Here is a 72089-nt window from a genome sequence, read left to right as displayed (position 1 = left end):
AGAATCGTCCTGTATTGGCGTGATGCCTCAGCTCCCTCAGAACTTCCCCGGTCTTGTTTCTGGGTACAATTATAAAAGGGATTGGGTACTTTTGTCTCAGATTCGAAACAAAATCCTGGATTTAGCTCATGCTTCAATCATAATGATACAGAATTTATGTTGGCTGCAAATAGTCCCTTTAAATGGGCATTCTAATTTGTCTACATACAATCCAAAGAAAACTATCAGCCAATTCATCCTCTAGTCAATCACATGCTTTGACTAAACAGTCCCTCCCCCTCAAAAAACAAAAAGAAACTAACAAATTTAACATTAAAGATAAAGACCAGTTATGGTCATGCGATTGCATTGTGAAAGAAACGTTGTGAAATCGATCAGAAAAGGTTGATCATCTAGCATAGATGTACTGCAAGGTTCTGGAATCATCAAAATTATAAGAAATTTGGCTCAGTGTTCATAAAGTTACAAGCACTGTACACAGAAAGATGTATATGGGACTACGCACACGTGCGCGACACGTGCCTTTTTTTTTTCTTTTTTTTTTATCTCTCACACTGTGAGAGATAAACTAATTTACCAAATATATCAATTAGTAGGCGGTTTCCCGGTAATTTTTTTTTATCATCATGTATTATTCAAAACATATTCTTTCACATGCTTGGTAAAAAGAGCTTCCATTTCATTTTTTTGAAATTGGGGCGTTTCCAATACTGGTCTTTACCTTTAAGAATACATGAATTGGAAAATAAGTAATTCAAGCAATGAATCAATTATTCAATTAATCCATAAATGAACCAATAAATTGATTAATCACTCAATAAATAATATTTGTTTTAAATCCTCAAAAAATGTCAACTCTCAAATAATACTCTCATAGTACTTCTCCTCCCAAATAGTACCCCAAATAGTACTTTTTCAAAGTAACCTTAAAATAGTACAAATTGTTCTTGGCACGTGACGAGCTCTCAACCAATCAAAAACCAAATTTTTTTAATGCAGGATATAAAAAAAAATATTGGTGTTGCCAATTTACAAATAGAAAACTGAACGATCAAAAAGATTACCTTGGAATAGCCCAATCTGTCACGTGTGACTTGAAGAGACATTCAAAGTTGAACACCTTGTGACTGATGTCAACTCTTTCTTTCGGTAGTGATGCAAAGATTAAGAAAAATAATCTGTTGATCAATGGAACAAGAGAAGGTACAAACAAACTGAAATGAAGAAGAAAAGAAATGAATGAAAAAGAAAGAAAGAAATCATCTTTATTGGCATGATCAAGATAAGATCAATATAGCCCAGTATGGACACGATGCGGTGAAAACCATCGAAAACAAAAACAAACAATGTAGAATATGAGTCAATTAATAACATGAGGCACTTTTGTGAAGGTGTACACAAAATAAATAACTGTGTGTACCCATGAGTCTTTGAAGGGACTAGTTAACATTGTTCAGATGAGAGAAAATGGTGCTAAGGTAGTGACTTCAATGCTAGATGTACAATTAAAGATAATCTGAAATTACGAGTGAATCAGACCATTATTAATGATAATGATAACAATTGGGAAAAAATGATCTGATCGATTCCTAAATTCTCCCAGCTATGTTTTTATAATTTTAGGCGAATGTAAATCGTCACAAAGCAATAGATTGGCTCTATCTACCATTCAAAACATTTAAGTGTTGAAGATTTTAAAGGCCTGTTTTATGTCTTAATTTTCATGGAAAAACGGTTGGGATAATTCGGAATAAATTGGTTAGGCAAATTTTCTGTCAGAGGGAGTTACACATTGACGCCTTCAAAGAAAACCATAAATATCTTTGTGGTTTGAGGATTTTTCAGGATTTTTTGCATGTTAGAGATTCAGTAGAGTGGAAAAAATATAATAATGCTAGGAGTCCACTGGGCCGGCGCCAGTTGGCGCCAGTTTGCGCCAATGCAATTTACTGTGGCGCCTAGTGTCGCCAATAAGGTGCCTAGTGGCGTGTAGTAGCTCAAACTGCCTCCCAACTGGCTCGTGGTGGCCCGTAACGGCACCAAATTTGAATGTGGCGGCAAGAAAATTTCAAAATGTTTGAAATTTTCGTCGCGCCACTTGCATCGAGCAATCAGCGCCAAGTGTCCGCCAAGTGGCACCAAATGGCGCGAACATATCGCCCTTTGGCGCAAACAATCCGCCTATTGGAATCCACTGGAATGTAATGGCGCGCGCCAAGTTGCGCCAATGAGATTTCGCGCCACATGGCGCCACTTGGCGCCAAGGGGCACCTTGTTTGCGCCACTACGCGAGCCAAACGGCACCCGATTGGTGACTACTTCGCGCCAAATGCCACCTGATTGCCCGCCATTCGGCGCCACTTGCCGCCTATAAAAGCAGGGCGGCATCGCAGGACTTTCTCACAGTGATGGCGGCAGTTCTCCAAGCTCTAGGACGTCCCATGCCTGATAGTGCTTCCTGATGAGGACTCCTAGCATCAGATTGACCTTCAAGTGTCGGGTTTCATGTGGGAATAAGGCCTAAGAGTTGCAGGACAACAAAGAATACCGCAATCTATTAGGAACTAGAAAGGGAATCGTAACTTTTAGTAAATTACCTGAGCCAAAACGAGAACTCAAGAGCGTAGTAACCCACGAGCTTGTCCCAAAACCATGACGATCTTGTTTCTGTGATTCTGTTCTTGGTTCGGTTCACCTTTGACAGCGATACCATATCGGTATGGGGATACCACTGAAAACGGAAATGCTCACAGCCATCCACATTGGAATCCAAATTATCTAGGACCTATTTAAAGGAATTATCAGAAAAAATGTCACCAATCATCAATACTACGTGCATCTTATCATCACCACCAGGTGGTCCAACACTGCCACTATCCACATCATTAAATCACCATCATAGCCATCGTGATCATCATTATCATCAGCATCATCAGCACCTTCATCACAATCATCAACATCATTACCATTATCATCTACATCATAATAAGGCATTAACAAAAAGAAGATGTTGTATTGCCTTTTGCGACTGACCCCAAAATCTTGAAATCTTGGTCTGGTTTTTGATTTTTTTTCAATATTTTTTTTTACCGTTTTTTAGAAAAAATTGTTTAATAAATACAAAATATGTACCGGGATTTTGTTTGTTTACATAGGATATAAAAGCATAAAATCATCTAATTATTCCCAAATTCTCACTCGTCTTCTGTTTTAGTTTAAAAAATCCTGCTAGCATAAACATGCAAGTAGACTTCGGCCTTGTGTATGTGTATAGTATACATTGCACCAGCTAAAAACCAGCGACGTTAGGCGACGTTCCCGGTTTTGAGTTTTTTTGGCGACGGTCGCTGTATACAGTTTTCGACGGAAAGGCTCACATCACTTTATTCATGACATATTTTGAAGGCCTAAAGAAAGTTAAAACTTTACGTAAAAACAAGAAGAAAGGGACATATACATCGAGACATAGTGTTAAAATTTCATCAATCTGCAATCCGTTGATATATTTACAAGTTTTACAGGTAGTTGAAAACCAACTTCGTCAGCTGGGAAGCACAGAGTCTAAACACAACATTGTTAACCATGGATTATTATGAGGTGAAAAGATATGAATGGAATGACGTCGCTAAAACACATGTATTAAAGCATTCAAAACTGAGAAATGTCAGCCCAAAGAGGGTGAAGAAAAAAAATAATGCATTAAAAACTAAGAAATATCAGCCCAAAGAAGGAGAACAAAAAGAAAAAGATTCCGACCGACCGACCCATGTTTTGGAACCTACACGGCAGAACAACATCCTTTTTGTTTAGACCAAGCCGTCATCGTCACCATCATCATCATAAGTACCTACAACACCATCATCATCATCATAACTACCTACATCACCATCAGAGATGCCAACCTCTTGACACAAAAGAAAAGAAAAAGGTTTGCTCTTTCATTAAAATTTAATGAGACAATTTTAAAGCTAAGATTTTGTTGGGGTTGCAGGGGTTTAATTGTATATGTTTCTATGCGATTCCGCTGTTTTTATGGGGTTTAATAATCATTTTTTATTTTTTTTTTTTTTATTTTTTATTATTATTATTATTATTATTTTTTTTTATTATTATTATTATTATTATTATTATTTATTTATTTATTTATTTATTTATTTTTTTTTTTTGGGGGGGGGGGGGGGTGGTTAAATCGTATGTTAAGAGGTGATATCGTATTGTCGTATTTCACTCTTATTATCGTACCGGTTGGCATCTCTGGATTAATCAACTACATGAAGAAATGACATACAAAGAGTTATTTAATTTCTACAACAATCTACTTTACCAATTTGGATTTCGACGTAATCATTCCACAACCATGCTTTGATTGATTTGCAGGATATTAAAAGTGACATTATCAATGGAAAACAATGACTTTTGTATTAGAATATTTATGGATTTATCAAAAGCATTTGATGTAGTAATTCTCTTATCCAAATTGAACTTTTATGGTGTACATGGAAACCTTCTTCATTTAAAAAAAAAGGTTATTTATGCATCGACGTCAATTTACTATGTATAATAATCATGTTGTTAATTTTTGCAGACATAACACACAGAGTTCCCCAGGGATCTATACTTGGCCCAGTACGTTTTTGTTTATATATATTAATTACGTAACTCAACTGTCTCATATCATTCAGTATATTATGTATGCAGATGACACAACTCTTATTTTCACAACCTGATTTAAATAATGTTGAGCATGAGGTCAACAAAGAATAATACAAGGTATCAACTTGGTTCAAAGCTAATAAATTGATAGTAAATCTTTCTAAAACAAACTTTTGTATATTTCACAATAAAAGTACAAACGTGTCCCATGTACAAGATAAGGTAACCCTAAGTATTGACACCTTTATCAAAATTAAATGTTTTAATAATTTTCTTGGAGTATTCGTAGATAACAACCTTCGATAATGTTATAAAAAAGGTATCAAAATGTATTGGTGTTTTATATAAATTGAAATTTCTGGTACCATTTCCTATTTCGTTTACTTTGTACAACTCACTTTACCTTATCTGACATATTGTATTACTATTTGGGGAAATTCGTGTCATGGGTATATTAACACCCTCTTCAAATTACAAAAGAAGGCTCTATATATTTGTACAGGTAGTGATTATTATGCCCATTCTGCTCCTTTATTTCTTAGTATAAAAACTTTAGGTTTTTGATTTATTCAAATACCATAATGCACTAATTGGTTTTCAATTTTTTTGTAAATATACTTCCAAAAAGAATATCCTCCACATTCTTGGTCAATAACCAAATTCATTATCATAATACTTGGCTTCGCAACATGTTCCATAATATGGAAAGTGAAAAGTTCATTCTCTAAAAACATCTGTAAGAAACACTTTGCAAAACATATGGAACACTTAACCACAAGTCATACGCTTGCATAAAAACAGTTCAACGTTTAAAAAACAAATGATAGTGACCTTGTATTCTGAGTACAATTGAAATTACCTTCCAAACCTTTTTATCCCCTCCACTTTTACATTATTTCACACATGTTTTTGTTATTGTTTTTCTTTATATTGTGTTTATCGCTGTATTTTGTGTTATCTTTAACTTATAATTATATACTCAGTAATATAAATTATAATATTCAGGGGAACTCTTTTGAACAAGGCCACCATGGGCTTTTCCTTTGTTCTCCTATTTCATTGAATTTATTTGGTATAAAGTGAACACTTTGTGCTTTAGTATGTATATATCTACTTGTTCGTTTATTTGCTTTTTCTGCGTTTTTTATGAAAATGAAATGAATAAATGAACTGAACTGAACTGAACTGAAACATTGCTTCAATAATTCTTGTAAAGATACAATGTTACTTGATAAAGGAAATTAAGGAATTATGCCTCATTTTCATATTTGTTTCCATCTCTAACATTCTAATCAAATGGTGAGCATATATATGGTACTCCTTTCATCACACAAGCTTTAGTCAAAGGATAACCATTAACATACAGTGCAGCTCCAATTTTCTTCCGTTGTCATCAAAAGCAAAATTACAATTTCACAATATGATAAAGTCTATAACATTTTTCCTATCCTCCCTAAAAAAAAGAACACACACCCTTTTCCTTATAATAATAATCTTACAATGAATGACATTATCACCACACCATTCAATACAAATATGAACATGCCTAAGAACAATTCAATAAACATAACCATAATTTAATAATTCAGGGGACATATATGATTCTGGAAATATATTGTGCCTGGAAACATATAAGTGGTTTTCTCATTGTTTACCTTTGTTGCTATGATACCGTGATTGTATCCCGTCCCGTGGGTACCGGTTAAAATAGCGCCAGCTATTGTTTGCTCAGAGATAGCTGCAAGTCTGTGGAATGCAGGAAAGAAAAAAGTAAGAACTCTTAGAGCAATACTACGAAATGGAAAAGGTAATTTTGGGGTTTTTGTCCACATTTCCGTCGATTCTTGGTAGAACGTTCGGTATCTTGGCAAGCATTCTGAACGTCACATCTCGTGTAAGACAAACATTTCATTATCAATGTTTTTTTTTTATCTTCATTACTTTGAACTTTAAAACAACGACTTGGAAACAAAAAGAAAAGAGATAACATGCCCAGGAACAAAAACGAGCTCAAAACAGATAAGAAAGGAGAAAACCAAAACGATTTGTTCCATACTTGGATAGTCCTTGGGTAAAAACTGTATTTGTAAGTGTTTATTCTTATAGTAATCAAGTTGTATTGAATCTTCATGCTGGTCATGTACAATGCAAAGTAAAAACAGACTTACATGTAAAATAAATGTATTGTTAAAATCTAACCCTGTATGTATATCTTTGCGACAAATGATTGTATTTCAAAACTAATTGTATCTTTCTTGAAAATAAAACCAATTGCCAGTTATGACTGATTGAAAATATTGATTGAAGGAAGTAAATTTGGGTTGAAACTATTGATTGTTAAACTGTATATGCATCTTTGTTTGTTTTTTAGAATGTTAATTTTGGCCCTTTTGGTCGCCCATAATATGCTACAGGGCAAGGGATCTGACGATGATGCGCAATTAAACACCCCTAAAATGAAGTGCAATATGCTGGGCATTGTTTCATGACACCGTCATAAATTTAAGTTTACCATCATCCTATTGAAGCGTGTTTGAGTTTTATCACACATGTACTACTGGGATGTATAAAGCGAACTTGTTTTCGTCAGAATGCGAATTGCATACATTAGATGTTGCTAGGTAGGACAAACATTATGGCTTGTCCTACCTAACAACACATATTGTACATACCATTCGCATTCTGACTATTGAAAAATTGAAATACAATTATTTGTAACAGGTGAATGAAATCATTTGTAAAGAGGCACTTAACAAAGATTTGTGCATTACATTTGATAACATTACAAAATGGCCTATTGCCAGTCTTACCACGTACAAAATTCACAAGCATTTCATATGTGTGAAAGTTGCTGATTGAATTTTGTGTACATGTACATTATATCACTTACAGACTAAGAGCAAGTCCATAGCTTGGAAGAATATCTGTATTCAGCTTCTCCAGTAGGACACCGGCTTCTACTCGAATCTGATGTTTATCAACATCAACCTGTGGGAGAAAAGTCATTCAATTCAATTTCTATTACACCCAAGCAATTACAAAAATAGCGTACATCTAAATACAGTATACACTGTACATTATACATAACAAGAATAGAACATACATGTACTGTAGGTATACCAATGTAAAAGTTGCTTGGTAGGGAGCAGCCATAAAGAAAGTGACCCGTATAAAAGTGGCCGAGCTAAGTATACTTAGGGGTTACAAAAATAAGTTGTATTGCCTTTTGCGACCGACCAATAAATCTTAAAATATACGGTCGGCTTTAAAAAAAAAACAAAAAAAAACTAACCGTTGTTCAAAGAAAAAATGTGTAATGAGTTCAAAAATAAGTCTTAAAGCATTGAATCCTACAAAACTTATACTGAATGTTCAATATAACAAATAAATGACATCCATGTGCCAAACGAATTCGGTGGAAAATGTATAATGGCTGAGTAATGAGCATAGAAAGATAAGGAAATCAAGCGAAGTAGGCCCGACACGTACCACAAGTCACTATGTGCAAATGGGAGTTGTGGTTTTTATTGAAGATGATGCCCAGGTTTGAATTAATCTACTGAAGGATAAACAATCAAGAATAAATCCTAGCCATTTTCTTCTCAAAATACGATTCCCACACCAGAGCTCAAGATTAGCTTTACAGATAAATGTAGGTTATTACATGTAAAAACACTATGTTGATTAGAGTATACAGTGTCGATATCCGTCAATAATTTGAGCTACCATGTACCATGTGGACATGAATATTGATTCCAGGATCAATGGTCGTCATCTTGTTACAGAGCGAAAAAGGAGGTGTTTACACACTCAAATAATTCATACTGAATTATCTGTTGAGTGAACATTGGCGAAGATATAATAGACCAACTTCTTCATGTACTAATTTAGATTTCTTTTTCTCAAATAACCTGATTCCTCCCAGACTGGAAAAAAAGGGACTCATTTTCCAATTTTCTTCTAGGCCAAATAAAATGTTTAGCGTCCTGCCTTTTTGAAAAAAAAAGGAAGGAGGAGGAGGCCCTTTTTTGTTTTCTTTCTCAAAATGGCTGCCCGGCACATTTTCCATGACCTCCGGCCGAGCCATTTTTCAAGATGGCCTCAAAATAGAAGCGGGCAGGGACGCTAATTATTTATTTTTTTCGCCTTAAATTTGAATTTATAGGAAAAAAAATGTTTCTTTGGAGAGAATAGAAGAGAATTGACAGGGACCTTCCTTTAGCTGCTTACCGATATCACTTTGTTAATGTGTTTCATGTTGATCATGTATCCGGTCGTACATGCAATGTCTGACAGGGAGTGCTTGCTACCACATACCTTCACCCGTTTACCTTCTGTACGTGCTCGCTCAACAATCTACACACAAATGAGAAAGAGCTATGTTTGATGTAAAATGGCACCTGACCAGATTACTCCCCGGGGGCGTTATTTTTTCTGCGGCACAGATTAGGATTAGGTGCGTGTTGAGCCTATGGGAAAGTTTAGGGTTAGGGTGAGGGTTAGGGTTAGGGTTAAATCAAGACCCCTCAAAAAAAAAGGCTCCAATCTGTGCCGCAGAAGAAAATAAAATTAGCCCCCGGGGAACGGAGCGTGTGCCCTATCATGTGCAGATTAACAACGAATCCAATGACCATGGTAATAATATTCATAATGTGAAGCGCTTAAAAACGTAGTAAAAATGAGAAAGAGCTATGTTTGATGTGATTTGATTGATTACATAGTTTGATTGATTTACTGATTCATTGTTAAATGGCACCTGGCCAGAATACTTCCCAGGGAGCGGAGCAAGTGCGCTATTATGTGCAGATTACCAATTGAAGCCAATGACGGAGGTAATCAAGATTATGATGGAAAAAGCGTCAAAACGTACTATTAAGCGCTATACAAATGTGACTATTATTATTATTATTATTGATTAATTGCTATATCATCTTCATGGATGTCGATCTGTAACTGATACCTATTCATCAGGGGGGATGATCTATTCATTCATCCCCCCCCCCCTGATGAATAGGTATTACGTAAGGATCGACACCCATGATCATCTTTCAAACATAATATTCAGTGATCTTCTTTTCACCATAATGATACAAGGATCATTACGTGACTCAGTACTTTGAATTTACATAGGCAGTTGAACAGGTGTGCCTTTGTACCAAATTAAAAATTTGCACGCTCAGTCATGCAGTGAGTCTAGACCAATATGCCATTTCCGTAATGTAAACAAATTTATTGCATGTGTCTTTGTGAACTGCCTTTGAAACGAAATATTTCATCCACCTGTTGCGAATAATTGTCAGAATGCGAATTGCATGCACATTATTTTTCAGTACGGGCATAGAACCGGTGAATGCATATTGTGAATAAGGCATTGTTTGATGTGAATTGATTTGATTGGTTGATTGATCTACTTTAACTGACTCATAATTTAATTGATTGGCTGCTAAATCATTTTCAAACATACACAATCATTGATCAATACAATCTATCCAAATACAGTTCGGCAATAGAAACAATGAATGCATTATTACAATTAGACATGATATAAGAGAGCTTCTTCTTCTTATCAAGTCACTACGCCACACCGTTCACTCTTGATTAGATTGTCCCAATCCAGTATTGGATGGTATTGGATGCATTGTATTGCGCAGGGAGGGGGGGGGGGTTCAATGCTTACATATCTTCTTTGGTGCAAGGGGCTGGTAGATGTGGGCAGGCCAGGGGGTGTTTGACAAAGACTAAGATCGACTTTAAGTTAGACTTAAATATGGCAGGCCAATTATGCCACTGCCCAATGGTTGCTCTCACCATTGGTCTCTCATTTATGGTCTTTAGATAATATTTTTTCCTTCAATAATGAACTATCAAAAAAGCTGAATTCTGTAGATGAGAGCAAACAGTGGCATGAATGGCCTGCCATAGTTAAGTCCAACTTACAGTCGATCTTAGTCTTTGTGGAACACTCCCTTGGAGATGTTGCATAGTCTGCTTCTTAGGAGGGTGACAGTAAAAGCATAAAGCTTGATATGCTTTATTACTTTTTATTTCCTTTGTTTTAGTAGATAAACTGACCTGGGTAAGTTCTGCTGTGTCCTGTGGTTCAAAGTAGAGCTCAGGCTTACAGGAGAATGTCTCGGCCCAGTTTGGAAAGATGTAGCCCTCCATGGTAGTTTCAATCTGAAGAAATGAAGAAAAAATGCCAGATCTTTTTTCATTCCATTTTTATATTGTACATATATATTTCATTAATATTGTCTGCCTTCAGGGCAATACGACATATATACCCAAAACCAAAGGTGATGGTGAAATATGTCAAGTCGTATTGCCCTGAATTAGGCAGTCAATATTACTATTATTTACCACATCAGACATCTAAACTTATGTAGAGGGCGCTTTCAGAGGAGATGGTAGGGGATTTAACCCTCTTGCAAAATTTGCGATTTTTGCCATCTTCTTGGTTTTCTTCTACCACTTTTGTCACTTTAAGTCATGTCAGTGTGCAATATTTGTCACTTCTATTCGTTTGTGATGAGATTTCCATCGTGAATAGGCAAGAACTCCGACATTTTCAACTTCATAAAATACAGAGTGAGTACGAAACATATACGTTATAAATAAGGCCTATAGGCTATAGACTTAACATTGTACGTTGCGCCGTAGACACATGCCAACTATACAATTCGTCGTTAAACTCCATTGTCACTTGCCGGATATATATTTTTTACAATCAGTGGAGCGATGACATTCAGTATGTTGTACTACATGACTTTACTAGGCATATATATGCTATGTAATGTCACCGGAACCAATGGCCGCCAATTTACAATCCCTACAATCCATGAAAACCAATGGCGTGAACTCAATCATGATTTATCGTCACTACTAGCACCGGCACACTTTGATCTTTGTAATGGACTCATAAACCCAAAACAGGCGGGAGATACTTTTTCGGAAGTGTTAACAAAATTTCTCAAATCAGTGCCAGAAATTTCAAATAAGCAATCTGATAAATATATATCTCACGAACCTAAGACACTAGCGGCAGCACGAAAAAAGAAGAATGCCCTCCGAAAGAAAGCATTCTCGAGAAATGCAACAGCAGGGGACAGAAAGGCGTTTAATGATGCAATTAAAGCAGTTAGCCATCTAAAGCGACTAGAAGAAAAGAAACGAGAAGGAAAATCGGCGAGTTTCCAAGAGAAGCAGATCAAAGACAACACTTGGTCTTTTGCAAAGAACGCCGCAGAGGGGAATTTATCAACAGATCCTGCACGTCCCTCTTTTTCGGCAGAGTATGCCAATCAGTATTATCCCCAGAAATATTCTAGCAGCACGCCACTGGATGTTACAAAGCTTAATTGGTTCCCATTCATTCCGACCGACAGACCTACCCCGTTTGACCTCAGCCCTGTATTGCCGAAACATTTGAGATCGCTATTAAAGAAGAAGAAACCACAGTCAGCCCCTGGTGATGACGGTATCCTGTATGGACTGCTTCGAAGGCTTCCATCAACCCACCACTTCTTGGCAACACTGTTCTCAAAGCAACTCCACTTCGGAGATCCACCAGAAACATGGTCTCATTGTAGAATATCATTGATTAATAAAGGTGGGGATACCACCGACCCCTCAAATTTTAGGATGATTAGCTTGACATCATGTGTATCAAAGCTATTTCATAAAATTTTGGCTGATAGAACTATTGAATATCTTATCGCAAATAAACTTATTGACAATGAAACACAAAAAGCATTCCTGCCTGGAATAAGCGGATGCGTAGATCATACTTTATGTCTTCGGGAGATTATTGCGCATGCTCGCCATGTCAAGCGGACTGCGCATATAACATAAAATTAGCAAAAGTAAATCGATGTCTATCTCGGGTGGAAAACCAAAGGATGTGAATTTTACAATCAATGGAAATGTTCTTGTCAATGTTAAAGACTCGCCAGAAAAATTTCTAGGTTCATACATTACCTTTAAAGGTACATCTCAGGGGGCGTATGACCTTATCCATGACAAGGTTCGAATAATGCTTGAAAATGTACAGTCAACTCTTGTGAGACCAGAACTTAAGCTCAAGATATATGATAAATACATTTTGTCATCTATTAAATTTCTCTTGACGGTACACGACCTCACCAAAACTCAATTGTTTAAACTAGATGCTCTCAGTAGCAGGTACGTGAAAAAGTGGTTAGAATTTCCCCCACGCGGAGCCACGCCTGCAATAATCCACAGTCCAAGTGGATTAGATATTCCCCAATTGTCACAGGTATATTTTGAATACCACTGCATGAGCATAGCTCATGGTCTTACAAGAGCTGACACAAGGGTCCAGGCTGCTGTTGAACAAAAACTTGATCGTGAGTTAAGTTATAGTAACAAATCCTATGGAAATGTAGAAGCGGCCGTCGTTGTAGAAAAGGTCGTTAGTTCAATGTCAGATAACAATTGGAAAATTTTGAGAAAGGCAGAGAAATCCGACGTCAGGGAAGAAAGGGATAAGAAGTGGGTCAGTAAAACCCAAACGCTGGTGGTTCAAGGGCAATACCTAAACCTGTTAAACGAACAAAATGCCGATATATCATGGAAAAGCATAATATATAATCTTCCCAGAAGAGTGTTAAATTTTGCCGTTAGGGCTTCCATCGATGCACTCCCTACATTCCGAAATCTACAAAGATGGGGAAAGCGCCTAACAGGCAAATGTGATCTTTTCAATAATACGCAAACCCTACATCATGTATTAAACCATTGTCAAACGATGTTAACTCAAGGCCGGTATACATGGCGGCATGATAGTATTTTGAGCTACATATGGCAAGTAGTGCAATCATCTGAACTGGTATCAAACGAGAGCATACGTGTAAACGTCGATTTACCAGGTAGCATGACAAGTAACAGAAGTACTATTCCCGTAAACATACTACCAACATCAGACCGCCTGACATGGTCCTTTTTCGCCCACATGAAAAAGAAATATTCATCTTTGAATTGACAGTTCCATTTGAGAATAACATGACGAATAGCCATAGGTAAAAGGTTACTAAGTACACACCCCTGGTTAATAACCTGAAACGTTGAGGTTATAATTGTACACTATGGTGCGTAGAAATTGGATCAAGGGGATACATTTCTGAAGAAAATAGAGCAGCATTAAAAGGAATGTTAAAACTGATAATGGTATCAAAACAAATTAAGCATGTCTGTCAGACGCTTAGCCGACTAGCCTTAGTTACATCTTACGGAATCTACAAGCTCAGAAATGAACCACAGTGGACTGACACGGGGTACATGTCCGTCCCTGACTCCCAGGTGCTTAAATAGTCACCCCCTCCCCTGAACATGTTGAAGAACCCGTCCTATTTAGAGGGTCATTGCATTTTGTATACAATTAATCTTACAAGGAGGAATAACAGTGCATGTACGAAGAAGATGTACTTTCATTTATTTACTTTTCTTCAAAATATGTATAACTATAATACGACAATGCTCGAATGATGTTTACAACGATGCAATACCTGTTATGAACTTATATATCATGCAATTCTACTATGAACAAATCTAAAAATGTTTATATTTAAGAAACCATTTAATATTTAAATACTCCATGTATATCACTCTTCGTTCAGTGTAAATAATATAATTCTCTGACTCCCAGGTGCTGAAATAGTCACCCCCTCCCCTGAATATGTTGAAGAACCCATCCTATTTAGAGGGTCATTGCATTTTGTATACAATTAATCATACAAGGAGGAATAATAGTGCATGTACGAAGAAGAGGTACTTTCATTTCATTATTTTTCTTCAAAATATGTATAACTATAATACGACAATGCTCGAATGATGTTTACAACGATGCAATACCTGTTATGAACTTATATATCATGCAATTCTACTATGAACAAATCTAAAAATGTTTATATTTAAGAAACCATTTAATATTTAAATACTCCATGTATATCACTCTTCGTTCAGTGTAAATAATATAAGTCTCTGACTCCCAGGTGCTTAAATAGTCACCCCCTCCCCTGAACATGTTGAAGAACCCATCCTATTTAGAGGGTCATTGTATTTTGTATACAATTAATCATACAATACGCGCGCTCTCTCTCTCCCTCTGTCTCTCTCTCTCTCTCTCTCTCTCTTGCGCGCGCTCTCTCTCTCCCTCTCTCTCTCTCTCTCTCTCTCTTTCTCTCTTTGTGTTAACGAATCCAGGGTCCATGAGTAAACCCAAATTGTTTTAATAATATAAACTAAAAAGAAGACACCCCAGAACAATCCACTACATAAACAGTCAGTTCCATAACACAACGTTTTTAATTTAGAGAAGAAAATTCGTTAGGTTGCGTTCAAGGTTTAATTTGTAGAATCGTGAAATTTAATGTCGGGGGGATGATTTTGTCTTCTACTTAACATAGAGAGCCTCCTTAGGACTCCTTTCTACATGATGTCATAATGACATAACTATATCATGGATTTTACAATTTCAAAGAATATTCAAATAATCCTTTTTACACGTCAACGTGGTCAATCAGACCACGTCGATCATAAAGTAAAGCCCTCTTAGATACAAGTATAGCATACCATATGGCTAAATGCGTAAATGTAGTTCGGTATTTACATTTTAGGCATTTCACTTATTTCCTGAATTACATTATGATAAAGATATATATATATATATATATATATATATATGAAATCAGGCTTGCAAAGGATGGAGGACCTGAAAATCAGGTAAAGTGTCATAGCCAGAAGCCAAAATATCGTTTTCCCTTTTTTTCACTGCAGTTACAATTATGTCTGTCTGAGTTTGCTTGTATATTATTTTGGCGAGGAATGTTTGTATCGAAGTGGAACAAAGTAATACCCAAATTTGTACATGCTAACACTAAAAAAAGTATTCCATTGTGATTTTACTCTAAAGAATGTATTCGACAAAAATGTTTTTGAGCTTCTAGTTAGGCTCCCACGCTCCTCAGGATACAATCAGTGATCACGAAATTAATTTGTTTTGATGTAAAACCTACTAACGTGAACATCATTTATACAAATGAGTTCAATCAAGGTACGTTTCCTTTCAGAACGTTTCTTTCAAATAGGTTTTTTCTTTCTTCTTTTACCGTAGATTTGTGTGGTATCTAGGGTTTTGCTCTAGAGTGCTCTCTTTCTCTCTCTCTCTTTGTGTTAACAAATCCATGGTCCATGAGTAAACCCAAAACGTTTTAATAATATAAACTAAAAAGAAGACACCCCCAAAACCCACTACAGAAATAATCAGTTCCATAACACAACGTTTTTAATTTAGAGAAGAAAATTCGTTAGGCTACGAGCAAGGTTCTTGTAGAATCGTCAAATTGAATGTCGGGTGATGATTTTGTCTTCAACTTAACAGAGAGAGCCTCCTTAGGACTCCTTTCTACATGATGTCATAATGACATAACTATTTCATGGCTTTTACAATTTCAAAGAATATTCAAATAATCCCTCTTACACGTGAACGATGATAAACAGATATATTTATATCTGAAATCTGGCTTGTAAAGGATGGTGGACCTGAATATCAGGTTAAGTGTCATAGCCAGAAGCCAAAATATCGTTTTTCCCTTTTTTTTTTCACTGCAGTTACAATTATATCTGTCTGAGTTTGCTCGTATATTATTTTGGCGAGGAATGTTATATCGAGGTGGAACAAAGTAATACCCAAATTTGTACATGTTTAAACTACAAATAGTATTCCATTGTGATTTTACTCTAAAGAATGTATTCGACAAACATGTTTTTGAGCTTCTAGTTAGGCTCCCACGCTCCTCAGGATACAATCAGTGATCACGAAATGATTAATTTGTTTTGATCTTAAACCTACTAGCATGAACATCATTTATACAAATGATTTCAATCAAGGTACGTTTCCTTTCGGAACGTTTCTTTCAAATAGGTTTTTCTTTCTTCTTTTACCGTAGATTTGTGTGGTATCTAGGGTTTCACTCTAGAGTGCTCTCTCTCTCTCTCTCTCTCTCTCTCTCTCTTGTGTTAACAAATCCATGGTCCATGAGTAAACCCAAAACGTTTTAATAATATAAACTAAAAAGAAGACACCCCCAAAACCCACTACAGAAATAATCAGTTCCATAACACAACGTTTTTAATTTAGAGAAGAAAATTCGTTAGGCTGCGAGCAAGGTTACTTGTAGAATCGTCAAATTTAATGTCGGGTGATGATTTTGTCTTCAACTTAACATAGAGAGCCTCCTTAGGACTCCTTTCTACATGATGTCATAATGACATAACTATATCATGGCTTTTACAATTCCAAAGTATATATATATATATATATATATATATATTTATGGATATTGGTACGGATGATTATTGATTATTATATATGCATATCAATATAATGATATGATGGCCATGCTGTTCCATGATGTATTATACATATTTAAAACTAAAAAGTAAGAAAAAAACAGTTTTTCCTGCTGCAGCAACCTGATGAAAACACCAAATGTCAGTCTTGAAGTAAGTTAAAGCCTTATCTATTCATTAATACCTGTTGCTTATGCTTCTGTTTCTAATATGGAACCTGAAAACGTCTCTCCACCCCTTGAAAAAAAAAAAAAAAATCCAAATGATCCTCAAATAGGGTCTTTTATATTTGCACGTCGACATAGTGGACTGCTACGTGTCACGTCCTTATAAGGCAAAGGACGTTACACGTAACAGTCTATTATGTCGACGTGCAAATAAAAAAGTCCCTGATATCCACAGAACATTTACACAATTGGGGACGTCCTGCTTTGTGCAATTTAGTATTAATCACTACAAAAGTGACGGAGTTGCTCACGAATAACTTTTGTAAGCCGTCTTGAAAAGAATGCTTCAACTTGTGTATCATAGCATGTAGGCCCACTGCGGGTACAAAATGAATCATGATAACATCGGCCATTGATCTACAACCAGTTATTCATTATTGCCGATCAATAGCCGAATAAATGTCACAAGTTTACAAACATTTCCACGAGCGGTCACAAATTAGTTTACGAAAATATTCGATGTTCGGACAAATTTTGTACAATATTCGGCAACTGCTTTACAATCTATGAGCAATTGATCGCTCACTATGAATTATTGGTAATAGACCAGATCACGGTTACCACATGTCTCAAATGACCCCGAATCTCACATATCTTCAAAATATGAACAGGTCCCATTTCGTACATTTAAAAAAAAGTAACTCCTACAGCGATTGAGGTGCTACATAAATAGCCTATGTTTCCCCTTTTCAAAGAATACTTTCACCTGTGTATCATGTAGTGCAATGCTTGTGTATAAGTGAATAATGATTACACAACTTTCATGAGCACGTATTATTTTTCCTCCGTGTATTTTCTGCTCATGCTTAGAGTTAGAGTGCAGCTACGAACTGGTTTATTGATGTACTCTACGTTGAATAAGGACTAATCATTAATATGTGATGGAAGATTTTATCATATTTATTCGCCCCCAAAAAAAGTTTTCTTGTGCTTCATCTCGTACCATTATCTTTGTTAGAGTCATTTTTGGCTATGTTGGGAGCCACCAACAACGCCATTTTCTGTACAGAGCAAAATGGAGAGGAGCTCGCAAGATACGTCACAGTGTTGCCACTTTGTTTTTTACTGATGACAACTTCGCAAATTTACACCTTTCCTATTTTTTATCGTATATTGCTCAAATTCTCACTAATTTGTGTCTCTCATTTTCTGTTCGTATTAAAACCAACTGAATACCATGGTAGACATCTCTTTTATGTTGATTTACAAGTAACTACAAGCAAGCCATAGTGATTTGTTTATTAACAACACGAATCAAACACTTACTTCACCTGCACACACCCACTTGTCTTTTTGTACTTTCTTTCCACTTTTATTTAGCTACTTTCTGAACAAAATCTATATACGTGACACTCTATTCTCCTGCATACTCCTATAACAGCGCCATGTACCCCCCCCCCACCCTCACCTCCCCCATTACCGGCTGCTATCGACTCAAGCATTCTTTCTTATGATAGTTGGCGCCTGCATTTATCTTGATTATTTTACTTACCTCCATACTTTCGAACCTTCAATTATATACATATATATATATTACTATTATTGTTATTTCAATGTTTTATATTAGATTCATAAATAAATTCTGAATAATTCAGAATGGATATACCTTATGTATGTTATGTTTATTCAATGAATGAATTATTCGCTTTAAATAAGGGGCACGTTTAATGATTACATGAAATGGGGGCAATTATCGAAAGGGATAAGACACTTATTAGAAAAGAAAAGGAGCACGTGTCAAAGTACAAAAGATAATTATATTAAAGAGATGAAAAAGAAAATGGGAAATAGGCATTTGTATGATTTGTTGACGGAAAGGGGCACCCATCAGATTTTGATAAGGGCATTTATAAGAGGTGAAAAGGGGATAGTTCCCTTATTAGAAAGGAAAAGGGGCACGTATCATTATTAAAAGGGCAATTATCAGAGGTGAAAAGGGACACTGACCAGATATGAAAAGGGGCACTTATGAAAATGTAAAAGGGGCACTTATAATAAAGGAAAATGTGTTTTTGTTGAATAAGAAGGGGGCACCGTTCAGATTTTTAAAAGGGGCAGTTATGAGAAGGGGGGAACTTATCATAAGGAAAAGGGGCACTTATTAGAAAGGGAAAGGGGTAGTTATGAGAAGGGGAATGAGCTCTCTCTTTTTATTGGGGGCACTTATAAGGAAAAGGGGCACTTATAAGAAAATAAAAGGGGCACATGTTAAAATGAAAGGTGTGCTCATCGGAGTTTAAAAAGCGGTAGTTATTAAAAAGAGAATAGAGGCACTTCTTACAAAAGAAAAAAGGGGCAGTGGTCAAAGTAAAAGGAGCACCTCTCAGTTTTGAATAGGGCAGTTATCAGAGGTGAGGGGGAATCTATCAAAAGTGAAAAGGGGCACTTCTCGTACCTGAAAAAAGGCACTTACTAGAGATTAAAAATGGCACTTATTCAAGATAATTCCAAGATTTATGAGAATGGAAAATGGACACTTATTGCAAAGGAAAATGGGAACATATCGAAGGAAAAGGGGCACGTGTCAAAAATAAAAAGGGCACTCGTCAGAGGTGAAAAGGGGGAAGGGGCACGTTTACTAAGTAATAGGGGCACTTGTCAAAGTAAAAGGGGCACTTTTCCTATGTAAAAGGGGCACTTCTTACAAAATAAAAGGGGCACTTTGGGGTATCTGAAAAAGTGGGGGGGGCACTGTGCCCCCCTGCCCCCCCCCCCCCCGGGAGGGCCGCCTCTGGACTCTATTATTTGTCTTTCTTTAGTTCCTTTTCTGTGCAAGGAATGTATAGCGTCATGCATTATTGTTTGTCTGGCTTGTAAGCGAAAATTGAATTCTGGTAAAGGTAGAAAATTACTTGGCTGAGCTTTTTCTTGTTTTGGCTATGTGGAAAGCCAGGGCGTTAGAAAACTAATGTTCTACGGGGTGATTGCCCAGGGTTAATTGTCTTAGGGGGTCATTTTCCGGAGGTGATTCTCCTGGGGTCGGGGGGGGGGTCGGGGGTAATTGTCCTTAGCAATAATAGTGATGGAAGAAGTTTTTTTCACATGTGAATAGAATAGTTAGAGTAGGTAAAATCGTAAAAGAGCTGCGACAAGAGACAGATAGTATGTCATATAAGAACATATCGATCATATATATCGTGTATATACATTCTTATACAGAACAGTGCAAGTCGGTTGGATGACAATCATATACATTCAAATGCAATTATCTTAATGATTATCAGTAAACACTTATCACCCAGGTAATTGTCACGATTGATAGTCATTTATCTGGGAGATAATCTGGAGAAGGTCTTATTGGTCCAAGGGAGATTTTCTAGATGATATGCTAGATGTAATTTTCCTAAGGGGGTTCTGGTCCTGGGGGGTGATTGTCCAGGGAGGTTCTTTTCCTAGGGGTGATTATCCAGGGGTTCATTGTCCTATAGGTAGTGATTGTCTAGTGTATAATTTTCCGGGGGATAATTTTCCTGGGGGCTATTGTCCCGCTGACCGTATAAACCTATTACTGCGCTTTTGTATGGGTTCTGGAGTTATTTCTATGTGTTTGCGTGATGTTGCGCCTGTTAGACGACCTGAAATTTGGTATTTTTTAAATGCTTGATGAATTTAAATGATAGATGAATTTAAATGCTAGATGAATTTAAATGCTAGATGAATTTAAATGCTAGATGAATTTAAATGCTAGATGAATTTAAATGCTAGATGAATTTAAATGCTAGATGAATTTAATGCTAAGCAATTGCAATAGTTATTTCGTTACCGGTAATCACAATTGCATCTCACATCTTACCTAATTAAAACAAAATGAATATTCTTCACCACTGGTAGAAATAATATCTATTGTAATCATGTATCATGTATCATTTATCATCCAGTGTTCATATTTCCGTCTTCTGGCCGTTACCCATAGATCATTATTCACTTAAGTAATAGTATTAGATTTCTTGTCGTTCGTGCCTTCACTGATATGCCTATACGGCCAGATTTTGGAAAAAAAAAATTATGTTTCATATTTGGTTTTTAAACATAAAACTGATAAACTGCCGATTAATCTTACCACTATGATGAAATGTAAAGAATCTGTTCATAATTATAAACTAGAAATCCTGATAACTATTTTATTGAAAAATGTCCATCAACAAGTTCTTTATTTACTTTTAGACACACTGGCCCGAAAATATGGAATTCTCTCCTCAGAGATATCCGTGATACTACTTTCTTTAATTCTTTTAAATCTAAAATTAAAAAATACTTCATCTGTTTTTAAATCTATAATAATTTTTGCATGTTAATACGTCTCCTATGTTTTGTACACTGTTTTGTTATTGTTATATTTTTTATAGCCAATTGTTGGAACTTAAATGTATCTTTTAATAGCAGGGACTGCCTCGACAGAACCTCATGGTTTTATTTGCAGTTTCCCCAATTCATTTCAATTGCTGATTAACTTTGTATAATTCCGGTATACTTGTAGACATGTTTCCATGTTGTGTGTGTTCTGTGTTTTCTATATTGTATATAATATGTATCTTATATGTTTTTAATGGATTTGAATTGAAATAAAACTTGAACTTGAACTTGATATCTTTTCAAAGTCTAAATGAATATACTATTAAATGCTAATCATACACTACCGCAATTCTGATATTGATAATAATAGTGAATTTGATTAATTTTTGACAAAGATAATACTGTCGTAAACTATATATATAAAGCAATGTGATATACCGCGTTCTATTAAGTGACTATTGTCTTTCCTTTCCAGGTATTACAATGGTAAAGATAAATAAAACCTGCCCGAGTGAGGGAATTTTTTTTAAACTTAAAAAAAGAAAAAATTAGCTGAAATAATATAAACGTAAGCTTTGATAAATTAAAAAAGGAAAGTGAATTTCATTATGACCTTTTCTAAAATGAAAATAATGCCTAAAAGATGTGAAGTTTAATTTCCCACGTTTTTTAAAACTAAATAATGAACAATGATTTTTTCATTTTGAAAATATATACTGTTATATACAAATTTTCAATAACTGACTTTAAATACCTGACTGTAGTTCTTAATTTAATCCTCATGGTTTTATGCAATTGTTCTACACTAATTTCAATTTCTTCTTCTTACTCCCCTTCTTTTCCCTTCTATATTTATTTGTCTAATCTGTCCTTTTCATTTTCTTGTGGGTTTTTCCCTTCATTTCCCTGAGGATGTTGCCTTGCTGCTCTGTTGATCCCATAGTCCTCGAACAGCGCGGAGTTGTCCTCTGATCGTGGAAGGCTTAAGCCCCAGTCCCATATAAAGCCGGACCAGCACGGACGAGCACGGACCACTCCGGACCATCCCGGACCATGGTCTGCGGTGATCCGGGATGGTCCGGGATGTTTTGTTCAAAAAATCGCAACCGCCGACCGTCTCCCCGGACCCAACACGGTACCACTACGGACCGCCCCGGATCGTCCGGGCATAGCCCCGGCAGCAGTACAGATCATTCCAGACCCAGCACGGAGCCGCCACGGACCGTCCCGGACCAACCCGGTGCCAACACGGTGCCAACACGGATGACACCGGACCATCCCAGTGGGGTGATCCGGGGTCAATAACTCACTCCCGGACTGCCACGGATCAACACGGACCGCCCCGGCGCCACTACGGATGACCCCGGACCCAGCACGGTGGCTACACGGATCACCCCGGATCAAACTATTGTCCCGGACCGTCCCGGACCACCCCGGCAGTTTTTGACCGTCAAAAACATCCGGGGTCGACTCCCGGACCGCCCAGGACCATCCAGGACCATCCAGGACCACCCCGGTGCCAACACGGTGTCAACACCGACCGAATCCCGGATCACCCCGGATGGGGTCCGGGATGGTCCGGGACGGTCCGGGACGGTCCGGGACGTATATGGGACTGTAGCTTTACACATGCCTACAGCTTGATTGACCATGCATGAGAGACCGATATTAGAGCAGAAAACCTGCCTTGGTTTAAAGACTACTGTTGATGTTGTAATCCGATGTTATTTATATTTGTCTATTATTGCATTTCAGTCAATAAAATTGTAATACTTCCTGTTCGTGACACAACAACGAACACATATTGAGCTTATTCGATAAGTTTCCTCTTTTTGAACACCGTAGTATATGTGCTAAACAAAAATTTGATTCTGCGCATCATGCATGCAAATCGTATTTACGCGAAGCATTGCGAACTAGACACCACTCTCCTTGCAGCCTGGTTCAAGAACAGTTCGGTCGTGTTTGCAGAACTATGCTCGTGGTATAGGTTACTATCTGCCATATAAACTCACGCTGGATAGCTGCGTGGAAGCTTAGTTTCAATCATAGAAAAGCTGCAATTCCTTCACAGAGTAAAGGTAAGATATCACAACATAAAGGGATTTTGGGAATTTTTCAGCCACCTTCTAACTCGCCACAATGCTAATCTCATGCATATGCAAACTTTAGGTTCATGCCATAGGAATACGTGCGCATTTGTTTCCGCAAGGGGACTGAGGCCTCTTGCTAGAACATCAACCATTCTGTTTATAATTTCTGTTTCGCGAAGGGAGCGAGTAATTTTTTCTTCTTCTTTGGTACTGGTGAATTGCTATTTCGTCATCCAGATAAACTAGACAGGATGCAGGCATTTTGCTGCCCTATTAAAACGATATTCAGGCAATTGGGTCGAACCCCCCCCCCCCTCAAAATTTTGTTTTAGTGTGTGTGTTTTGGAGGAAACCCGCCCCCTTATTCTTGATTTAGATTGCATGATATGATTGCCGTATAATTGCCTGTTACTAAATTATGAATTATGTAAACTATGCCTTTTGCTATGTAAAGACAAATAACATGTACACTCGTATAATAATATACATAATATGTGTTCTTCTTGTTGAAAATGGGAACTTGAACTTGAACTCTTTGCAAACCTTTTCTCGAAAGACAAAAATGTGTTTAACTACCAGCTAAATCCCTTTTCTTGTATTCACATTTTGTATTAGACGAATTTTCCTTTTTGCAGAAGAATATACCTTCATTCTACATCAGTTACCTTCTTGAAGAACATGTGTTGTACATTTCATGTACGGCCTATTATATATATATATATATATATATATATATATATATATATATAATTTATACGCCTCGGGACAGTTTTGTCAGGCGGTTTGTATTGGATGTCGTTATTATTAATAACATTCTAGTGCTCTGATATATTTACTCTGTTTGGTGTCATTGAAAATACATTATAGTAGGTTCAAAGCAATGGACGCTGTGATATGTAATTTAAATGAACCTATTCTCCAATGCCTAACTCTCTTCTCAGTTTCTACAATAACTTGTACTTACGTGTAATGGGCGTTCTTAACACAAGCATTTACTTTCTGAGGTTTTCGACTCTTTCTGCTTTTGAGTTTATTTACTGATTCCTGTACATATTCTTCTATTTGTTTATTGTTTGGTACAATGTCATTGAGAAGGAAATAAATGTGAGTTTCAATCATCTTTCTCTAAAGAAAGGGGTAGATTTAACCTTCCTCTTCCTCCTCGGAGGATTCGGAGCTCAGCATTTTTAAAATATTGACATTAGTAACATTAGTAAAGATGGATTTCCAGAATTAAGAGATGGGTTACACAATTCCTCAACTAATCTGTAACTATTCTGCTATTATTCGTCAACCAATTGGTGTATTCGCTAACTATTCTGTAATTATTCTTCCACTCTTCATCACGTTCTGGAGGGAGGGGGTAAATAATTGAGTAGCAGTTCGGTTAAAAAGAATGTTTGCAGACCACTTGAATGAAGAATAGCTTATGACAGTGGTGTACAATTGCAGACCATTTTGGAGGAAAGTCATTTTCGCCAAAGGTTGTTGAACATTTTTAATATGTTCACAGTTTTCTCAGAAAATGGGCGAACGTTTGGTGTCATGGCGAACACTGTATTTACAGAATTTCTAGGGAATAATTGACAACTCTGGCGGATGTCTGATAATACCTGTTCACCGCTTTTGCTCGCAACCCAGGCGACCAGGCGACATATCTGCCACCTTACACAATTCACTGTCCAAAAACATATAATTGCTTTGAACTTATTTTGTATATTCAGTTCAGTTCATTTATTTCAATCATAAAACCATAACATAATATATATACAAAAATAACATGAAACAATCATAATCTTACAATTCTGGAATTAAGAAATCGGAGACTAAAAAGGAAGTTTGAAAAAACTTGTAAGTAAAATAGTCCCCTGACTTAAATAATAAATAACGAGATTACATGTTTGTACACACTACAACAAGAAACTACACATTATAGATACACACACACACAAACACCATTCATTTTTTTTTTTTCATTTTTTTTTTTATTAACAATTTTGTTTTATTTCTCCAGATGTGTAATACAAACCATGACATACAATTGAATAAAATAAACGTGTTCAATATTGATGCTTTTACATAAACATAATTAAACACAAACTTATTTGCAGTATAATATAACTTAGCAACAAAGTAAACGTATAAGTACCTAAACATAATATGTCAATTGTAAATGTTATTTACTTATATATTACAAAAAAAACTTAAACAAATCTGGAGGTAATTTTACTGAAACAATCCTGCCCCCTCCCTGCCCCCTCCATCACACAAACATACTCACCCTCTATCACACAAACATACTCACCCACCCACACACATACTCACCCACTCACCCACCCCCCCCCCCCACACACACAGTACTCACTCAGTGGATGTCTGCCAACATTCTCAACTCAAGAAAAATATACTAAATAAGTTATCCAGGCCGCAAAATCGAGTTACGCTTTTAACAGGCTCACGGTGGAGAAGAAAGCAAATCTTAATTAATCTTAAGCTGCTCCCACTTTAAGAAATGTTATCCTAGCTTTCCCATTTTAATTGCTATTTTCTTTTCCTCATCCCTATACTTAAAAATGCTTTTTTTTCTTCATCTTTTCTAAAGTTAGTACTCGCCCCCCCCCCCCCGATCTTGACATAAATGTAACATACTTCACCATGAAAATGATAGTATTACACATTTTTATTCTATATGAACTACCTACCAACCCAACAAACATATATCGCCATTCTAAATCTTTAATTTCATCTAACTCAAAAAGTTGTATTAAAGCCTGCCATATCCTTTAACGCTCCCACAAGATAAAAATAAATGTTTGTATGTTTCTATTTCCTGCTTACAAAACGAACATAAATTATCACCAACAAAAACAAATCTATGAAGATGCTCATTAGTGTATATGGCTCTATGCAATAATTCATACACACACACACACACACACACGCGCGCACACACATGCATGGTACATTGCAAGGTAGAACAACTAAAAAGAAAGAGTTAAGGGAAATGAGAAGAGACCAACTGTCTCTTCAATAGAACTTTAAAGAATGATATAGTTGTGCATAATGTCAGCTTATCAGTTAAATCATTCCAAATACGGGGACCATTATGTCTAAAAGAGTAAAGCATTAACTGGGTAGAGACCTTTGGATAATGATATTTGATACAGGAACGAGTATTATATGAATGAACAGATTTATTAAGGATAAACATTTGACAAACTCTTTTAGGTACATAATTATTATAAACATTATACATCATAATAGCACTTTGAAATTTATGTATATCATAAATGTTGAGTGTTCTTAGGCGAAAAAACAGGGGACGTGAATGAGCTTGATAATGGGAGTTTGTACATATTCTTAAAGCTTTCTTTTGAAGTTTATGGAGAGGTTCTAGTTTAGTTGTTCCCACACCGGCCCAGGTGATATTACAGTAATGTAAGTAAGGCAACATTAAACAATTATACAAAATAAACAATACTTTTTCAGGCAGAAATACACGTAATTTACAAAGAACACCAATGTTTTTAGATATTTTGTTAGTTATATACAATCGATGATCCTGAAAAGATAAAGTATCATCCAAAAGGATACAAGAAATTTAACAGAAGAGCACACGTTCAAATTTATATTGTTTATAAATATTTGTACATCATTAATATTGCAATGATTAGTTTTATTATGAAAATAAAGTACACTTGTTTTGTCATAATTTATAATCAATTCATTAGCATTAAACCATTCAACAACCTTTTCTAATTTTTTATTTACCTTTGACATTAATTTATCAAAATCATTATGAGATACAATCAGGTTTGTGTCGTCAGCAAATAAGACAAAATGAAAAAAAGATGAAGCAGAACTAAGGTCATTTATGTAAATTAAAAATAGGAGAGGACCCAGCATGGAGCCCTGTGGGACTCCATACTGGATCCTCTCTCTGTCAGAAATAAAGCTGTTGTATGATGTGAATTGAATACGATCACTTAAATAGTCCCTGAACCATTCCCAAGCAATACCGCGTATACCAAAATGTTTTGATTTAGTGAGGAGAATATCATGGTTAATGACATCGAAAGCTTTCGACAAATCAAGAAACAAGCCTAATGTATGCAATTTATTATCTAATTTATTGAGTATGTAATCATGAAGGTCAATTAGAGCATGTCCACATGATGATTTGTTTCTAAAACCATATTGAGAAACAGTCAGAAGATTATTTTTATTAATATAATTAAAGAGCCTATTATAAATTAATTTCTGCAGTATCTTAGAAAAACAAGGGAGTAATGTTATTGGTCGATAATTAGAGAATATGTGGGGATCACCTTCATTTAATATGGGTATGATTTTTCCTACTTTAAAATTCTTGGGAACTCTTCCTGACAAGAAGGAAAGATTACATATAAAAACAATTGGTTTGACAATGAAATGTATAACATGTTTTATAATGAACTGACTTATTCCTTCAAAATCTGTGCTCTTGGTTGGATTGAGCAATTTGACAATATTCAAAACTTCTGTTACATTGGTAGGATGAAAGAATATTGATTTTTCTACAAGGATCTCGTAAAAATGAACTAAAATTGCGTTTCGGTTTCTGAATATGTTCAGATTTTATTTTTGTAGCAATACTAGAAAAATAAGAATTAAATTAATTTACAATCAATAGACGATCAGTTAGCTTGTCCTTATCTTTAAGAAAATAATTAGGATATTGACATTTTCTTCTCTTTCCTAATAAATCATTAATAACTTCCCAAGTTTTAGACATATTATTCCTATCCTTCTGTAATAAATCACACAAATATTTTTTTCTTACAGACTGTAGGATTGAGTTTAATTTATTTCTAAATTGTTTATATTTACATTCATTGCTGTCGTTTCTTTTCTTACAAAATGTTTTATATAATCTATACTTTTTATTAATCTTTTTTAACAGCGAAGGGGTGATCCAAGGTTTTCGTGGCAGTTTTCTTTTCTTCACTTTACGAACAACAAAGTTATGATCATATACAGTTTTAAATGCGTTTAAAAATGAATTATAGGCCTCATCTACATCACAAGAAAAAAATACTTCATTCCATTCTAAAACAGATAAATCCCTCTGAAATGAACTCAAACTTAGAGGATCCGTTTTCCTTATGTGGAAAAATGAAGATGGTCTATGACAAGGACTAATAGAGAGGTTGGTTATTTGGAAAATAGGTAGATGGTCTGTTATATCACTATAGAAAATACCAGAGTGAATATCTTTAGTGACTACATTTGTCAAGATATTATCGATCAAAGTGACAGACTTTTTACATATTCTTGTAGGTTTGTCAATTAATGGGCGAAATGAGTTGTTATACATAATATTTACAAAATCATCAATGCATTGAAGCGAATTATATTTAAGTAGATCAATGTTATAATCTCCCATTATATAAACTGATTTATTTTCTAAAGATATTTTTTCAAGACAAGCATTCATTATCTCATTGAAATCACAAATGGGTTTATTAAGGTCTCTGTAAATTATACCAACAACGATGTTTTTACTATTATCCAATATGATTTCAATAAAAAAATATTCACAGAGAGTTTCAGGTAAATAAATATCATCTCGAGCTTTAGCATCAAATAAATCATTAACCAGGAGTGCAACCCCTCCACCTCTCCTACCTCGTCTGTCATTATGATAAAATGTGTAACCATCCCTATTAAGTAATAACATTGTGTTATCGTGAATCAGGTTTCACTAAAATCATATATAGAAAATTTCAAGTTAAGTTGACTAATAAACTGATCAATAGCGTCAAATTTTTTATTCAAACTTCTAGAACTAAAGTGGAGAATGCTAAATTTATGTTTATAGTTATTAGTTAAATCTTGGTTCACATTAAAATCAACAGGTAGCCAGTATTATTAGATGTGAAAAAATTATCATCTGGATCAATATCATTAAGCGACCCATTTTCATTTGTATCAAGTCTTGTTGAAAACATATCAAAGTTCATATCATTATTAGTAATATCATATTGCACTTCAGAAAACATACATTTAAACTCTACATCATTTACTTGATTGAAAGGAAATACATGCCGAGATATATCCATACAGTTTCAACAGCACACAATCACACTTCATGCACACATTCATGCACAGATAAAAAGATACAAATTACAAAATAGCAGATATAGCAAGTTAACACAGAAATATAATGACAAAAGAAATACAATTAACTCAAAGTGAGAGGAATAGGTCATTATAGGATGTAATTCAAAATAGAAAAAAATTAGAATTACATAAAATATTGGAAAATATTGATGACATGTCTTATTTCAAAATATCAAATAGGTAACTTCAAGAAAGACTTGTACATTATCTTCATGCAGGTAGAATAAGACGTTCTTCATCATTTCATCAGTTTTCATATGTTTTCAATGTCTTTCACGGAAAAAAATCCGCTTCTTCATAGTTTTATTGTCAGCAGTTTTGATGGATACAAGTAAGCGTCCATCCATTGACCATGCCGACCCTATCTTGTTTTCAGGTTTCCAGCTAGCTTTTTGGGCCTCCCACAGAATAGATCTGTTTGCAGCTGTTAGGTCTTCGAAGATGCTGTACCCAGTTTTGTTTCCTTTGAGTTTTTTCTTGTTTTGCAGCAACAGTTTCCGAAGTCTATATTGCTACACATATTATCTGTTAACTTGATAAAATGCAAACATGTTTACCAACAATCGTAACAAAAATAATTATCGTTATTGTTCATCCGCTACTGCGCAATTTTTGTAATAAGGATAGTAATCACAATATGGAAAGTGACATTTATATATAGTTATAATCATTGTGACTATTAACTTTGCTATTATCTATGATATCCTGCATCAACAATTTATTGGATTTTGATTGGTTGAGAGCTCGTCACATGCCCAGAAATATTTCAACTATTTTAGGGTTGCTCTGAAAAAAATACTATTTGGGAGTACTATTCGGGAATTGAAATTCCTTTTTTTCTTCAAATCTTAATTAAATAATTTTTTCTTATTTTTAATCGTTTAAACAAAAAATTGTGATTTTTAAGTTCTAAATGGTAATTTTTTTTGGAGTAAATAAATTTGTGAAGCAGGATATAAAACAAATATACTATGCCTTCTTTTCGAGTTACTGGTTAGAACTATGGGCCTCGGTAACTCAAAAAGGATTATTTGCTTCGGGCTGCGCCCCTCAGCAAATATTACTATTGGAGTCATAGTGCATAGTTTAAGACCGTCAATACTACTGGGCCAGAAGGGATTAAACCACACAGCGATGTCACTGGCAGGTGGCTATCTCATTAACTCAGCTCTCAACTAACATAAGAAAAAGAGGATCACGGGGGACCAACAGGCACCGATTGGGAGGTTTTCTAAAAAGAGGGAGCAAGTAGCTTCAAGTAGGACACTGGGGCTTTTTAACCAGAACCTCTCAAGGCAGTGTATATTTGTACACTACCTTAAATTACTAGTGCTCAGTAATTGAAAAGCTGATAAAGAACATTTGGTCATCAATGCGCGACATCATACATTTTCAAAAAGATAAGTTGTGGGTGATGGGCTTCTAAGATACGGATGTAACATGCTGTAAAAGAAAAGAACATAAACCAATGGTAATTAAAATTATTTTCTTTCGGAGTTTTAATCTAACCGGGAAACATCGAGGACCGAAACTTAATGTATTTTTCTGATTGAGTCACAAATTTGATCTTGAAAACAGTGTCCTATCCTTAAGAGGAACTATAGAGGTGAAAATGAGCGATGTTTTTTAGTTACCCTCTTCCTCTTCTACAATGTGATTGAATAGCAATATATTTTTGCATTGGTTTCACAGTTCATTCCCACGAACGAGGTCAAACGCGGTTAATATAAGAGGAACTATGAAACGTCAAGGGTGATTGATCTTGATACATATCGAACAGAGAAAACGAGTCCAAATGCGATGTTCACAAAGGTGTTTTTGTATGAGCATCTGTTTTTACATTGAGCCTCTGATTGTCTCTATGAGCGTCATAAACACGAGTGACTCATGGATTTGTGTGTTGGAGGATATGTGGGTTGGCCCGTTTCATAAAAGGAAACTAGGATTTAAAAAAGCTTAAGCAGGGCTCCCACTTAGCCGAGTTGTATTGGCGAGTTATGACGAGTTGTGATGAGTTACCTCAAAGAGGCACTCGCAATACTCGCGAATAGCTCTTCTTGTATAACTCGGGATAACTCGGTATGGCTCGGTGTAACTGTTTACAATATTCCACGGCTCTCCTCGAAGTCGCGAGCAGTTCCAGAATTTTGAACATGTTCAAAATTTTCACTGACTCGTTGTAACTCGAGGTGAACTTGCTTACACTCATAATATACTCGCATTACTCGTAACAAGCTTGCACTGCACTCTTCATAACTCATAGCAACTCGTCACCTTCAAGTATACGCGAGTGCTATTCGAGTTTCCAAGAGTGGAGTACGAGCACGACGATCGTGCTGTGTGTCATGCCGAGTTTTCTGCGATATTAACGTGAGTTTAGATCGAGTACGGGGACTTACGGCGAGTTTCGTATGAGCATGAGCAGAGTGCAGGGCGAGCATAACGAGCATGACGAGCGCACCGCGATACGTCAGCTGGCCTACAATTGTGCAGAGGATCAAGGCCTGTTCTTCCTCCAGCATATCGAGCAAATATGCTTCTGGCATCCATCTTTATTTTGGAGAGCGCCAAAATCAGAGGCAGCCCTCTCCGGGGGCAGTAGAGCAGGGAGGGATGCAGGGGGTACAGTGCCCCCACTTTTTCAAGTACTCGAAATGTGCCCCTTTTTACATAGGAAAGTGCCCTTTTTATCTTTGACTATACCCCTATTAATTTTTAGAAGTGCCCCTACCCCTTTTCACCTCTTAAAAGTGCCCTTTTATTTTGACAAGTGCCCCTTTTCCTTCGACAAGTTCACATTTTCCTTTGCAATAAGTGCCCCTTTTCCTTTGTAAGAAGTGCCCCTTCCCCTGTTAATAACTACCCCTTTTTAACTGGGATACGCGCACCTTATATTTCACATGTTCCCTTTTCCCTCTCTAATAAGGGACCTATCCTCTTTTTATAAATGCCCCTTTTCACCTCTTATAAATGCCCATTTCCTATTTTCATAAATGCCTTTTTTTCATCCCTGGTGAGTGCCTCTTTTAGAAGGTGTAAGAAGTGCCCCATTTTCACCTCTGATAATTTCTCTTTGTACTTTAAAATGAGCTCCTTTTCTTTTTTGATAAGTGTCCCCTTTGCCTCTCATCATCAAACGCGCCCCTAATTTCAAGCGACTAACAGCTCGCTCGCGTTTATAGATGATATACTTATGTTACTTATCAAAGGTCTTTCAGTCCTCCGTTATAACAAAAATCTGCATATAACCCCATCAGGATTGTTGTTTTTGCTTTTTATAAGATGTAATTTTTCACACTGCGACCTCACAAATCTTTTTTTTTTTTAATTCCTCGCTCCATTCGCTCGGTCGCAAATAAATTTGAGGACAATCACACTCAACTGCTAAGTATGATGCTTAAACAATATCTTGTACTGTGGTTGAAGTGAAACAAATATTGACATCATCCCTGATAATGTAATCACCATGTAAGGGTATATACCAATGTCTAAAACATTGTATATTTTCGCTTTGAGATTTCCCTTTGAAGGTGCCTTTTTTCTTAGTGCCCCCATCCCTCTCCAACTTTGGAAGTTGTTTGGCCGCCCCTGGCCAAAATGATGCATTTCCCGCCCCTAATTGATCGCATATGAATCGTTGAAAACTCTTATCACTGGTTAGAAGATCTTGATAACTCGTTGGTAGATCGGTACAAGTCGTATACAAGTCATCGCAACTCATACCGAGCTCGCGTGACTCGTACATCAAACGTAGGAAACTCGATAATGCGTCGTATCATAATTCATGCAAATACCATACAAATTAGTAAATTTCAAGCGAGTTCACGCGAATTTACACGAGTTCAAGTTCGCGCCAGCTCGACACAACTCAAGACTCCAACTCGGCTAAGTGGGAGCCCTGCTTTAAGAGGGTGAAATCCTCAAATGTGTGGCGGAGAAAGGGTTTGCGTGTCTGGGTGCGTTTGTTTGTGTGTGTTTGCTGCATTGAAAACATTGCTATTTATTAAAACAAAATGTTCTCAATCGTCTTCATCTAAATTTCCCATTAAACGTATAAAGTGTAGGTGTAGGAAAATCCCCAGACATGCATATAAGGAAATGCATCCTTTGAAATGCAGGGTAAAATACAATTTGATAAAAAGTAGCACAATGTCCTCAGAGTAACTCATCGAGTTCGAATATGACCACTTGAGAAATATATACTTTCTATCGACTAAGACTGTTATAAAGGGGATAGTTAGGGGTTGGAAAACAAGGATATAAAAGAAATCAGCAATGAAGTTTTAAAGACTTTTTAGTCAGTCCGTATTCATCTTGTTTGAAATTTCTCCACTGATTAATAATAGAGCGCGTATTAAACTTCAACATCTTAATCCCTCAAGAATTATTATCATTCTGTACCGAAATTATTCATCGAAATGAAAAAGTCAAAGTAAGAAACTGCTTTTGAAATGACAAGATTTTGGCTAGTTACAGAATTGTGACATTTCCCAACAGAACGAAGAAGCTGACATTTGGTCCTTCAACAGTTCATTAATTTACCCAATAAGTTCTCGTGGCCATATAGCTAAGCCTAAACCTAAATTAAAGTTACATGTATATCCGAAATTTGAAAATACATATACTAACTATAAAAACATGTATGCTCTTCACCTCAACACGTTTACATGTAGATTAAATTGCTAATATCATGTGATTGTGTGTGACTCTGTTCTCCATAGGCTATGTGTAAACTGTATACATGCACGTTTGTTACAATACACAAATGTTACTTTCTTAGAATAGTAGGAAATAAAACCCCTATACAAAGTATTAAATTACCAATTTCGAAACTAGGCCTTCATTTGTTAGCATAGTGCAAACATTACCGAATGACATGTACATATTTTGAAATGATTTATGCAACTGTGCGTAACGATATTTGTGTTATTACATATACATTTGGCATCCTTTGTTTATGTGCACTGGTTGATCTGCACACCTGATCACTTTTGAGCAGAACAGAAAAGGTATCTCACAAGTCACACCGATTGAGGAGAGAAGCTCATCCATAGACTTTGTTCCACATTAAAGGCAATGGGAAATCAAGTCGGCATCACAGAAGATGTGATTTGGTCTAGCGTAACTTAGGGTACGTTTGTGCTCAATTTTGAAGGCAGAATGAGCGATTTGCAAAGAATCCGAAAAACACACACAAATACTTACTAAAATGAGGTCTTTTTTATTTGCTGCGTACAGAAAATTAGTTGACATGTACATTATCTGTGTCCCCTAGTTTCATATTTATCTATCTATCTTAGTATCTTCTCCCGGTTCGGAGGTTGATTGCAACATCTCTCCATTTCACTCTATCTTCTGCCATGCTGGTGCACTCTTGCAGTTTTAGTCCACTCCAGTTCTTGACATTCTCTTCCTAGTTGATTCTGGGTCTCCCTCTAGGTCTACTTCCTTCCACTCTTCCTTCCAATACATCCTTAAGAGGCTTTGGTGCCTTTTAACATGACCAAAGTATTTGATTTTTTTTCTTTTACTAGTCCTACTAGTGCAATATGTTTACGCCCTGCCATGTGCAATATCTCTTTGTTGGTTTTCATTCGTTTCCAGGACATTTTCATCATTCTTCTGTAGCTCCACATTTAAAAAGATGTTATTCTATTTCCCATGTTCTTGCTTATTGTCCATGTTTCTGCTCCATACAATAGGACAGACCATACATAACAGTTTACTAGTCTCAACCTAAGCGCAAATTTCACCTTTCTATTTGTAAATAATTCTTTCATTGCCAAAACTGTATTCCGAGCAATTTCTATTCTTCTTTTTATTTCTGCTTCGCATCTGGCATCATCTGTGATACTTTGTCCTAAGTAGATGTAATTACTGACTTGCTCAATGATATGTCCATCGAGTTTCAAACATATTCTAGGCTTATTCTCTGTTCTACTAACAATCATTGACTTAGTTTTCTTGACATTCATGCTTAGACCAAACTCTTCACTTTTGACTTTTACAATACATGTTGTAAATCTCCTCCATTCTCTGCGCAAAGTACAGTGTCATCAGCATAACGTAAATTATTAATATGTACACCCCCAATACTAACACCTTTCATATCTGAAATTTCCCTGAATACCAACTCTGTGCACAAGTTGAACAAAGATGGGGACATTACGCACCCCTGATGTACTCGATGTACTAGATAAGAGACGTGTGTTCTTACCATCTACATAATTTTTTGTAAGCTTTCAATCAATTTGTCGTGGTGAATTTTGTCGAATGCTTTAGAGTAGTCAATAAAGCACACATATATTTCTTTATTTACTGCAATATACCTTTCTGTCATCATTCTCATACAGAATATTGCTTCTCTAGTACCATTTTGAGGTCTAAAATCAAAGAGTTCCTTACTTACTTCATTGTCAATTTGAATTTTTATTCTGTTGAGAATGATCTTTAAGAGCAACTTGGTTACATGGCTCATAAGGCTAATTGTCCGGAAATCTTCACATACACTTGCCTTAGGCTTCTTTGGAATTGGCGCAAATAAAAAAAATGGCGTAAATACTAGTCAAATGTTCAATCCCAAATTCTTTTAAGGCCACAAGTTCTTCCCGTGTTATCCCATCTGGACCTTCAGATTTAGAAGTTCCCAGTGAATGCAGAGCTTGTTTAACTTCTGTTTCAAGTATACTTGGACCCTCGTTGTCAGTGATTAGAAGTTCTGGACCTCTATCATCGTCAAATAGGTCTTGGATATATTCTTCCCATCTTTGTTTAATATCATCCTTTTCAAAGAGGGAAAATGTTCCATCCTTGTTCTTTATACATCCGCTTGCTGCCTTGTTTTTCTTCTTCTTAAAATGCTTGATTTCTCTGTTCATTTTATTTGTTTGGTTTGCATTGGAGAAATGCTCAATTCTAACACATTTATGAGCTTCTTTTGCTCTTTTACATTCATTATCAATTTCTTTATTGATGTCTCTGTATGATTTGGAGTTTCTGACTTGCTTTTGCCTCTCCTGCATCAAGTTCAGAATCTTTTCTGTCATCCATGGTTGTTTTGCTGGTTTCTTTTTAGTTGGTAGCGTCTTATTTCCATGCTGAATGCTTTTTTTCAAGCATTTCCATTCAACTTCTAGTTTCTCAATGTCATTTACTTCATTATTTGTTTGTTCTATTTCTTCTGTGACTAGACAATTATACCTTTTTCTAACTTCCATGAGGTATTTTTCTGCTATCTCTGTTTTATTTAGGGCTGTGACATCCGAAAGAGAGTTTCTTTTTGTTCTGAGGGTGTATTCTTTAGCTTTATTTCAACTTCTGCAATCACCGGGTTGTGATCAGAATATATGTCAGCCCCTGGGCATGTCTTTACCTGCATGATACAATTCTTGAATCTGTTCTTTATTAAAATGTAGTCGATCTGATTTCTATTTACATCTCCTGGGCTTTTCCAGGTGTAGGTTCTTCTTTTATGTTGTTGATAAAAGGTGTTGGATATCACTAGATCATGTTCCTTACAGAACTGAACAAGTCGATCACCCCGTTTATTACGATGGCCTAGTCCATATTGTCCAACAATTTTCCATCCTTACCTTCTCCGACTTTAGCATTCCAATCACCTATCACGATATTAACAACTTCTGTTGATTTACAATGCTTTAGCATTTCATCTATTTGATCGTAATATTGTTCTACTTGTTCATCACTGTAATCGCTGGTTAGAGCATACAATTTAATTACTGCTAGGTTAAACGGTTTAGCTTTCAGCTTCATTAACATCATTCTCTCATTTAATGTCTTGTAACCCAGAATGTGTTTCTCGAGATTTTTCTTGATTAACATTCCAACACCATGTTGGCGTTTTTCTCCTCCAGAGTATATAAAGGAGTAATCATCTCTCTTCACGCATCCATTATCAGTCCACCTAGTTTCCGCAATACCTACAATATCTAGTTTCAACCTATTAGCCTCCTGAATAAGGTTATCTAATTTCCCTGCCTTATACAACGTCCTAACGTTCCATGTCGCAATGCGCAGTCGCTTTCCTCTTGTATTCAGGGACAGATCATCACAACCTAATCTTCCCGAAGGCTTTGGGCTCGGTTGGTCACTATAATGTACGTTATTTGCAAAAGGCAGCAACTCTTCCTGAAGGCTATTTACAGCGGGACTAAGGGTTCGGGGACCAGTTAAGCTTGCATCTCGTTTTTCTTTCTATTTGTACTTGTTCATGATGTTGCAGACAATGGTAATATGCATGGTGAGGTACCAAACTCTTCCATGGTAGCTGGCCGTTGGCTCAATGTGAGCTCATCCGCCCTTAATTTATATATCTTATAGATCTGTAGGATGGCTATACACACCCTTTGTTATTCGGGTGATGGTTCAGTTGAGCTGTCACGAGCATAAAGAGAATGGCATTATGACACATTGCAAGCACCTTAAACTACGAACTAGCCCTACCGGGAAAAAAAATAATCATATTTTAATATTTTAATATTTCATATTTGCAATGATTAAATCCCGGGTGCATGTAGGATCGAAACCCTCTTTAGAAATAACTAAATGTTGATTAAAGTTGTTGGTACAACTAGCAAATTTCCGGGGGGGGGGGGGGAGGGGGCTCACAAGAAAAGGAACATCAGGCCGGACTTCCCCAGTAAGTTAGAGATACTTCTATATGAAATGACCATTTGCTGCCGTTGTTCCAATTACATGTATTTCACTACATGCTGATGATTATATTTTACTTTTTTAAAAGCAGATATTGACCTTTAACAAGAAGCCGGATTCTAACCCTTTCTATCCGTTTCTCCACGTCTGGCAAATACTGGTTTACGCCATCTACGTCTCCTTTTGAACAACTGCACGTCAACAAATGGACTTGATTAACTGGGTCAGCGCGCGCTAGCGTTCGCGAAACAGACCGAAGTTCTCATCACGCTTCGGTTTCGCATATGTTGCACGCACGTGAATGCTGCGGTCGCGTCGTCTGTAGTCGTATTTATACCCAATTGGTCCCGGATAGGGCCACGGGACAGACACATAGTCTCGTCATGACACACTCCCTTTAACTCTCTGCATTCTTGAGAAATAATAGTTTATTTGACTTCTCCAAAAAATATCTGAAATCATACCTCTACAATTTATTCTTGTTATTTTGTTGATTGAATAAGAAACATCGGCTTGAATCTTTTGGAAAATGTGCTATACAAAGCCACTTATTAATATCATTTTAACTATTATCAGGTGGGCTGTATCTAATACAGACCACCTTATAATTTTGTTAAAATTGCCTTTATTATTATTATCAGGTGGGCTGTATAACGTACAGACCACCTTATAATTTCGTTAGAATTGCCTTTATTTATCAGGTGGGCTGTATAACGTACAGACCACCTTATAATTTCGTTAGAATTGCCTTTATTTATTTATTAGGTGGGCTGTATCTAATACAGACCACCTTATAATTTTGTTAAAATTGCCTTTATTATTTATTTGTCTTATTTCGAACCACTTTTTTGTGAGCAAGATCACTTTGAAATGGTTCAATCAAATGCTTTGAAATTTGGCACACATATGTATAGGCATATAGAGAAAGCAAAATAACGTTTTCAACCTTGACCTTGACTGATGACGTCATCTAGGCGCCGTTTTGTGAAAATCAACTCATGATCATATCTTCATAACCAAATATTATTTCTCATTCATATTTATCATGATCAAGGTCAATATCAGTCCAGTCAATTTCAGGTAAAAAAACGCGCACATGCGCGTCCGTCCGCGCGTCAGTGCGCGCGCAAAATTTTAAAATGCTCAAAATCGTCTAAAATTTATTTTGCATACGTTTCAGGTCATTTTAAGCATTTTATAAAAAATCGCGCGTACGCACATGCGCGCGCGTTTTCGCGCGTAACACCATTACAAAACATAGAATCGCCATTTTTTTTTCTTGCATGATATTTTTCATATTTTTTCGAGGAATTTGATACCATTTTTATCTCTTTATGACCATTAATTACAAGATGAGCGTCAATTCAAGATAAATGTCTGTGCGCGCGAGCTCTTTTAATACATAGCATATATGGGCAAAAACATGCCTATACAAAATCCCTTATAGCTCTTTTGAATGAACCGTGACCTTCAATTTGTTTTCATATTTAGATAGAGTATGAGTCGGAGATATGATTTCATGTCTCATTTGGCCATTAAGTGTATCGTGACATCATCATAATGGCCTTGGAACTCAAAATACGAATTTGCATATTATGACGTCAGCATATTTATGGAAAATTGATTGTATCTCTGTAAATGTTGATCGATTTTCTTTTAAATTTCGATATGTTGTAGCTAAGACAATTCTCTACGAGCCTAATGATCACCATTTTTCATTTTGATCACGTCATCATAGTGAAAATTACGATTAAAGGGCACATATCAGAAATTTCTTAAGTTGCGTGTTATGCCTATGGAAGGTGAATTTCGTTCACATCATTAATCTACATGACATTGTTTTTTAGCAGTATCTCGCTTATTTTTGTACTATTTTGTCTCAAATTTTAGTTGACCAGCCCACCTATACTTGTTCCAAACAAGTATTATATGTCTAGTTTATTTATTATTCTTTATTTTTCTTATTTCGAACCACTTTTTTGTAAGCACGATTACTTGAAAATGGCTCAATCAAATGCCTTCAAATTTGGCACACATATGTATAGGCATATGTACAAAGCACAATAATGTTTTCAACATTGACCTTTACCGATGACGTCATCTAGGCGCCATTTTGTAAAATTTTACGAAAATCAACGCATGATCATATCTTCATAACCAAAAGGTATTTCTCATTCATATTTATCATGATCAAGGTCAATATCCGTCCGGTCAATTCAGGTCAAAAAACGCGCGCGTGCGCATACGTCCGCGCGTCAATGCGCGCGCAAAAATTTAAAATGCTCAAAATCGTCTCAAAATCATTTTGCATACGTTTTAGGTCATTCTAAGCATTTTATAAAAAATCGCGCACACGCGCGTACGCGCGCGCGCGTTTTCGCGCGTAAAACTATTACACAACATAGAATCGCCAATTTTTATTTTCATAATATTCCACATATTTTTACAAAGAAATTGATACCATGTTTGTCTCTTTATGACTATTAATAACGAAATGATCGACCGTTTAACAAAAATTTCCGTGCGCGCGAGCTCTTATAATACATAGCATATTATGGGCAAAAACATGCCTATACAAAATCCATCGTCGCTCTTTAGGATGCAGGATGACCCCAATTTTTTTGTCATATTTTAATAGAGTATGATTCGAAGATATTGTTTCATGTCTCATTTGACCCTCAATTAACTCATGACGTCATCTTAATGACCACCGAACTCAAAATTCCAATTTTGCATATTATGACCTCAGCATATTTATGGAAAATTGATTGTATCTCTGTAAATATTGATCGATTTTCTTCCAAATTTTGATATGTTCTAGCTGAGACAATTTTCTACAAATGCAGTTATTATCCTTTATTTCGGCAAAAGGCATTATGGCGTCTTTTTTGCGATTAAAGGAGGCATGTCAATTTTTAACATTTTGCGTGTAATCTCTATGGGACATGGCTTTTTCTCAAAACTGGATTCTACATTCCCGTCTTTCGCGAGCAATATCTCCGTCGTTTTAGCTTTGTTTACGCTGAACTTTGAGTATGTTGTAGCTGAGACAATTAGCTATCTCAAATGTGCACTTCATTTTGTCTCAAATTTTAGTTGGACCAGCCCACCTATACTTGTTCCAAACAAGTATTACAAATCTAGTTTATTTTTATTATTCTTTATTTTTCTTATTTCGAACCACTTTTTTGTAAGCACGATTACTTAAAAATGGCTCAATCAAATGCCTTCAAATTTGGCACACATGTGTATAGGCAAATGTACAAAGCACAGTAATGTTTTCAACATTGACCTTCACTGATGACGTCATTTAGGCGCCATTTTGTAAAATTTTTAACGAAAATCAACTCATAATCATATCTTCATAACCAAAAGGTATTTCTCATTCATATTTATCATGATCAAGATCAATATCCGTCCGGTCAATTTCAGGTCAAATAACACGCGCGTACGCAAACGTCCGCGCGTCAATGCGCGCGCAAAATTTTGAAATGCTCAAAATCGTCTCAAAATCATTTTGCATAAGTTTTAGGCCATTTTAAGCATTTTATAAAAAAATCGCGCACACGCGCATGCGCGCGCGTTTTCGCGCGTAAAACGATTGCACAACATAGAATTGCCTTTTTTTTTCTTTCATAATATTCCACATATATTTACAAACAAATTGATACCACGTTTGTATCTTTATGACTATTAATAACGGATTGATCGACCGTTTAACAAAAATTTCCGTGCGCGCGAGCTCTTGTAATACATAGCATATATGGGCAAAAACATGCCTAAACAAAATCCATTGTAGCTCTTTAGGATGCAAGGTGACCCCAATTTTGTTTCATATTTTAATAGAGTATGATTCGGAGATATTGTTTCATTTCTCATTTGACCCTCAATTAACTCATGACGTTATCATAATGGCCTCTGAACACAAAATACCAATTTGCATATTATGACGTCAGCATATTTATGGAAAATTGATTGTATCTCTGTAAATATTGATCAATTTTCTTCCAAATTTTGATATGTTCTAGCTGAGACAATTTTCTACAAATGTAGTTGCTATTATTTTTCATTTTGACAAAGGCATCATGGCGTATTTTTGCGGTTAAAGGAGGCATGTCAATTTTTTACATTTTGCGTGTATTCTCTATGGGACATGACTTTTTCTCAAAACTCGATTCTACATTCCCGTCTTTCGCGAGTAATATCTCTGTCGTTTTAGCTTCGTTTACGCTGAACTTCGAGTATGTTGTAGATGAGACAAAAAGCTATCTCAAATATACCCTTTATTTTGTCTCAATTTTTTGTTGGATCAGCCCACCTATACTTGTTCCAAACAAGTATTACAAATCTATTTATTTATTTATTTTTCTTATTTCGACCCACTTTTTGTGAGCAAGATAACTTAAAAATGGTTCAATCAAATACCTTGAAATTTGGCACACATAATATAGGCATTAGAAGAAAAGACTGACAAATTTTCAACCTTGACTTTGACGGATGACGTCATCTAGGCGCCATTTTGTGAAATTTTCTGAAAATCAACTCATGATCATATCTTCATAACCAAAATCCATTTCACATTCATATTTATCATGATCAAGGTCAATATCCGTCCGGTCAATTTCAGTTAAAAAAATGCGCGCGTGCGCGTACGTCCGCGCGTCAGTATGCACGCAAAATTTGAAAATGCTCAAAATCGTCTCAAATTTTTTTTGCATACGTTTCAGGTCATTTCAAGCATTTTATAAAAAATCGCGCACACGCGCATGCGCGCGCGTTTTCGCGCGTAACACCATTAACTAACAAAGAATCGCCATTTTTTTTTCTTTCATGATAATTCCCATATTTTTTCAAACAATTTGATACCATGTTGATCTCTTTATGACCATTAATAACAAGATGAGCGTCCATTCAAGATAAATGTCCGTGCGCGCGAGCTCTTATAATACATAGCATATATGGGCAAAAACATTCCTATACAAAATCCATTATAGCTCTTTGGAATGCACCGGGATCCTCAATTATTTTTCATATTCTGATAGAGTATGAGTCGGAGATATGATTTCATGTCTCATTTGGCCATTAAGTGTATCGTGACATCATCACAATGGCCTTGGAACTCAAAATACGAATTTGCATATTATGACGTCAGCATATTTATGTAAAATTGATTGTATCTCTGTAAATATTGATCAATTTTTTCAAAATTTCGATATGTTGTAGCTAAGACAAATCTCTACTAGCGGAATAATAACCATTTTTCATTTTGATGACGTCATCATAGTGAAAATCTCGATTAAAGGCCTCATGTCAAACATTTCATAATTTGCGGTATCCCTATAGAAGGTGAATTTCGTTCACGTCATGAAACTACATGATATTGTTTTTTAAGAATGTTTAAGCAGTTTCTCTTATTTTTGCTCTATTTTGTCTCAAATTTAAGTTGACCAGCCCACCTATACTTGTTCCAAACAAGTATTATATGTCTAGTTATCATTATTTTCATATTAAAAATAATTGTCTCGTATGATATCATCAGTTTTGTATTTTTAATCCCAGTGGCATAAACGGAATGAAAATGAAGAAATGTTTCGGCAAAACCCATTCGGTTGTAAAGCTTCTCGTCATTCTTTGCATGACATCCCTCATCCAAATTGCAGTTGGGGGTAAGTAACATTGAATACAAGTATACCGGTTAGGAATATATCTGTTTATCAATGTGAATAGACCTAGATTTGGGGGGAAATTCAAATGTTCATTTTCCATTGTCTACTAAGTATTCCAAGTACACATAGATTAAATGTGAAGAAAGAACACACACGATACATTGAAGTAAAACAGGAAAAGATTTTCTACGAAAAAGGCTTGCATTTTTTTCTAAGCAGATTATGTTTTTTGTACTTTTGTTCATTATCCTTGTAATTGGTCGTGTAGGTAGGCCTGTATGGTAAAGGCACAATGTTTACACTGAATGTACTCATAGACTTAGATCGACATTTGGTACATGAATACGATATTGGTTTACAGTACGCGAGAGTAGGCTTATGTATCAACATCAGTCAATACTAATAGAATTTCGTTACTTTTGTAAAAGAATTTTGTTTGCTTGAGAAAAAAGGTAGACATTCTCTATATCTGTAAAGCGCTTATAGACAAGAAAGACTACATTATACAGGTAAAACAAAAATAACATTACATTTAAAAGCATTGTTTAACAATGCTAAATCTAAGATGCATGGCCATACTTGTTATCAGTGTCTGTGATATTGTGCAATATTAAAGTCCTAAAAGTCAGATCTGTCCCCAACATCTTGTTAACAGACCGGACTAAGAGCAACTGATAACCACTTGAAATTAAGAGCAGAATTCTTAAATAAAGGGTGTATAGTTCTTTAGTAATGCGTATCTTTCCTTCAGGAACAACACTGGGGAAAACGCCAGGAACAACACCTCGAACAACACCTCGAACAACACCTCGAACAACACCTCGAACAACCGCTGAAACAACACCAGTTACAACACCTGGAACAACATCTGGAACTACTCCGGGAAAAACAGCCGGCACAACACCAGGTTAGGTTAAGTTTTGTTAAGGGCATGAAGCTAAACACACTATAGTACTTTCAATGATGTGGGTTCTCGGAATGTCATGTGGTTATTCCTTCTGTAAGAAGCTTTAAGTATTTGTCACTCCTGATACATGTCATGTCCAATGCAAAACATCTTCTGATAACCATGTAAAATTAAGCACAGAAATCTAGAACATAGGTATATAGTTTTTTAGTAATTCGTATAACATTAAATGTATCCCTCATGAACAACACTAGGAACAAGCGCAGGAAGAACCACTGGAACAACACCTGAAATGACCCCTGGGACAACACCTGGAACAACACCTAGAACAACGCCAGCTACAACCTCAGGAACAACTCCAGGAGCAACCCCTGGAACAACGCCAGCTACAGCACCGGGAATGACCTCGGGGACAACACTTGGAGCAAATCCGGGAACCACACAGGGTACTACGCCGGGCACAACACCGGGAACAACACCTGGAACAACACCTGTGACAACGGCAGCTACAGTACCTGGAAAAACACCTGGATCAACACATGGAACAACACCGGGATCAACACCTGGCACAACAAAAGGTCAGCTAAAGTTTTGTTTGAAGTATAAAGCTAGAGACACTATTGTACTTTCAAGGATTGGGGTTCTCTGAATGTCATGTTGTTATTGCCTCTGTAAGCAGCTTAGAGCATTTGTCACACCTGATAGATGACATTTCCAATGCAAAAAAGCTTCTGATATCCACGTAAATTAAGCGTAGAAATCTTAAATATTGGTGTATAGTTCGTTACTAATGTGTATAACATTTGATTTGTTTTCCTTTAGGAACAACACATGCAACAACACCTGAAACAACGCCAGCTTCAACACCTGTAAAAACGCCAGCTACCACACCTGTAATAACGCCATCTACAACATCTGTAACAACGCCATCTACAACACCTGTAATAACGCCAGCTACAACACCTGTAACAACGCCAGCTACCACACATGTAACAACGCCATCAACGACACCTGGAACAACGCCATCTACGACACCTGGAACAACACCTATAACAGCGCCATCTACAACACCTGTAATAACGACAGCTACCACACCTGGAACAACACCTGTAACAGCGCCATCTACAACACCTGTAATAACGCCAGCTACCACACCTGTAACAACGTCATCAACAACACCTGGAACAACACCAGCTACAACTCCTGGAACAACGCCATCTACAACACCTGTAACAACGCCATCTACGACACCTGGAACAACACCTGTAACAGCGCCATCTACAACACCTGTAATAACGCCAGCTACCACACCTGTAACAACGTCATCAACAACACCTGGAACAACACCTGTAATAACGCCATCAACAACGCCCGGTACAACACCTGGAACAATGCCAGCTACAACACCTGGAACAACACCTGTGACAATGTCAGTTACAACACCTAGAACAACACCTGTGACAACGCCAGCTACAACACCTGTAATAACGCCAGCTACAACACCTGTAACAACGCCAGCTACAACACCTGTAACAACGCCATCTACAACACCTGAAATAACGCAAGCTACAATACCGGTAACGACGCCAGCTACAACACCAGGAACAACACCTGGAACAATGCCAGCTACAACACCTGGAACAACACCTGTGACAATGTCAGTTAAAACACCTAGAACAACACCTGTGACAACGCCAGCTTCAACACCTGTAATAACGCCAGCTACAACACCTGTAACAACGCCAGCTACAACACCTATAACAACGCCATCTACAACACCTGAAATAACGCAAGCTACAATACCGGTAACAACGCCAGCTTCAACACCTGGAACAACACCTGTAATAACGCCATCAACAACGCCCGGTACAACACCTGGAACAATGCCAGCTACAACACCTGGAACAACACCTGTGACAATGTCAGTTACAACACCTAGAACAACACCTGTGACAACGCCAGCTACAACACCTATAACAACACCTGTGACAACGCCATCTACAACACCTGTAATAAAGCCAGCTACAACATCTGTAACAACGCCAGCTACAACACCTGTAACAACGCCAGCTACAACTCCTGGAACAACACCTGGAACAACACCTGTAACAACGCCTACTACAACACCTGTAACAACGCCATCTACAACAACTGTAACAACGCCATCTACAACACCTGTAATAACGCAAGCTACGATACCGGTAACAACGCCAGCTACAACACCTGGAACAACACCTGTAACAACGCCAGCTACAACCCCTGGAACAACACCGGTAACAACGCCATCTACAACACCTGGAACAACACCTGTAACAACGCCAGCTACAATACCTGAAACAACGCTAGCTACAACACCTGGAACAACACCTGTAACAACGCCAGCTACAACACCTGGAACAACACTGGTAACAACGACATCTACAACACCTGGAACAACACCTGTAACAACGCCAGCTACAACACCTGGAACAACAACTGTAACAACGCCATCTACAACACATGTAATAACGCAAGCTACAATACCGGTTACAACGCCAGCTTCAACACCTGGAACAACACCTGTAATAACGCCATCAACAACGCCAGGTACAACACCTGGAACAATGCCAGCTACAACACCTGGAACAACACCTGTGACACTGTCAGCTACAACACCTAGAACAACTCCGGGAACGGCACCAGGTACTACACGAGGCACGACACCAGGTTAGGTCAAGTTTTGTGTGGGATATAAAGCTAGAATACCCTATAGTACTTTTACGGATTTTGGGTTCTCTGAATGTCATGTGTTTATTGCCTCTGTGAGCAGCTTTAAGTATTTGTCACACCTAATATTTGAAATTTCAAATGCCAAACAGTTTCCGATAACCATGTAAATTTAAGCGCAAGAATCTTGAATATATGTGTACAGTTCTTTAGTAATATGTGTAACATTTAATTTTCCCCTCAGGAACAACACTGGGAGCGACCCCAGGAACAACGCCAGGAACAACAACTGGTACAACGCGAGCTACAACACCTAGAACAACACCAGCTGGAACAACTTTGGGAACCACATTAGGTACTACACCAGGCACAACACCAGGTTAGGTCAAGTTTTGTTTGAGGTATCAAACTAGACACAGTATTGTACTTTTAAGGATTTTGGTTCTCTGAATGTCATGTGATTGTTGCCTCTGTGAGCAGCTTTAAGCATTTGTCACAAGTCACAACGATTGGGGATTCGGGGATTGGGGCACTTTAGAGGCATCTTGCATGCACTCCTAACCACTTAAATCATCTGACAGTGGTCATTTGTGTATCTGTAGACTCTGCCGAACAATTTCCCACTGGTTTCATAGGGTTTCCTTTCCAGCTGATCTAGCTCCATTTTGTGACCTCTTTAGGGCGTCTGGCAGGCTCTCCCCACCACTCAATTCGTCTGGCAGTGGTCATTAGTGTATATGTGGACTCTGCCGAACGATTCCCAGTTGGTTTCCTGGGGTTTCCTTTCCAGCTGATCTAGCTCAATTTTATGACCTCTTTGGGGGCGTTTGGCGGGCACCTTCCACCATTTTGTACCTCGAGACTATGGCGAATCTTCTAATATGGTTTTCATTGGGTTTCCTTTCCAGCTGATCTAGTTCAATCTTTTGACCCCTTTGGGGCCTTCCCCTAGCCACACCCACCACTTAGGATATGCCACCATATGACCATTTGGCATTGACCCTGTTAAATAACCAGTTACACCATTGACTCTAATTGACATAATGAAGAATGCATTTTCACAATTTCATCTCATTTCATGAAATACTTCACCCGTCATGCTCTACCTATATGTCAAGTTTTCAGCTGATAGTCAGGGAACCAGGGGGGACAACCTAACTGGAAAGGAAACCATTTTTCTTGTGCACGGATGTAAAGATCGCATAGCCCAATATAACAAATTGACACCTAGGTGTGTAAAAACGCGTAAAAACGCGTTATATGACGCACATAAACCTAGGTTTGTCGACAAACCTCCTTCGTGAATTCGAGCCATAATGACCGAGGCTACACAGTTGAAACTTGCCTTTTGGATATACCATAATGGGAGGAGCATTTTATAAGATATGATGAATTCGTGAAAATTCTTTCTTCATTATGTTAAAAAATTAGTATACGTATCACCTAATTCGTCAAAGTGACGAATTCAAGTCTAGTTATTATTATTTGTATTAATATTATGATAATAATAATTACGATAATAATAATAATAATAATTGATTTTCCACTTTATTTACCCCATTGTTTAGGTCTGTTCTTTCCATTTGGGTTAAATGAAGGGGACGAATTTCTACCAGCCAACGATGATGGTTCCACAAACGAGTTACCAATCTCTGTCGCCTTCCCGTTCTTCGATCACAACCAAACTAGACTTTTTGTAAGTCCCTCGTTGCTTGAATCAAAATATTTTGTTTAAAAGAAATCTGTCGCACCCTTTTAACATGACATCACATTTAGGAACACATTTCATATTCATGTCACATTTGTTTGTACATGAACATGGTAATAATAATAATTACAGTGCTTATATAGCGCCTAACACTTACTTTGTCAGAAGTCTCTAAGCGCTCTACAATAATGCAGCATAATTACCCTGGTAAAGATATAAAATCTAATAGTGCTTTAACTTATTTTAAATTTTAAAAGGAAAGACAAGATTTTAATAATCCCAGCGTATTTTACATCAGAGAGTTGCTGCGGTTGTAACGGCCTAGGGCAGTCAAAAAACTAAGGCATCGTCAACAACACCTACTTTCGCCTCCCCCCCCCCTCTCTCTCTCTCTCTCTCTCTCTCTTTCTCTCTCTCGCTTCATATCAATATATATATCGTTTTCTCTATCGTCCTCATCTCTCTCTCTCTCTCTCTCTCTCTCTCTATGTATGTTTGCGTGGGTGTCCGTGTGTGTATGTCCGTTTGAACTGATATCTGTCTTCTTTTTTATTTTAATATTACCGTTCGTCTTTTTCAATGTTCCACATGAATTGGCTACATTATTACTTACTACCGCCTTCCCTATCTGTCTCCCCATTTCTTTGTTTACTACTATGTTGATGCAGGTCAACAATAACGGTGTCATCTCGTTCTTGGCGGCAGTTAGTCAATTTAACTCATATTCGTTTCCAGTCGCTGATGGCCGACCCATTATAACCCCATTCTGGGCTGATGTTGACACGCGTAAGGGCGGGACTCTATCCTATCGAGAAGTCTTACGATTTGCCCAAGACGACGGCATATTCCTCGCAGCTGATGATATCATAAGAGCATCATTTGTTGACATGAAATTTTTTTTGTCGTCATGGATGTTCATCGCGACCTGGGACAGCGTTGCTTTCTATGGTGCTTCTAATCAATCCGCGGCGGTAAGTACAGTGACTTAATCGATAATTCATCGATGAACCTATTCATATTTATCATCCGTCCCTACTGTTTAATGGATTTTGAGTAATATTTTATGTTATGGCGATGTAATAAAAAAAAAACCGAAGAAATTCCACGAGAATAAAAATAAATCGGTATTTCTTATAGAATCTTGCATTAACTAGAGGACATTCGCCCTTTTGAAAGTCCTGTCAACCAATTTGCATACACGATTAGAGGATTACAGCAGATATTAAACCCAAGTGCAAACCTCCTGGAAATCAAGCTGATCAAACATTTAAAAATGTGTAAACAGCAATTGACTTATTATTCATTTTGGTCCGTTAAGCAATCTATGTTTTTGTATTTTTTCACTTTAGTACGTCTTTATCTATCACTAAAATTACTAAAAGTTGAGATTCATTTCATTCTTCATCCTGCCGTGTTATCCGTTTTGTTTCATCAAATATTTAATATTTATATCAAAATATATATTTGGATAATGTTGATATTTTACTTCAGAGAAATTCCTTTCAAGCTGTTATGATGACAGATGGCCGATACTCCTTCGCCATCTTTAATTACCGTGATATCAACTGGGCAGCAGGAGGAAGTAGTAGCCCAGCTCAGGTAAATCATTTTGTTGTTTGGTGTATACCTCCTTCTTCTTGTAAACTAGGGACACGGTTGTGTATATGGTAACGAGCTCATGTATTACAGTAGCCCCTCCCATTTATATGACATAATGCATCAGTCACACCGCCAAACCGACTCCAAGTCGAGGCCAGACCGAGTAATTCTCCAACATTTGGTGTAATGTAATTTTTGATCAGTTTGGTGTCGGTTGTGACTCTAGTACTACGGTTATAATTTTGGAAGATCCTTTTCATGATTTGGGTTTTAGTTTAGTTAGGAAGGCAAGAGGCTGAAACATAACACCCGTTTAAATGCTATGCTGCATATATCGATAAAAGGGAATAAAATTACATGTTATAATCGTTACCTAAAGGTACTATGTCCCATTTGCAGGCCAAAAAATGAAAAGGTTAAATTCCAACGGCATTTGAAAGATGATACTAATTTAGAACTTCCCTTAAAACAGGGGGGGGGGGGGGGGCTTACGTACGTCGTACGTTTTGTGCTGCGCAAAGATTCAATCAGTTTAACTTTGGCCATTACAAGAAGTGGGTATTGATGTAGACAAATGCTCATGTATCCTTATCAGCTCATTCTATGTTTGTTATTACCAAAGAAAAAAAAAGCCAGTCATTCACTCGATAGTGTCTGACAGTGAAGTCTAGCAAGTAAACGGGTTTCCTTGCATAATTTGAATATTACGACACTGATAACGTTTACATTTCACAGATAGGACATACGTGACATATTCATAATTCCTGCAAAGTTCTACATAACTTGATGTTGGCTGCAAAAGGGACATCTTTAAGGCCGGCAAGCTACATTAAGCTCCGAATTGCAATTTTCAATTTCCCGTCAATCGTGTGTTGCCTTCAATTGCCGCAGACAGCCAAAATTATCAATCGCGTCCGTCGACAAATTTTCAGCATTTTGAAAATCTTGTAGCGGCAAAAAATATCGTTGTGGTTCCATTCAGATTTCGTTGGAGACCGCAACCCTCACTTCCTTGACGTTTCCATGCCGTGCGATTCCGTCTCTAGTCATTTTGAGGTTGCCAACATTTCGTTGGTAGTCGTTGTCTTGACGGCAAAAAGCAACGGCAAGTGACGTCACATCTCAAACCCTGACGACACATTGCGGCAAGTAACGAAGTTGTAACGACCTTGGTGCGACGATGGATTGCACATTTTGACCGGAGGTTGACGGGTGATGACTGTTGATGGCGGGTCATTTGTGAGTACCTGCGACATTGCAACGGTGGTCTGTGACGGGTTACGATTTTGCAACGATGGTCCACGATTTTTCACTTTTTGTGACGTCAGTTTGATTTTAATATACTGTCCGGCACGATGCTATTTTGAAGTTCATATGAAATGAAAATGACCTCCTGTTCTTTGTCAAAGCTGTTTCATCATTAAGGTGGACGGAGCTAGGGTCAGACTGCAAAATGCACCGCCGCACCCCACCGTCAGCCGCCGTTCCTTGCCGTCAGCCAATCCGCTCCCAGCCGTCTGACCTCGTTCCTTGTTGCCGTGCTGCGTCGAGACATCGTCACTCGCCGCCAGACAACGTCCGATTTTGCTCGCTAGACTCTGTTTCCTGCCGCATCCATTCGTCGTTTGCCGTCGTGTTGTCGCTGAAGGTCCCCGTCAGCGAATCTTGGTTTTCCCCTTTTATCGCTTTGCCACCAAAATTTTGTGATTTTCACGTCCGTCGCCTTTCGCTGGGTCTTTGCCACTAGTATGTAAACCGGCCTTTAAAACGAGAACAGTAGGAAAATCAAAGCTAGTGTAGATCTAAATCGGTAATACAAAAACAAAATGCTGAATCCGTTTTGTCTATTTCAAACCAAACAAAGAAAAAACGCTTTGCTTAAAGTCAGAACGCTTAAAGTCAGAAGTTTGTCAATTTAGTTTCTCATCAACTAATATATATGTCAAACAACTCTGACTTTCGTCACCGAACTCTGACTTTTGCACCGAACAGGGCAATGTGACATGAAATTAGACGAACAAAAACATGAATCGAACCCGTATCAAGTTACATTTGTTAGGAAGTATTGCTTCAAAGTTCACATGCTTGACTCTTAGGTTGGATTCAACGCTGGTGACGGAGTGAACTACTATAGTGTCCCTGGATCTCGAACAGCTGCCGTCGTCGATATTGAAACGACATCGAACATCGGTGTATCTGGAAGATGGGTGTTCAGAACAGACAACTCCAACATTAAAGGACTAGCATCTACAACCTCCGGTGTGTAAACAACCAAAACCATTCTTTCAATTGCTTACGTAATCATCATCATCATCATAACAATCATCGTCATAATTGTGGTTTTACAAGGGGTTATTTACTTTCGGGGTCATAATGAACTTCTTTCCTCTTCTTCTTGTCTCGAGTACCCTCCGCATTGGAACAAACTTTACTGCTTTCTTTCTTCACTCTTCCTCTTCATGTGCCTCTTGTGCCATCCACAAGTGGCGGATCCAGGGGGCCCCGGGCCCCTCTCCTGGTGCTCAAGGGGGGGGGGGGGGGGGTAGGACTTTCAATTTTTTTTTAGGGGGGGGGGCATAACAAAATATTAGTGCTCCCCCCCCCCCCCCGCTTATTATCCAGCTGGCTGTTTCGCCGCTAAATATTTTCTCACGAATTGGGCCCCCTCTTTGGTCCCCTCCCCTGCCGCCGGCTGGATCCGCCCCTGCTATTCCAGATTCTACGCTCTTTTCACAGGCTCATCGTCCTCCTTCTTCAAATTATGACCCATCCATCTCAATTCATTCCTTTTAACCACTTACACCTCTGTTTTTCCCGGATCCAACCGTTCCATGTATTTATTTGTGTTTTTGCTATTTGACAGCTTCAAGTTGGATATGGTTCCTTTTTTATATGTTTATATCAGCATGTCACGTTCCCTTTGATATATTCGTTGTGATATACATTTTAAAGCCAAAACAAGTTGATACATTTAATAAGTTATTGTTTGTTAATTAGATCGAATGAACTTTATGTACCTGTATGTGTAAATGATATTCCAGTAAGAGACAATCATAATATTGTTTGTAAATTATGAGATTATTCAGTATCAATGTGAATACCTGTGACAACAAAAATGACTACTAAATTTATGGATTAGTGAAGGCTGAGAGTAGAATAAAATTTTAAGGATATATGTGCACAAATGATCCTCAGTCTCGGAGCGTCAAGTGTAGGAAGCTCAATAGTACAGGAATGGTTATGCTAACATTCTTTATCATACCCTATGGGTACCGTATCGCTCACGTATCGTCTAACTTATTATTTGATTTGATTTGATTCATTTAGTTATTCACGGTAAAAGCCCAGTTCGTACATTAAAAATACAAAGTAAACATACGAAAACATATATATCAAGAATAAAAAAATGGTAGAATTACTGATAACACCGAGTAGAGATAAATTATATGAATTCGTTTGCATGTATACGTAAACATAAAGATTGTTATGAGTTGGTTTTAAAACACATATTATAAAGAAATTCCAAAGAATTTTAACTACGACATAAATATGATAAAATATGATATAATTATAATATATTATAATAAAATATAGTGAAAAATATAGTTAACATACACTGTCGCTCAAATAGTTGGAACATTTTTTTTACCCCAATTTATGAAATTATTTTGACAATGATTTATTCCTAATATATCTAGATAATAGTATACATTCTCAGACTTTATTGAATAATAATTTGCCAGTGTTTGTTTTGCGTGACTGCTAAAGCATGTGTATGATACTATGCTTATAAATTAGGGGACCTACGCCCTTAGGTCATAAATGACAGCAATGAGGATTAATGCCCCACAAAAGGGCACTAATATAGCACATCGACACGGTTTTGATCCTGGGGCCCAGTTACAAGGCCATTGCTTGGCCACTGAACCATGACTGGATGCAGCGGGGGCTAGGGTAGGGGGCAGTTCCCACAAATAAAAAAAAATAAAAAAATGCAATACATTTTCAAAATTTCATTGCAATTTCCCCAGGTCCCAAAAATATAAAAATCCTCTGTACGACCATGCATTATGGCTCAAGGCATTGGCACACGATCTAACATTGCAGCAATTACGACCTTTCCATCTTCAATGCTCTTTAGCCAGTCACATTCAATAGTGATGTGGTCGTTGAGTGAAGTGATCTAAAGCCTGACTGATACTAATTATACCGTTTCTGTAAACCACGTAAACCACGTAAATTCAGCATAAAATTCTTGCGAATGGGTGTATATGTATCAATCATTGCATATAACATTTACTTTGTTCCTCAGGAACAACACCAGTAACAATACCTGAATCAACACCAGAAACTGCAACAGGTACTATACCAGGCACAACACCAGGTAACGTCAAGTTTTGTTTACGGTTCATAGCTAGACACCTTATTGAATTGTAAAGGATTTATGTTCTCTGAATTTCATATGTTTTTTCCCCCTGGCCCCCTGTGAGCAGCTTTACAAAATTGTCAGACCTGATAAATGTCATTTTCAAAGCCAAACAGCATTTGTAAACCACGTAAATTCAGCATGAAATTCTTGAATATAATTATGTATCAATAATAGCATATTTACTTTCTTCCTCAGTAACAACACCGGTTACAATACCTGAAACAACACCAGAAACTACAACAGGTACTACACCAGGCACAACACCAGGTAACGTCAAGTTTTGTTTACGGTTCATTGCTAGACACCTTATTGAATTGTAAAGGATTTGTGTTCTCCGAATTTCATATGGTAATGACCCCTGTGAGTAGCTTTACGAAATTGTCAGACCTAATAAATGTCATTTCCAAAGCCAAACAGCATTTGTAAACCACGTAAATTCAGCATAAAATTCTTGAATATAGGTGTATATGTATCAATCATAGCATATAGCATTTACTATCTTCCTCAGGAACAACACCGGTTACAATAACTGAATCAACACCAGAAACTGCAACAGGTACTACACCAGGCACAACACCAGGTAACGTCAAGTTTTTTTACGGTTCATAGCTAGACACCTTATTGAATTGTAAAGGATTTGTGTTCTCTGAATTTCATATGGTTTTTGCCCCTGTGAGCAGTTTTACAAAATTGTCAGACCTGATAAATGTCATTTCAAAAGCCAAGTAGCATTTGTAAACCACGTAAATTCAGCATAAAATTCTTCAATATGGGTGTATATGTATCAATCATAGCATATTACATTTACTTATTTCCTCAGGAACAACACCGGTTACAATACCTAAAACAACACCAGAAACTGCAACAGGAACTACACCAGGGACAACACCAGGTAACGTCAAGTTTTGTTTACGGTTCATAGCTAGACACCTTATTGAATCGTAAAGGATTTGTGTTCCTTGAATTTCATATGGTTATTGCCCCTGGGAGCAGCATGACAAATTTGTCAAACCTGATTGATTCTTTTCCAGGGCTAAACATAAAATGATAACCACTTGAATTAAGGGCATGAATCTCGAAAAAGGGTGTATTAATGCATTTAACATTATTTTTTTCCCCCAGGAACATCACCGGGTTCAACACCTGAAACAACACCAGAAACAACACCGGGTTCATCACCTAAAACAACACCAGAGACAACATCAGGTTCAACACCTGAAACAACACCAGAAACAACACAGGGTTCAACACCAGAAACAACACCGGGTTCAACACCTAAAACAACACCAGAGACAACATCAGGTTCAACACCTGAAACAACACCAGAAACAACACAGGGTTCAACACCTGAAACAACACCAGAATCAACACCGGGTTCAACACCTGAAACAACACCAGGTTAGCTCAAGTTTTATTGGAGGATTAAAACTAGATACCTTATTGAATTTTAAAAGATTTGTGTTCTCTGAACGTCATGTAGTTATTGCCCCTGTGAGTAGCTTTGAAAATTTGTCAGATCTGATACATGTCATTTCCAATGCTAAACAGCATTTGAAACCCACATAAATTAAGCGCAAAATTCTTGAATATAGGCGAATATGTTGAAATCATTGCATTTAAAAATTATTTGTTTCCTCAGGAACAACACCGGTCTCAACATCTGAAACAACATCAGGTTCAACACCTGAAACAACACCAGAAACAACACCAGGTTTAACACCTCAAACAACATCTAGATAGGTCAAGTTTTATTTGAGGTTTAAAGCTAGACACCTTATTGAATGTTAAAGGATTTGTGTCTTCTGAATGTCATGTAGTTATTGCCCCCTATGAGTAGCTTTGGAAATCTCTCAGACCTGATACATGTCATTTCCAATGCTGAACAACATTTGAAACCCACGTAAATTAAGCGCAAAATTCTTGAATATAGGCGTACATGTTTAAATCTTTGCATTTAACATTTACTTGTTTCCTCAGGAACAACACCGGGTTCAACACCTGAAACAACACCAGGTTAGCCCAAGTTTTATTGGAAGATTAAAACTAGACACCTTATTGAAATTTAAAAGATTTGTGTTATCTGAATGTCATGTAGTTCTTGCCCCTGTGAGCAGCATAACAAATTTGTCAGACCTGATATATCTCATTTCCAAGGCCAAACATCAAATGATAACCCCTTGAATTAAGGGCATGAATCTCGAATAAAGGTGTATATTTATATATATTAATGCATTTAACATTTAATTTTTTCCTCAGGAACAACACCGGGTTCAACACCTGAAACAACACCAGAAACTACAACAGGTACTACACCAGGCACAACATCAGGTTAGGTCAAGTTTTATTTGAGGTTTAAAGCTTGACACCTCATTGAATTTTAAAGGAGTTTTGTTCTCGGAATGTCATGTAGCTATTTCCCCTGTGAGTAGCTTTGAAAAATTGTCAGACCTGATACATGCCATTTCCAATGCTTATCAACACTTGAAACCCACGTAAATTAAGAGCAAAATTCTTGAATATAGGTGCCTCAGATATATACAATTTTAGGATAGATCACAATTTTATTTAAAGTAAGTTCAATGAATATAACAGAAAGTAGTTGCAGCTTGTATAAAATAAGGAAAATGACTGTCTGATTTTCGATCTATTGCTTCACGGTATCTTTCTTTCAGTTGTGACCTGTCAACTTCCTGTGGAATTCTCTGAAGAATTGTCTCCTCTATCCGAAAACTGTGATGCTCGAAGCTCTATAGAATTTAATACAACCTGTTCCTTTAAATGCCCCATAGGGTATACTTTGTCCGGTAGTGACGCTATCACCTGTCAGAATGATGGAACTCTCTCGGCATCTCTGCCTAATTGTAATGGTAAGAGTTATGAGAATGAGTTTTGCTCCTTGATAATAAACAAAAATAAAAGCCTTTAATTCTCAGACACTAATACTGACAGCAATGTTATAGCTATAGTGTTTCTCCCTCGCACATGTCTAATGGTCAGATGGATCAGTCATTGATCGGTGGAACACATGGTTTGTGGTATGAATACCTGCCTAAAATTACATATGCCACTCCAGAAGTAACAGATAATTTCATTAATACGCCAGAGCACCTCATGGGAGCTCAGGTAATGTTATGTTTCATATGAAGTACATTTACTCAAAATTAAAGACCTTCGAAAAATTCAACCAAAGATAAAATCAATAGCCTTTTGAAATATTTTAATATTACATTTCGATATTATGCAATCCAAATATAATTCTACACAAATACAAGCGGGAATTGGAACTGTCCTTGGGTTGATTTCTAAAAAGACGTTGTGATCGTTTCCTATTTATTGTAGCCTGGCACTGCGAACGCATGTATCATTGTTGTAACGGGTTTTGTCTGGGGTCCCTGCACCATTTACCTAGCGGTCAATAAATCTCACGAGACTCCAATCACCCGCACGGTTCTTTCATAAACAGTGAAGCTATCACTCCAACATCATCGATCGCACTCAGATCACGCTACTTTTCTATAATACACGGAAACACAGTGTCATTTTACATCCAAAGGTACTTGCCTTTATTCACGAAGAACTCCAACTTTACAATGTAACTTTCCTTCGAAAGCTAGTAGCAGTACTCCGATTCACCCTGTTTCACCTATCTTATCCTGCCCTCCAAGGTACTCGTTACTCTCTTGCAGTTCAGCCACCAGGTTTTCTAGCTCCCCCTCCGAATGCAGGCTAGTTGCCATACTGGCACACGGTGATCCAACAACTTCAAACTGTGTGCTGTGTGTAGGCGCTATTTAGGTGATAACACGAGGAGCATTATAGGCGCTATACGTAGGTGAAAGAATGTGGAGAATAGGCACTTATATATGTAGGTGAACTAGTAGGTTCAGGTAAACTATAGTAAGTGTAGGCGTAGGTGAACTATAGTAGGTGTAGGTGTAGGTGAAATAGTAGGTTCAGGTAACTATAGTAGGTGTAGGCGTAGGTGAACTAGTAGGTGAAGGCGTAGGTGAACTATAGTAGGTGTAGGTGAACTATAGTAGGTGTAGGCGTAGGTGAACTATAGAAGGTGTAGGTGTAGGTGAACTAGTAGTAGGTGAAGGCGTAGGTGAAGGCGTAGGTGTAGGCGTAGGTGAACTAGCATTCACGATAATCACTTGATGTTGCTTAATTCCTGCTTCAGCATGTTTATCCCACCGCTGCCACCAATGTAACGGGTTTTGTCTGGGGTCCCTGCACCATTTACCGAGCGGTCAATAAATCTCACGAGACTCCAATCACCCGCACGGTTCTTTCATATACAGTGAAGCTATCACTCCAACATCATCGATCGCACTCAGATCACGCTACTTTTCTATAATACACGGAAACACAGTGTCATTTTACATCCAAAGGTACTTGCCTTTATTCACGAAGAACTCCAACTTTACAATGTAACTTTCCTTCGAAAGCTAGTAGCAGTACTCCGATTCACCCTGTTTCACCTATCTTATCCTGCCCTCCGAGGTACTCGTTACTCCTTTGCAGTTCAGCCACCAGGTTTTCTAGCTCCCCCTCCGAATGCAGGCTAGTTGCCATCCTGGCACACGGTGATCCAACAACTTCAAACTGTGTGCTGTGTGTAGGCGCTATTTAGGTGATAACACGAGGAGCATTATAGGCGCTATACGTAGGTGAAAGAATGTGGAGAATAGGCACTTATATATGTAGGTGAACTAGTAGGTTCAGGTAAACTATAGTAAGTGTAGGCATAGGTGAACTATAGTAGGTGTAGGTGTAGGTGAAATAGTAGGTTCAGGTAACTATAGTAGGTGTAGGCGTAGGTGAAGGCGTAGGTGAACTATAGTAGGTGTAGGTGAACTATAGTAGGTGTAGGCGTAGGTGAACTATAGAAGGTGTAGGTGTAGGTGAACTAGTAGTAGGTGAAGGCGTAGGTGTAGGCGTAGGTGAACTAGCATTCACGATAATCACTTGATGTTGTTTATTTCCTGCTTCAGCATGTTTATCCCACCGCTGCCACCAATGTAACGGGTTTTGTCTGGGGTCCCTGCACTATTTACCGAGCGGTCAATAAATCTCACGAGACTCCAATCACCCGCACGGTTCTTTCATAAACAGTGAAGCTATCACTCCAACATCATCGATCGCGAAGACGAAGAACTCCAACTTTACAATGTAACATCCCTTCAAAAGCTAGTAGCAGTACTCCGATTCACCCTGTTTCACCTATCTTATCCTGCCCTCCGAGGTACTCGTTACTCTCTTGCAGTTCAGCCACCAGGTTTTCTAGCTCCTCCTCCGAATGCAGGCTAGTTGCCATACTGGCACACGGTGATCCAACAACTTCAAACTGTGTGCTGTGTGTAGGCGCTATTTAGGTGATAACACAAGGTACTTGCCTTAATTCACGAAGAACTCCAACTTTACAATGTAACTTCCCTTCAAAAGCTAGTAGCAGTACTCCGATTCACCCTGTTTCACCTATCTTATCCTGCCCTCCGAGGTACTCGTTACTCTCTTGCAGTTCAGCCACCAGGTTTTCTAGCTCCTCCTCCTCCGAATGCAGGCTAGTTGCCATACTGGCACACGGTGATCCAACAACTTCAAACTGTGTGCTGTGTGTAGGCGCTATTTAGGTGATAACACAAGGAGCATTATAGGCGCTATACGTAGGTGAAAGAATGTGGAGAATAGGCACTTATATATGTAGGTGAACTAGTAGGTTCAGGTAAACTATAGTAAGTGTAGGCGTAGGTGAACTATAGTAGGTGTAGGTGTAGGTGAAATAGTAGGTTCAGGTAACTCTAGTAGGTGTAGGCGTAGGTGAACTAGTAGGTGAAGGCGTAGGTGAACTATAGTAGGTGTAGGTGAACTATAGTAGGTGTAGGCGTAGGTGAACTATAGAAGGTGTAGGTGTAGGTGAACTAGTAGTAGGTGAAGGCGTAGGTGAAGGCGTAGGTGTAGGCGTAGGTGAACTAGCATTCACGATAATCACTTGATGTTGCTTAATTCCTGCTTCAGCATGTTTATCCCACCGCTGCCACCAAAGTAACGGGTTTTGTCTGGGGTCCCTGCACTATTTACCGAGCGGTCAATAAATCTCACGAGACTCCAATCACCCGCACGGTTCTTTCATAAACAGTGAAGCTATCACTCCAACATCATCGATCGCACTCAGATCACGCTACTTTTCTATAATACACGGAAACACAGTGTCATTTTACATCCAAAGGTACTTGCCTTTATTCACGAAGAACTCCAACTTTACAATGTAACTTCCCTTCAAAAGCTAGTAGCAGTACTCCGATTCACCCTGTTTCACCTATCTTATCCTGCCCTCCGAGGTACTCGTTACTCTCTTGTAGTTCAGCCACCAGGTTTTCTAGCTCCTCCTCCGAATGCAGGCTAGTTGCCATACTGGCACACGGTGATCCAACAACTTCAAACTGTGTGCTGTGTGTAGGCGCTATTTAGGTGATAACACAAGGAGCATTATAGGCGCTATGCGTAGGTGAAAGAATGTGGAGAATAGGCACTTATATATGTAGGTGAACTAGTAGGTTCAGGTAAACTATAGTAAGTGTAGGCGTAGGTAAACTATAGTAGGTGTAGGTGTAGGTGAACTAGTAGGTTCAGGTAACTATAGTAGGTGTAGGCGTAGGTGAACTAGTAGGTGAAGGCGTAGGTGAACTATAGTAGGTGTAGGTGAACTATAGTAGGTGTAGGCGTAGGTGAACTATAGAAGGTGTAGGAGTAGGTGAACTAGTAGTAGGTGAAGGCGTTGGTGAAGGCGTAGGTGTAGGCGTAGGTGAACTAGCATTCACGATAATCACTTGATGTTGCTTAATTCCTGCTTCAGCATGTTTTTCCCACCGCTGTCACCAATGTAACGGGTTTTGTCTGGGGTCCCTGCACCATTTACCGAGCGGTCAATAATTCTCACGAGACTCCAATCACCCGCACGGTTTTTTCATGAACAGTGAAGCTATTACTCCAACATCATCGATCGCACTCAGATCACGCTACTTTTCTATAATACACGGAAACACAGTGTCATTTTACATCCAAAGGTACTTGCCTTTATTCACGAAGAACTCCAACTTTACAATGTAACTTCCCTTCAAAAGCTAGTAGCAGTACTCCGATTCACCATGTTTCACCTATCTTATCCTGCCCTCCGAGGTACTCGTTACTCTCTTGCAGTTCAGCCACCAGGTTTTCTAGCTCCTCCTCCGAATGCAGGCTAGTTGCCATACTGGCACACGGTGATCCAACAACTTCAAAGTTCAAACTGTGTGCTGTGTGTAGGCGCTATTTAGGTGATAACACAAGGAGCATTATAGGCGCTATACGTAGGTGAAAGAATGTGGAGAATAGGCACTTATACATGTAGGTGAACTACTAGGTTCAGGTAAACTATAGTAAGTGTAGGCGTAGGTGAACTATAGTAGGTGTAGGTGTAGGTGAACTAGTAGGTTCAGGTAACTATAGTAGGTGTAGGCGTAGGTGAACTAGTAGGTGAAGGCGTAGGTGAACTATAGTAGGTGTAGGTGAACTATAGTAAGTGTAGGCGTAGGTGAACTATAGTAGGTGTAGGTGTAGGTGAACTAGTAGGTTCAGGTAACTATAGTAGGTGTAGGCGTAGGTGAACTAGTAGGTGAAGGCGTAGGTGAACTATAGTAGGTGTAGGTGAACTATAGTAGGTGTAGGCGTAGGTGAACTATAGTAGGTGTAGGTGTAGGTGAACTAGTAGTAGGTGAAGGCGTAGGTGAAGGTGTAGGTGTAGTAGTAGTAGCTGTCTGTCGCGAAGCGACAATGACCGCCTTCATTTTCACTTTACAGCTGTTCTCCATACAGCTCGCTGGCCTGCAGCAGTTGTCCAAGTCTTGGTTTCAATTTGCCTCCGCTTAAGGTTCCTCTTGATCGTGTCCTTGTAGCGAAGCCGTGGACGACCAATCCCTCTTTCGCCAGCGAGTAGTTGCGAGAATAGTACTTGCTTTGGTAACCTCTCAGAGGGCATCCTGATGACATGGCCTGTCCATCGTAGGTTCTTCCTGATGAGCAGGTCCTCCATAGAAGGAAGGTTTGCTCGCTCTAGTACCTCTTTGTTGGTCACCTTGTCCTTCCAACTGATTCTCATGATTGCTCGAAGGTGTCTCATCATGAACGCGTGAAGTTTCTTTACTTGACTTGTGTAGAGAGTCCAGCTTTCCGCACCGTATAAGAGAGTGGATAGGACGATAGCCCTGTAGATTTTGCACTTCACTCTTGTTGAGACATGATGGTTGTTCCATAGCCTGGTTCGCAGTCTTCCAAAGGCACTGCTGGCCTTTGACATTCTTTTCACCAGCTCAGAGTCGATGCGTCCGTCTTTGGATATAGTGCTGCCGAGGTAAGTGAAGTCATCTACCTGGTTTAGGGCTGTCCCATCCACTAGGATCTCCTCCTCCTCTCGGTGGTCTGTACCTGGTTGGAATAGTACTTCAGTCTTTTTGATGTTTATTTGTAGACCGAACTTCTTTGATGCTGATGAAAATACATCTATAACATGTTGCATCTGCTCTGGTGTATGAGAAACAAGAGCACTGTCATCTGCAAAGAGGAGTTCCCTCACGAGAATCTGTGTAGACTTCGTCTTAGCTTTGAAGTGTGCGACATTGAATAGGTCGGCGTCTTGACGTGATTGTATGTAAACGCCTTCCTCAAAGTCCGCAAAGGCCTCCTCCAGCATCGCCGAGAGAAAGATGGAGAACAGCGTAGGGGCCAACACACATCCTTGTTTTACACCGTTACTTACAGGGAAGCTATGGGATGTTTCGCCTGCTTCCTTGACTTTAGCCATCATACCCGTATGTAAGGACTCTACCATTCCGGTGAACTTCTCGGGACATCCATACTTTCGTAGTAGTTCCCAAAGACCTGTCCTACCAACAGTGTCAAAGGCTTTCGTGAAATCAAAAACCACATAGAGGGATCGGTTGTGCTCAATGCACTTCTCCTGTAGTTGTCTGAGGCAGAAGATCATATCTACTGTGCTGCGGTTGTTCCTAAATCCGCATTGCGTCTCCGGCAATATATCTGGTGCTATGTGGGTATTCAATCTGTTCAGAAGGATCCTGGCAAAAACTTTCCCTGCTATTGACAATAGCGATATTCCTCTGTAGTTTCCACATTGAGTTCTATCTCCTTTTTGAAGATGGCGACAATATTAGCATCCTTCCAATCCTGAGGTACGGAGCCTTCTGCCCATGCTTGTTGTATCAGCATTAGTAAACTGCTGGTTAGTGTGGCTCCTCCGTGCTTCCATATCTCGCTTGGTATCCCATCCACTCCGGGTGCCTTGCCATCACCCAAGGAGGCAATTGCCAGGTTTAGCTCTTTTCGTGTTGGAATATCATCGAGTGCAGTAACTACAGGTCGCTGGTTGATCCTATCACGCGCTGCAGGCTCGATATCTCCTGGCTGGTTGAGTAGTGTCTCAAAATGCTGCGACCATCGTTCAAGCACCCTTTTGTTGTCTGAAAAGGTTGTGTTACCGTCCAGGGACTTGAGATGAACTGTACTCCTAGTCTGGGGGCCCCAGACTTCTTTCAGTCCAGTGTAGAAGGACTTCATGTCATTATTGTCTGCGGAGCGCTGCAGGTCCTCTGCCTTTTTCTCCCACCAGATGGTTTTCATTTTCCGTGTGTACCTCTGCAAGTGTCTGCAGGCTTCCTTGTACGCGGTGGTGGTTGACCTGGTGCTTCTAGTCTGTAATACACGTTAGTGTGTTTCATTCCTTTTCTTCATGAGTATCAGAAGCTCGGAGTCTTCTGGGTCAAACCAGTCCTGGTGTTTTCGCTCTGGTTTACCGAGGGTGTTGCTCGCTGTGTCATATACTACTTTGCTGAGTGATGCCCAGGTCTGATCAACTGTCATTCCCTCTTGCACTCCCCAAGTCGCCAGAGCTTTCTCCATATCTTGCTCTAGCTTTAGCCGTTGTGTGTTGACGTGTAGCCGGTCTGTGTTCAGCTTTGCAAGTTTAGTAGCTCCTTGCTTCCTACGCTTTGAACGTAAAGCAAATGCAATCTTTGATCTTAGTAGCTGGTGATCGGTCAAGCAGTTAGCTCCACGCATAGTTCTTGTGCTGTGAACATCCATTCTGTCTCGTTGTCTTGTTATGATGTAATCAATCAGGTGCCAACGCTTAGAGCGAGGGTGCATCCAGGTGGTTTTGTGTTCTTCCCTCTGCTTGAACACGGTGTTTGTCAGTAGGAGTTCGAACTCAGAGCACAGCGCTAGAAGTAGCTCACCATTGGTGTTGCATTTACCGATTCCGTGCCTGCCTAACACCGACTGCCATTTCTCATAGTCTCGTCCTATCCGGGCATTGAAGTCTCCCATCAATATCAGCTTGTCAGTCCGGGGGGTGTCCCGCAACGTTCGTCTAAGCTGATTGTAGAAGTTCTCCTTTGTTTCATCCGGACTCGTCATGGTTGGTGCGTATACACTGATGAGAGTAGCATTTCCCTTCTTCATCAGTGGTACTGTCATTGTCATAATTCTATCATTCACCGCTTTAGGCATTTCTGTGAGCTTCGCTAAGATCTCTTTTCTGATGGCGAATCCCACTCCAGCCTCTCGTCGTACCCCGTCCGGCTTGCCGCTCCAGAAGAATGTGTAGCCCATGTCATCGAGCCTACCTGACTCGGAGAAACGTGTTTCACTCAGAGCAGCAATGTCAATTTTGTACTTCTCCAGCTCCATGGCTACAAGGGCAGTCCTTCTCTCTGGCCTGCCAGTTCCTTCCCGATCGAGGAGTGTCCTGACATTCCACTGTCCAAACGTCATTGTAGTAATTCCGCTGGTGTCATCTTTTTGTTGTTGTTGTTTACTTCCTAGCATACTTGGCACTGTCGACGGAAGTCCTGATCTAACAGCGCGGTCCTTGTTAACCCGGAAGACGACCGAACCGGTATGAAGTTTCATACTGTTGCGCATAGTGAAGGCTGCTTGCAAAGGTGGATAAGTACCGGTAGCTCTTGCAAGTTACTACCGGCACTCTCTCGGGGAACTGGTGGCAGTTTCACACCGGCGAGGACAAACCAGGACGGGTGTGAACCACTAGACCCTGCAGTGACTGGTCGAAGGATGTCGGGAGTTCCGTATCGTCAATCGCCCTCAATGCTGTCACGGTGGCATGGTTTTCTGTTAGGGTTTGCTCCCTTAGCCTTAGTTAGATTCTAAAGAGAACCTGAACCACAGGGCAGTGGTTACAACTAAGCATGGCAAAACCAATTAACAATTATCAAAAGAATGAGGCGGTTACAATTACTCTTATGACAAGAGTACTAATTGAACCAACAAAATATTACCTTACTTTATTGATTATATCTATTCAGTGCTGTGATAAAAACACTAATTATAGTAGAGAAACAAAGATTTTTTTCTCGAAATAAGTGCAAGAATATTAAGGAGATTAAGGGCAGATCGAATAACCTTACGATATCAAACTAATTTAAATTTAAAAAAAAAAAAAAATGAATAACTGATTATAATATATTATGAATCAATTGATTTGATCTGCAGTAACCTCTAAGTAAGCTATATGGTAATGCAGCAGAATTAATGATAGTCTATCGTATATATATTGAGGAGGTATCAGCAATTAAGGTAGACTATAAATTATAAAAAAATATTTTTTAAAAAAAGAAAAGAAGATAAAGACGTAGGACATAAAAAGAATATAATCGAAATGTCCGACTAAGTTCCGTGGCACAAACTCGGCATTATTGGACAAACCTACCATTGGAGAAACCTAACAATTACAGAGCTTGGTCTTGTTGCTCTGTTCGCCAGCAGTTTAAGGATATGAAACCCCGCGGCACACTACTCACAAGAGCTCTAACAAGCCAAGCTTATACAGAGCCTAAAAGTAAAATAAAATAATACCGCGTAAGTACCACTCACCCAATCGATTCAAGAACAAATTATGATTAAGTTAATCACGTAAAAACAGGAAAATTTAAAAACAATAATTGAATAAACACCAAATTGTGAACTATAATAATATTATCAGCACTCAAACACCCCCAACGCACATATCAGTACAAAGCGTAGTATATATATCTTTACAAATCCAGTAATATAATTATTTATTATTATTATTATTATTATTCATTTATTTATTTATTTATTATTCATATTATTTCATATTAATAGTAACATGAAGTGTTCATATTGTAATAAAGGATAATTCCTCTGCGCGTACTTCAATTGAAAGGCGCTGGCGCAGGTGTATATGCGCAATTAAAAATTAAGAAGTAATAAAACAAATAACAGAGTGCGCAATATGTTGTCACTGACAACAGGTGTTTAGCACTACGCGCAGCAAAAACAACTGCAATTTTGACTTCCTTCACTATAAAAAAAACCAAAATTTGATCACTAAATCACCAAATATATGAAAATCAAAAAGCTAAATCAAAAGACTCAGGTGTAGGTGTAGGCGTAGGTGAACTAGCATTCACGATAATCACTTGATGTTGCTTAATTCCTGCTTCAGCATGTTTATCCCACCGCTGCCACCAATGTAACGGGTTTTGTCTGGGGTCCCTGCACCATTTACCGAGCGGTCAATAAATCTCACGAGACTCCAATCAACCGCACGGTTCTTTTATAAACAGTGAAGCTATCACTCCAACATCATCGATCGCACTCAGATCACGCTACTTTTCTATAATACACGGAAACACAGTGTCATTTTACATCCAAAGGTACTTGCCTTTATTCACGAAGAACTCCAACTTTTCAATGTAACTTCCCTTCAAAAGCTAGTAGAAGTACTCCGATTCACCCTGTTTCAACTATCTTATCCTGCCCTCCCTAGCTACCTGTCCGAACACGTCCTCTCTTGCTTATGCCTAATCCCTAACTGCCCACCCGCATGCACTAATCCACATGCGCCCGCTACGTTGAAACAACTCCGTTACATTATTTTCATATCTTATCTCGGCAGTTGTTATGTGTAACATCCCAGCTTTCCCGGCAAACCTCACTTATGAAAATAATACACAATGCGGTGCAGAGATGATGATAGACTACAACACATCGTGCATGTATGGATGTCAGCACGGATATGACCTCATCGGTAACTCGTCTATCACGTGTCAACCTAGCGGGGAGCTGTCCGCTGATCTACCAACTTGTGAAGGCATGTCAATCTGAAAATTCGTATCAGAAAATGCACATGAATAAGTTCATCTTTGTGTTCTAGTAACATAATCCAGGACTGACTGTGATAGTTCTTGTTGTTTTGTTTTAAATCATGTGTGCGATGATTAAGTTTGTTGCTTATTTCATTTTGAGTAAGAATATGTAAAATATTAATTTATGCATAAATCTTTATGAAATTGATTAAATTATGTGTTAGAAATGTTACGGAGAAAAGAGTATAGTTATTTCGATTTCGTTAAGAGAGATGTCTTGATGTACTATATACTCCAGATAAATATCACGTAAAAGCACCTAATGCGTTACATAATACTCTTTTTAGCGGAAGGATCACAATTTGTTGAGTTGTTACACCGAGCAGGCGCGGATCCAGGGGGCGTGGGCCTTGTCATCCCCCGGCAAAATAAATAAAAAGAAAGGAAATGGAGAGAGGAGAGAAAAGGAGGAAAGAAGAGGAAGAAGAAAAGAAAAGTGGAAACAAAAGGAGATCGTGGGGGTGGGCCTAAAGGGCCTTGCCTATCCCCTCTCCCACCCCTCCCCCAGCAAACTTTAAATAGAGATAGGGAAGGGAAAGGGAAAGAGGAGAGAAATGAGAGGGAAAAAAGGAAGAATAAAGTTTGGGGAGATCAGTTGCGATTTTTCGCGCCAATATGGTGTGGATCGGGGGGGGGGCTGAATTACTCTTGCCCTTGCTTCCGGGGGCTTCGCCCCCTAGACCCCACGCCAATTATTGACCTGCCAATGTCAAAAATAAGGTATAACATTATGCTCATCTGACCGTAATTAAATGAATAAAAACCCTAAGCTTCCCGGGGCTCTGCTCCTGAACCCCACCTAAGGCGGGCCCCTGAATGCTTATCTGACCGTTTTAAAATGCCACGAATTCCTGAGTGTCATGGGGCTCAGCCCCCTGGACCCCACGCCAATTAGTGACCTGCCAGCGTCATGAATAACATATACAAAATATGCTCATCTGACCGTAATTTAATGCCCATACATCTGAACTTTCGGGGGCTCCGACCCTTGACCCCCCCCCCCCGACGGGCCTTTGCCCCTAGACCACACGCCAATTTACGTTACGTCACCATTACGTACCAATATTTGACTCGCATGATTTCAGATTTGCCCCCCCCCCCCTAAGAAATCGTGGATTCGCGCCTGAGATCGAGACACTAAACATATGTTAATCATACATATTATTATATTTTTTTCTTTTTTTTACCTTATCTAGAGACTAACAGAACTAGGCTCGGGTCAGGGCTTCATGAAATCCCGAATTAGTGTCAAATAAGTGTCTGTCTGCAGACTTGCGTTTTAATATATTTGTCCCTCTCGACCCCGGTGCAATGAGGGCATTCTTAAAACTGATGAGGCTACCCTCGGTTAAAGTCTATATTGCAACAGTGAGCTGAATTTGCAATAATGTGTATCCTATCTCTCTTAATACATACGTCCAGTCATTGACGTATGTCAAAGGTTCGCACCCTGCCCAAGGGTCTCAACATGTACCGGGGGTATTGGAAGCTACTCCTGTGAGTGTAACGCTGGGTATTTTACTGAAACGGATGGAATGACCACATTCACCTGTGTGAACATCAACGAATGTGCCGGGTCACCGCCAGTGTGTGACAGTAACGCATTGTGTAGCGATATAAGTGGCAGCTACTTGTGCACCTGTATGGAGGGATTTACCGGCAATGGGACCTATTGCGAAGGTACAGTAATTACACAAAGTACAGTACGTTTTGCCATAAATATGTAAGACCAGACCACTGTAATAAATGATCTTTCCAGCAGATTGCTAGATAATACGACAGCCCCTGACAAAAAACATGAAATAGGAAAACAAACAAAACAAAATAAAAAAATGGATTTTTAGAATGAATAGGAAATGGTAAAAGTTTCTCCATTATATGTCTGTCAGCTTAAATCAGTATCGAAGTAAACAATGTCTCCTGAAATAGTTTTCTATATATTTTTTGGAAATATGAAAAGAGAGAGCTGGCAAATGAGGTCTAAATGTTATTGTTTATTCCCATATAGGCCCTGCCCATTTCTATATAAAGTGCATGTGATCTCCACAGAAACGGTAAATTTCTTATCATTTTGATGATTCCAGAAACTCACAATATACACTGGTATGCTGTGATTATGTGCTATATTATACAACTTTTCCAAATCGTTCAAAGGCGCTCACATGTCTGAACTAACTCAACTTTATCTTTAAATTTCATGGTTTAATTTCACCCACAGCCATTGAACCTTGTGCCAGGTCACCTTGTCTAAATGGAGGCACTTGTACTACTAGTGACGATGGAGCATCGTATGTTTGCACGTGTGCAGAATCGTACACTGATGTTAATTGTAACACCCAAGTTAGAGAGCAAGGTAAGATAGGTGTTGGTGTGTGCGTATGTGTTTGGGTGCATATGCACATGTTTATGCCTAAGATAAACAATGCGTCCCCCCACAAAAAAAAATGGAAACAAAGGGGGATTATGAGAAAACTATCATCTATATAAAAAATAGTTTATTGCTTCTCATAAAGTAGAAGTAATATGCTTTCAAATGATACTATGGTTGCGATAAATCATACCTTCATTGAGCGACATTGTTGGAAAAAATGGCACCTCAATATCCATTCTGTTCCATTAATATATCCACACACATATACTTATAATGGTTCAACCGACCGGTAAAGGCATCCACACATATCTCGTAAATTTCTTATCAGTTTGATGATTCCAGAAAATCATAATATAAACTGTAAAACTGTCAACATGTGCAATACTGTAAACCTTTCAGAATCTTTCTGAAGCAATAAGATGTCACAATAATTAGTTAGAATATCTTTCGACCCCTGGTCATCTTCAGTTTTTATTTTGCTGACAAAATACTCGAAGCAGAACACACATGTGTGTATTTAATGTTGTTAGGGTGTGTGTGTGTGTGTGTGTGTGTATTTGTGTATGTATGTAGGTTTCACATGTATAAATGTGTATGCATACTTTGATTTATAGTTCTATTAATATGAAACCGGCTTTAGTCTTGACAAATTGTCGAAATATATCAGTCCTTCAAGACCAGGCACACTTCATGAATTTATATCGCGTACTGTTGAATAAACATTACTTCACTTAAACCATACTTGTCATTACAAAATATTGCATAATACATACAAATACAGTTTTCTTTATTTATATTAAATACTTTTGAATAAACCATGCTGCTCGTGAACCATATTAACCCTTAAAGGCATCGTTAATGTTACATCTGAGATGCACGGTCATATGTGCTACCAGTGTCTGTGATGTGGTGTGATATGGAAGCCCTATAAAAGAAATCGAGCTTCAAAGTGACCAGGAAGTGCCTCATAAAAATAAAAATCTTCGAGT

General features: G+C 38.1%; 2 protein-coding genes across 2 annotated transcripts; both read left to right on the top strand.

Moving 5' to 3' along the window:
* The first annotated feature begins 44868 nt into the window (after nt 1-44868).
* Nucleotides 44869-48066, top strand: LOC105439394 (probable serine/threonine-protein kinase clkA). The gene is made up of 5 exons (XM_030991280.1): nt 44869-45043; nt 45489-45621; nt 45902-46417; nt 47498-47629; nt 47994-48066. The coding sequence occupies exons 1-5, from the start codon at nt 44869-44871 to the stop codon at nt 48064-48066; spliced, it is 1029 nt and encodes a 342-aa protein (XP_030847140.1).
* Nucleotides 48067-50113: 2047 nt separating this feature from the next.
* Nucleotides 50114-53323, top strand: LOC115926509 (sushi, nidogen and EGF-like domain-containing protein 1). Its single transcript, XM_030991279.1, has 3 exons — nt 50114-50428; nt 50949-51056; nt 53153-53323. The coding sequence occupies exons 1-3, from the start codon at nt 50114-50116 to the stop codon at nt 53321-53323; spliced, it is 594 nt and encodes a 197-aa protein (XP_030847139.1).
* The last annotated feature ends 18766 nt before the right edge of the window (nt 53324-72089 follow it).

This window comes from Strongylocentrotus purpuratus, unplaced genomic scaffold (assembly GCF_000002235.5).
Source record: "Strongylocentrotus purpuratus isolate Spur 01 unplaced genomic scaffold, Spur_5.0 spur5_scaffold_2, whole genome shotgun sequence".
In the NCBI taxonomy this organism is placed as follows: Eukaryota; Metazoa; Echinodermata; class Echinoidea; order Camarodonta; family Strongylocentrotidae; genus Strongylocentrotus; species Strongylocentrotus purpuratus.
Note: the sequence above shows the minus strand (reverse complement) of the source record. Positions and strands in the feature narration are given on the sequence as shown.

Excerpts from the sequence above, each read along its gene's own strand:
- LOC105439394 (XM_030991280.1), top strand. The coding sequence starts at position 44,869 with ATGCGTATCTTTCCTTCAGGAACAACACTGGGGAAAACGCCAGGAACA. Across the intron at positions 45,044-45,488 it reads AACAGCCGGCACAACACCAG|GGTACTACGCCGGGCACAAC; the intron begins GTTAGGTTAAGT and ends GGAACCACACAG. Across the intron at positions 47,630-47,993 it reads AACGCCATCAACAACGCCAG|GAACAACACTGGGAGCGACC; the intron begins GTACAACACCTG and ends TTTTCCCCTCAG.
- LOC115926509 (XM_030991279.1), top strand. The coding sequence starts at position 50,114 with ATGTTGATGCAGGTCAACAATAACGGTGTCATCTCGTTCTTGGCGGCA. Across the intron at positions 50,429-50,948 it reads CTTCTAATCAATCCGCGGCG|AGAAATTCCTTTCAAGCTGT; the intron begins GTAAGTACAGTG and ends ATTTTACTTCAG. Across the intron at positions 51,057-53,152 it reads GAAGTAGTAGCCCAGCTCAG|GTTGGATTCAACGCTGGTGA; the intron begins GTAAATCATTTT and ends CTTGACTCTTAG.